The following is a 72,089-nucleotide window of genomic DNA, read 5'->3' on the forward strand; positions in this document are numbered from 1 at the left end:
TCAGACCATGCAGCCGTGTGATGCTACAATGCCAAGGACACACACACATACAGGCTGACACGTCAAACTTATAACACCCCTATTTTTTGTCGGAGGTTTAAATATAATTAAACTTTTAGGTAAATTTGAATAAATAGCAAATTAGACTCTCGGGTATAATGAAGCTTTTCATTCAATTAGAAAATGTGTAACAGACTGAATTGGGCATTCAGATAATTTGGATAATTTTCAAATGAAAATTATTCATCAAATTAGTTAACATGAACAATATTTTTAAATTATAATACTGGAGGATAAGTTTTCCTATTTTGATAAAATTAAATTTTCAAACATACATTCATAAATAAATAATGGTCACTTTATTAAGTTGAATTATTTTTTAAACGTCCTGATGATTAGATAAAGTTTTGAAACTGGTCAATCACCAATTTTGGCGATCATACTGAATATGACCGACATACCGTATTTATGTCATACTTATCGCGGTGTTAAAGGCTTATGTTATCTGTTGTGGACTGGATCTGTAAAATATGACGGGCTCTACCAGATATTTAATTTTAAAACTCTGGATTAACGTTTGCAAACAGGTGATAAATGTGATGATTTATTTCGTTTTTGGGATAAAAAAGATTTATATTTTTAGTCCCTTTAACAGGTTTACTAGAAATTTTATAAAGATACACTTTTTAATAATGAAATAAATGAGTACGATAGCTTTTAATGCAGCCTCTATTTTAATTCGGCTATAGCCTACAACTCGATATTGGGAAAATATTTCTCCAACTACCTATAAAAAAAAAACACAATATTTTGGCTTTGTCTGATAGAAAAGTGGCATGCCAGACAATAACATATTTTGTTTAACGTCTGTACACAATGTGCCTAAATCTTGCGTTTTAGCCAAGACTTTTTCTTTATCGTTTCTTTATAGAATCGTCAATCGAAATGTATGGAATTGACATAAGCGTGTTGACTGTTGACGTTCGACTTTAATATCAATTCGATACATTTTGATCTGTGATTCTATAAAGAAGATAAAGAAAACGTCTTGGCAAAAGGCTTTGTTTATCAAAAGGAAGGAGATAGATATTTTTTGTAACAAATAATATTTCCGTAGTAAACACCTTGTTTTTATGGATAGTTTATTGAGGTCATGAACTTCCGAGTTCAATGGAAATAATTATGAACTTCGACGTTATATTATCGTGAGTTCACAAATATCTGATCGTTAGTTTTGTATACTACTTTATAAGTTGTAAGTTGTAACTCTACTATCGCGATCTAGATAAAGTTAGGAACTTTACGAACTTACACATTTATTATCTTATTATTATAATATAGATTTTAATATTATCTATATATATAAATAAAACTCAAAGGTAACTGACTGATTGACATAGTGATCTATCAACGCACAGCCCAAACCACTGGACGGATCAGGCTGAAATTTGGCATGCAGGTAGATGTTATGACGTAGGCATCCGCTAAGAAAGGATTTTGATCAATTCTACCCCCAAGGGGTTAAAATAGGGGATGAAAGTTTGTATATAATAATACTTCTTAACGCGAGCGAAGCCGCGGGCAAAAGCTCGTTAAATATATAAAATTGTGTCGCGGTGTTTGTTGTCGTCCACTGAAATGGCTGGACCGATTATGTTGAAAGTATAAGCAAGCGTTTCGGTTTAAGACTTGGCTACCATCTATATTTTATATTTTAAAAACGTCTTTATATGAAATGTAGAGTCTTGGCTCTATTGCAAAATTATCCTTTGAGGCTCTCCAGCTTATTCCCACAAAGTAAAGGCATAATATGCCGGCTCAGGTAGTCTTATCTGCTATAATCTGTATAAACATATTAGTAGGATTATTTCAAAAAATATACTGTTGTAGAACGTTGATCGTAGTTCGGTGAACTTTGTACTTCCCTCGTAATAAAAACCTTCCTTGGACTTTCACGAATATTTCGAGGCTAAAATGTTCCAAATCGGTTTAGCCGTCCTCGAGTAGTCTATCTGTTACCTATTCAATGTTAAGATTATCCAGAACACCCATCCAATTAGGAATTCTAATTTAAAAACCTTAATTAGAGTTTCTGTTTAGGTTCTAAAGTGACATTAAAAGCTGCTTCTCGTTTTCTAACTAAATAAGACCTAGGGATATACAGATAGTTTTAGACTGGATTTAAATTCGCCCAAACGCGAAATGGCGTCTACACCGCGAGATAACAACCAGATATATTATGTACTACATGACGCCCGCAACTCCATTGCGCCAAAACTCGTTTATCGCGCGGGAACCGTACATTTTTCCGGGATAAAAAGTATCCTATGTCCTTTCCCGGGACTCAAAGTATCTCCACACCAAATTTCAGCAAAATCGGTAACAGACAGACAGACAGACAGACAGACAGACGGACAGACAGACAGACAGACAGACACACTTTCGCATTTATAATATTAGTATGGATATGAAAGTATGGAAGTAACGATTTACTTAAACAAGAGATAGCCCATCAATGATTGAAATTCGACCTAATTTTAATAATTACCTTCTTCTGTCAGCTCCCCGTTTGAAGTATTGACTATTTTAGATTTAATTTAAAAAAAAAACAATCCATGAGAATGATGACGATGATACTACCCCAGTATTAGGGGTAATGACATTACACGGGTCAACAGGGCACCTTCAGGTTAAGAGCCCATATGACCCTAACTTGACTACATACTTTAACCTAGATCTCAAAATCTGTAAGGTCTAGAAAACTGATTTTTTGACACAAGTATCTTCAGTTCATAAAGATTAAATGCTCAAGACGAAAACACGATTACTAAAAAAATGCTCGATAGTTTCTTTTTTACAAAAAACCTTGTTTAAGACACATTTTCGCTTGGATCTTCGAAGTTTGCTGTCTTTTCTTTAATATTTTTTAATATCTAAAAAGGTATTGATAAAACCTAAATTTGCTCAAAACACTTTTTTCATAATCATTATAGTTCGTCTTTTATTCAAGTAAAACTAACTCGGCGATGATTCCGCGCCGTCCTTTTTCACCTGGCATATGAAAGACGGGCGTGAGTGTGAAGAGAGAAGGACGATGTTTGATTTTTAGAGTCAGGTGAGCTCTTAATCAGCAGCCTGCAGCCATCATCATCATCACTCGTATTTGAAGACGAGCTCGCAGGTGGATGAAGTGGATAATTTTCCCATCTTTTTGGTAAAGATGGCCCCGTGTGAGTTTATTTTGCTAGTTCCCGAACCGGTGGTAGGCACCGTAGTCCCAACGTTGTATTTATAATACCTTTTTTGAATAAACAGATGTTTTATTTTTTATTATTTTATTTTAATATAGAGCTATAGTTATAAGTGTTATAACTTATAGCATATGGCCAATTACTCATTTTTTGTTTTTTTTGAACAAATCTTGTAACCTACCTTTATCATCTGGCTAATATATCTGGCTTTTACTAGAATCCACATTTTTTTACTTCAAGTCATTTTCTTTATAGTTACTCACTTGATCCACTTACGTCTTCATTCGGTCTTCATATTTCGGCCTTAGGGTCAATTCATATCGCAACGTGACAAGTAGATGCATTTCTAATGCATTCCTATTTGTAGGTATTGAATTGACAGATTGGCATGACGTCTCACGCACTTGAAGTCTGTCAAATCCATACAAATTTAGAAATGCATCTACGCGTCGCGTTGCGGTCTGAATTGAGCATTAACTTCTGAAAATCAGGTGATAAGACGGTTCTAGAAAATGACCTATCTGAGTAATTTCTTTGCAGAAAGCATTTCGCCGTTGAATCTGTCAAGCGCCACAAAATGACACTTATAAGCCAAGTAAAAAGACTTTTTCCTTAATACACATTTTTTATATGGCAAAAACACTTTTTCCTTATCATTTTTATATTTTCTGACAGTCGTCAGTATTAAGAATCTCTTAAGATTCGTTGTCTTGTCACAATATCTGGGAAACTCCTCATCATTCCAAGAAGGCATAATCTATTACCTTTCGGGGTAAGCGTGGGCCTCCCTAACCAGATAATGGAATTAAATCACTTCCCCCTACTGTCATCGATAACCTTTTTATTCAATTAAAATTAGATCGACCTTTGAGTCAAAGAGTTAATCTCGTGACAGTGTCTAGTGTCTACCTCAATCCAGCTTAACTAATCCGGTTAAATATAAGAGAAAATGGTGACGATTTATGAATAGGTAACAGGATATAAAAGGTGGCTTTCCGATCCTTGCGACCGCGACCGACACAAATTCAATTGAAATGCCTTTTTATGACCCACACTGTAGGTTTCATTTTGCTTTACGCCATTACAAAGCAGCGTCGGCGTGAGGCAAAGCAGCGTAGACCGATGTCGGTAGAAAATGAAACCGAAAAGCCTAGGTCATAACGTAGCATTTTATTTTATTTTTTGTCGGTTGCGGTCCAAGTTGTAAGGATCGGAAAACTACCTTTAGAGAGCGGTAAACAGTGCGAAAGACTTTGGGATTTCGACTTTATTCGTTAGAAATAAGACGGACAAGATAATTAAGATATATTTTTATTGTTCAATTTTGTTACAATTTTTAACAATGCGAGGAACTAATACATATAAACAAATTACACTGATATAGGAAACATTGGCAGCCGTACTAGTAAGAACTGTGCCACAGCTGCCTTGATGAAATTGCTAGAAATAACTGCTTTGGACTCCAATATTAGGATGAAAGTAACAGCAACCTAAACTCCATACTCCATAGTGTCTGCTTATTCTTTAATATTCGGAAAAGCTGTCATAAAATGATCAAGTTCTGGCTGCCCCTTGGCTCTTACTCTATAGCCACTAGCTTTACATAATATTATACCCACACCAGCGTTGCCAGATTTTTTTTGCGCCAAGTCGGGACTTTGGAACTTTTTGAGTAAAGAAGCGGGATTCTTCAGTCAAAAGCGGGACAACGAAAATAACGATATATAAAATCAAAAGTTTTTTTTAAATTTTTATCTATAAATTGGCGTTAAAATCACGTTTACGTGACAATAGATAGCTAAAGTAGCCAAAGAAAATCCCTCCCCTCTACCTCCCACACTCTTATCTTCATTAAGCACCTTTCTTTCTCAGCAGGCTGCACGTACGTTCGGACTTTCCCCGAAAAGCGGGACTGAATCTGTCCCGCGCGGGACAGATTAATTTTGATGAAAAAATCGGGACGTCCCGCCAAAATCGGGACGTCTGGCAACGCTGACCCACACCCACAAATTCTGCGATCTATTTCGAATCATTCCTTAGGTACTAAATAATTATTGGCCCGTGGATAAAATATAATATCTCCTAGAACTAACCTTAAACCTAGTGAAAGTAATCAGTAGAGAGAGTTAATAAAACCAGTGTTTTTATCGATGAAACTTTAATAAAAATGTCGTCAGTTTAAAGAGTCGATTTACAGTCTTACATCGCGCGATAAAATCCACAAGTTTTATTAGCAGTTAAAAGTTTTAGATCTGTACCAGATTGCGTAGCTCTTTTTTCACTTTGTAGAAATATTATGTTTGTAAGTCGAGGGTTGTTGGTAACATTTTCATTCAATTGTATCTTAATTGCTAGGTTAATGTGTTACTAAAATATAAGTTTTAACAGTAAAATTGATAAGAACTATTTGGCTAGCTTGTGTATTACTAGTTTTTGCCGACTGGGCCAACCGCGTACCTACCACAACCACACCACGACCACACCACGACCACACTACGTGGTCGGGCATATATTTCGTATTATAAATGAATAAGACTGTTCCGTTCGTTGCGTCTGAATTGACCCTAAGTTAATAATAATTATGATAATAACTAATACATTATTTGGTAAGTAATAAACTCCAAACTAGGTGCAGTTGAAAAAAACTAGATAACGTAAAAGATTGCCTCCGTATGAAGTTGGTACTCTAATAATGGTGATTCATGCAATTTGGCCATAAAGATAACTTGGCATAGTTTTCCAAAACACCATTTGTTATGACAGCTACTGAATACTTATGTGTTTGTGTGTGTGTGTGCGTGTGTTTGTGTGTGTGTGTGTGTGTGTATGCAACTACAATTTTATTCGACTGCGCCTGAAGGAAGGCTTTACAATTTTGACGGTCTGGACTCTGGGGTAAAAACACTAAACTACTGTTTTTATTTCCGTCACGACTCCACTCTTAAAACTGATTTGGATGCAATTAAATATGGCAAATGGTCTTAAAATGTAAAATACTCTGACTCCCAGGAAAAACAAGAAATCCTTTTTTGCAGCAAAAAGTTTCTCTGCAGTAAAGTTTATGAACTTAAGTAATATCTTTCTATTTAGATATTACGTCTAAAGCTATAATATAATAGCTAGCATATTATAGTATACTAGCTGTCCCGGCAAACGTTGTTTTGCCATATAAATAATTTTTTGGTATGAAAAATAGATGTTGGCCGACTCTCAGACCTACTCAATATGCTCACAAAATTTCATGAGAATCGGTCAAGCCGTTTCGGAGGAGTATGGCAACGAAAACTGTGACACGAGAATTTCATATATTAGCTAGCACAAAAATATCGCGCACTATTCATAGCCTGGTAGCTGATGATGATGGAATTCCTTGGGAAATACGTTGATGAGAACGTAACAGCGTGAGGAATTTTACATACCACGTAAAGTCGGGTTTAATTAATGTCCTGGCTGTTCGTGAGGCTCTCCACTGAAATACTTGCATACACTGTACATGTAGGTATGACAGCATTAAGGACAAAGGTTCCTAGCCTTATCTTGGTCAGGGGCCACTAAGTAGGCATAGTAACAAATATATACGTGTGGCTCTCGGGGACTGCTGTGGTTAAGCTTTATCAACTTATTAATTATTTTTAGTATACGTCTAGTCGCACGCATACAAACACCGTGTTGAAGTCTGCTGAACTGAAACGACGTTAGACGATGCATGGCAACACCGCTATACGGTCGGAGTTAGGTGTTTTTCGTTACGGAATTTCTTGATTCAGTTGCCGCGCTCAAACCACGCGATTAAAGCTAAACTGTGATAATAATCAATTTTAATTTTTAAGCTTTAATCACACGACGAACGTATACCTAAGGGTCAATTCAGACCACAACATTACAAATAACATACGCGCGGCATACATTTGTATGGATTTGACAGATTTCTGTCAGTAGTCTTGCAAATCTGTCAAATCCATATAAATTTAAAAATCCATCTACGCGTCGCGTTGCGGTCTGAATCAACCCTAAAGGGTTTCGTTTTTTTTATTATTTGACTACGGAACCATAAAAACACAATGAGTAAGGAAATGACGTAAAAAGAAAACTTAGGTATACTTGACCCGTCTTCAAAATAGGAGCATGTGTGAAGGGAAAAGTAAAAGAGGAAGAATGTTCTAAATACTAATCCACCAATTAAAAGCTTAAGCCGCGTAACCGACTTTAATGATTGAGATGCTTTGAGGTCCGTAAACGAATTTAGGATTGATTCCATCCTTAAAGAATGTACGGTTCTGTAGGCCTACCGCCTACTACGAAACTGTTTTGAGACTCAAACAATCGGCTGAGAATGCCACGTCCTGCTCTAACAACGTCATTTCTCGTTTGTTAAAGTAGGACGCGGCATTAGGCGGGTCCCCACCAAGCGAGCCGCCTCGGCCGAGGCATGCTCGCCGAGGGCGAGGCGGATGGGCGTACACAGCAAGGTTGCCTCGCTCGAACAGCCCGAGCCATTGCTCACAAAGACACGATGGCACCGCACGTACGCACATCCGTGGCAGCTTATGCTTTTATTTTGCTATACACAACTATAAAAAATAGGAGAATCTCGTCTGTGTGATCCTAACAAAGACTCCATTTTTTAGATCCTTAACAGGAATATTCATTTTGCGGCTGATTTTTCTCCAAGAATCTTCCCTCACCCGTCTTTTAGTGTAATTGGGATCCCTGGCATCCCAAAGCCATACATTTGCGGCGTATAAACTATAAACTTATTAGTTGTCGACTCTGATCATTCATTTTTAACCGCGGCACAAACCAAAACATGTGACATCCACACTGCGCGAGGCAAACGACCGAGGCACCTATGAGCATTTAAAAAAAACCGACACCGCCGGCTAGGCCGCGCGCGCGCTCGCCCGAGCGTGAGCATGCGCCTCGGGCGAGCAACGTCCACACCAAGCGAGCGTACGGCGCATGCCGCGCGAGGGAGGCCGCGGCGGCTCGCTTGGTGTGGACCCGCTTATTCTCGTACGATTGTTTGAGTCTCAAAACGGTTTCGTAATACGGCCCCTGGCGTAAAACCTGTAAATAAAACCCTGTGTTAGCCACGGTAAACGTCCTGCAGTTCAATCCTTTTGAATAAAACTGCAGTAATTAATTTATAATCAACTTTATCTGTCCGTACTCCGTACGTGCGGTCGCACGGACATCGTGCCATTAATTCGAGGCACGTATTTGTGAAATTGACCGAATAATTTTAGGTTAATCTATAACCCGAATCGTTAGTAAAAGGGGTTTTTAAGGGGCAGTTTACAATGAAAAAGGACGCTTTTAGGGTCTTTGTTGTCAGAGATAGTAACCAAACAACTAATATTTCATATCTCTCGTCTCTCTCTCTCTCTTTCTCTATCTCTTTGTGTGTGTGTGTGTGTGTGTCCAAGTAAAGTTGATACTTTCATGTACGGTAAATGTGCAACTTTTTGTATAAAAATAAGTTGCAGCGTTTTGTAGGTCATTTTAATATTGTTATGAATATAATTATTGCGAGGTCAACCACAGATTAACACATAATACAATTTATTGGAATAGAGTTAACTCTACTAATATGTTATTAAAATAAAGCTAATATATCATATACATTTCAATTATTCTCTTTTTACGTAGAGCCAGATAAAATGATTTAAATAAAGAATATTAAATCCTTTTTGAGTTTAAATATTATAAATAATATTATTACTAATAACTAAAGTCCAGACGTAATCGACGTAAAGTAGGTACTTAAACAAAAAAAAAAAGAAAAAAAAAACTAGTAATGTATGTCTCTTTTACACAAGCATGAAAACATTATTTCACGATTCATGAGCCCATATCATAACGTAGCTTACGTGAAGAAAATGGCCTTTAGATCTCTCGTAACAGCGTAGAAAGTTAAGCACATACTAAAACAATTTAATTTGTAACCCTGGCGCTTAGCCAACACTTTTCCTTTATCTCTTCTGTATAGAATTGCCGATATAAGGATAAAGAAAACATTTTGCCTTGCGAAATACGGGCAGTGTATTCTAGCTGGTGGTAGTTAATCCAGTGCTGTCAATAACTGGCGTGTCCAATAACTCGCAGACACGTCTGGCAAACGTGTCTCAGCCAAGTGATGTTCTGCGAGCCGTCTGAGCCAGAGTACCACTTGTACCAGTCTGCGGGGCTAAAATGGTCGCTTTGGAGAATCACACTAAGAGTCATATGATTCATTTTTTTAAATCGCAAAATGCAAGTCTGCTTGCAATTCATGTCTACAACTCGACAAGTCTTTGGTCGAGTTGTAGACGTGAATTGCAAAGAACAAAATATGAACGTATCGAAAAAAGGAACTAACGCTGCCATCATACAAAAACGTCATTTTTGACAGTTCTCCTTTACCAGCAGCGCCACCGCCCACGTTCATATTTAACCTTGTCGCATTGTAGTAATTCGTACTAATTTGACATTTGTCAGTTTGACAGTTTTGACAATTCATTTGCTGAATAATTGATTGAGAGGAATTGCTAAATTTTAGCCCCGCTGATAGTAACATCTGCCTGTATAATTTTTTTCTAGCTTGCTTATATATATCTACAGGGTGTAAAAGAACAAAGTGACAATATTGTAAGGTGTGTGTGAGCACAAAATATACATATAATAAGTAGTATTCATAAAAAGCGAATCGTTCGTAAGATTAATTCAAACAAACTCAAAACTCTTCAGCTTTATACAGGGTGTAACAAAAGTAAGTATTTACCTAAGGGTGTCATGTGTACTTGTTCCATATTATATAGAGTTCACTTTGAAAGTAGCAGCGCTGAAAGAGCAAAAACTAAGTAAATACTTACTTTTGTTACAGCCTGTATAAAGCTGAAGAGTTTTGAGTTTGTTTGAACGCGTTAATCTTACGAACGGATCGATTTTTATGTAATTTACCACAACTGATATATTATAGAATAGGAAGTCTATATTCTTACTAGCTGTCCCGGCAAAGGTTGTTTTGCTTACCCTGATGTCTGCTGCAATCGAATATGTCTTATGGCGGCTCTCGACATAGGCGAACGCGTTGGCCAACGCGTCTGCAGACGCGTTGGCCCCAATGTGTAGAACGGGCGTTCGCGCGTTGGCCGTAGGTATTTAGACGTTGGCCAACGCGCGAACGCCCGTTCTACACATTGGGCCAACGCGTCCGCAGACGCGTTGGCCAACGCGTTCGCCTATGTCGAGAGCCGCCATTTCACAAGTAGTTATGTACGGTACTCATGAGAAACAAATCAATAGTATCTGAGTCTGGCTGAACATCTTGGAATAATTACAATCTGAAATCGCTATCTCAAAATGTAGAGCGAACGCATCGCATGACCCTTTTCTTGAGATTATAATATCTCTTTTGAATTTGGAACATTTAAAGATTTTGCAATACTATTGTACTGAAAATAGAACAGTGGTACGACTTCACACGTGTTGAACCAAGTGACTGAATGTAGTGGGCGTTTGAGGACAAAATACAGCCTACGTAACCTAATAATTGAAAAGGCCTACAGGAATAATAATAAAACCAGCCAAGTGCGAGTTGGACTCGCCCATGAAGGGTTCCGCTGCAGCAATAAGGTTTATTTTTATGAAATTAAAAGGTTTTTTAAGTTTTTTTTATATTTCAGTTGATTTAATGAAAATTAAATTACCATTACCACCAATTTATGACGTATAAAAAACACTACTTGCTAGATCTCGTTCAAACCAATTTTCGTTGGTAGTTTTTACAGTAATATACACATAATATATATTTTTATTAATTATCATGCCCCTTCTTTAGAAGTTAGAGGGGGAGACATATTTTACCACTTTGGAAGAGTCTCTCTCGCAAACTATTCAGGTTAGAAAAATATGATATTAAAAACCTCAATATGATTTTTGAAGACCTATCCATAAATACGCATAGGTTAGATGAAACATTTTTTTTGTTTCAGTTGTACCTATCATAAAATTTTTAATAATTATTGTTTTATATTTGTACCAAAATCTTAATGCCGTTCACAGACTAATTCTACTTAGCAAGTTTCAATAGTATAGTTCTTATAGTTTCGGAGCAAAGTGGCTGTGACAGACAGACAGAAATGACGAATCTTAGTAAGTATAAGGGTTCCGTTTTTTGCCATTTGGCTACGGAACCCTAAAAATGGTTTGTTGCCTAGCTCTCGCGCTAATAACAGTAGGTACTAACTTTTAAAGCAAACCTCGAGGAAATTCATAAATTATACGTCATTTGTATAACATTTTGAGACTAACTTTATGGTTTGGATTAGCATTTAATATTTAAAAATAAATTCCTATATTCTAAGCACGGACCACGGAAAGGATATGAGCTACTTGCTATGGCGCAGATATATAATATACAGTGGCTTTTATTGTATCGTATAAAGTCGCGGGAATAGCTTGTATAAAAAAAAACTAATAAGTATGTTTGTACTTTTATTTTAAAATTTCGTAATACTATCGCGTTCATTATCATTATAGAACAATATAAAGAAAACGTGGAAATAGAAATACACTTTTTAATTAAGTACACGAATCTATGCAACTTATACGAGAATTTTCGGCGAAACAGCTTGTATTTCGGTTGTTTTATCGGCTAAAGCGTACATTCGAGCCATAACAGTACAAAGTCTGCAGCTTAAAACAAGCATAACGAACCAAATAAAGTTTTATACGGGTACACGTTTTCGGTTTTCAATTTCATTGTAAAATTTTTGCTTTCTCGAAAATTCGAATTGGTATAATTTACCAATAATTATTTCTGGGTATGAAAAATGTGTCAAAGGATTATGGGTTCATTTTACAAAACATAAAGTCAATTTTAATACATATTTAATTACTTTAAATGTACTTAACAAAAAAAAATATATCCACAGCCGAACATATAACCTCCTCCTTTTTGGAAGTCGGTTAAATACAAGGCTTATCTCGAGGGAAATTTTATTACAGGAAAAGGAGTTCTCTAAATAAATAAATGTCGTATAAATGAAAATAAATGACCAAACATACGAAAATCTTAGTCGTTATTTGGGTCAAACGTGTAACGGCTATAGCGACTTGGTATAGCTGTTACTAAAATAGTGAACAGACATATTACATAGGTGTACAAACAGAAAAGACTAAGGGCCTGTTTCACCACTTCCTGATAAGTGCCGAATAGGCTATCCACAACTTTTTTTCGCAGATGCTCTATACTTTATCTGTCAACTTAAGTGGTGGATAGCCTATCCGGCACTTATCGGGAAGTTCGGATAAAACTACACAGATCGGCCACAGAACACTATATTTTCATTGCAACCGTCATTTAAATAATGTCTACTTAAGAATCCTACGATATTGGCAAATGTCCAGCAATTTTTGTAAAAATAAAAACATAATTTTATTATAATATAAACTATACATCTTACATCTTAATATATATATTTCTTGTGTGCGTGTGTATGTGACTGAACTCCTCTTAAACGACTGGACCAATTTTGATGAAATTTTTTGTGTGTGTTCGTGGAGATTCGAGAATGGTTTAGATTTACAGTTTGGTCTACTGGAAAATGTTTTTTCAATTAATTTCTTATTTATAAGGAGTTGTTGATTTTGGAATGTTTTACATTAGATCCGGCGGACGGCGCTATCATCGCATTCAATATTATTCTATTTCAATTTTAGTTTGTCCTGACAGATGGTGCTACGATTAATTTGAAAAAAATTTTGTTATTCAATTCATGTGCTGATTAAAATATTAAATGTAATTATTTTTTAAAGAGTTTTGAAGTGTGTATAAATAATTTTGTGAATTCAGATGTTTTTTTAATTAATTTTTATTTGTAAGGAGTTTTTGATTTTGGAATGTTTTACATCAGATTCGACGGATGGCGCTATCATCGCATTCAATATTATTCTATTTTAATTTTAGTTTGTCCCGACAGATAGTGCTACGATCAATTTGAAAAAGTATTTCGTTATTTTGTGTTATAATTGTGTTATTCAAGTGAAGTTGCTAATTAAAATATTTAATGTAATTAGTTTTCGAAGAGTTCTGAAGTGTATATAAATAACTTATACATTTTGTAAATTTAGTGCGGAATCGAAGTGAGTATATTTTTTATAAATTATCTTTTTTAATTTACACGTGCGTTTATTAACAACCAACATAACCTTCAAGTTTATTTGTGTAGTTAGAGGATTGAATTTTTTTAATTATTTTTATTGACAATTAATTCATTTTTGGAGATATTAAATAAAAAACTCACAAAATGCGAATGCCGTTCTTCCAAAAAACTACTCCACATTATTCAAAACCCTTTCAAAATGAGCTTCGAACGTAGAACTTTATACAAATGAGCTTCGAATCTAAAATTTTTACTCATGAGTTTCGAATGCACCTATTAGTGATTACATTAATCTTTATCCATAACTTCTAACCCGTGAGCCATCGGTCAGTAATGTAATTCATATTTTTAAGATTTGTAAAATTTTAGGCTCTTTCCATCTATATATATAAAACTCAAAGGTGACTGACTGATTAACATAGTGATCTATCAACGCACAGCCCAAACCACTGCACGGATCGGGCTGAAATTTGGCATGCAGGTAGATGTTATGACGTAGGCATCCGCTAAGAAAGTATTTTGATAAATTCCAACCCCAAGGGGTTCAAATAGGGGATGAAAGTTTGTATATAATAATACTTCTTAACGCGAGCGAAGCCGCGGGCAAAAGCTCGTTATTATTTAGCTGTACATAGCGAGTAGGCCGACGAAGAGATCTCGAAATTGATACGTTTGACGTAGTATGTCATATTATCGGCCGGCGCACGCCGTACTAATAATTTTGTGTTACAACTTACAAAGCAATAGGAAACATGTCGAAAATGACAATAGCGTATATTCGCCCGTTTGTTTGAAGTCGAGGTTCGATCTACTCTGGCCATACTGTACCATCATATAAATTGATTTATAGGCAGTTGACGGACATACGTTCTTTGGTCGGATTATGTCAACTTAAGAGCTCACCTGACTAAAAATCAAACATCGTCCTTCTCTCTTCACACTCACGCCCGTCTTTCATATACCAGGTGAAAAAGGACGGCGCGGAATCATCGCCGAGTTAGTTTTATTTGAATAAAAGACGATCTGTAATGATTATGAAAAAAGTGTTTTGAGCAAATTTAGGTTTTATCAGTACCTTGAACTTCGAAGTACCAAACTTCGAAGATAGAAGCAAAAATGTGTCTAAAACAAGGTTTTTGTAAAAAAGAAACTATCGAGCATTTTTTGAGTAATCGTGTTTTCGTCTTGAGCATTTAATCTTTATGAACTGAAGTTACTTGTGTCAAAAAATCAGTTTTCTAGACCTTACAGATTTTGAGATCTAGGTTAAAGTATGTAGTCAAGTTAGGGTCATATGGGCTCTTAATACAAGTCCTCATCCTGTCTGCTGTGATTGACAAAACGCGACCAAACTACGTAGGTCCACCACCTGCCTATGAATCAACTTCTCTGATAGTACTATCAAAGTAAACTTATTCATAGGTGGACCTATGTAATTAAGTCAGGTTATGTTAAACTCAAAAGCAAAAAGTTAACGACTAACATTGCTTAAAATTAAGTCCGTCATCTGCCGAATCAATATAATATTATAATGGTACCTCAAGAGACAGACTAGAAAATTCACGTCTCATATAAATTGCCATCAGACAAACTATATTCTTATAAGACCGTAGACAAATCTCCCAACATCATAGGATTCGACCATAGACAAATATTCCAACATCATAGGATTAATGGGGTCACTATTTTCTATGACAGCGAACTATTTGTTCTCCATAATAATATGAGTCAGATCCCTCCATATTTACTTCCAACGCTATTTTAGTAGGTAATCATTTTGTGGCGACCATAAATTTACTCTATGGTATATTTCTTTGTTATAATAATATTATATCGTCTAATATATTATGCTATCAGACATCGGTCAGAGGCCTGGTTTCTGAATCGCTGAGTTTCCCTTTGCGATCTATTATGTGTGACCTAAAAGAGGTAAAACCAATGACTCATAAAATATTATATTCCTTATGCATACTATTACTTCTGTAACATAAGTATTATCTAAAGGGGAAAAATTTGCTTGTTTGTTTGTATCAAATACGCTCCGAAAGTACTGAGTTCAATGAAGACGTGGAGGAGGAACACGCTATCTAACATTTTGTAACATACGGACTTGGCTGGTTCACATTGCAGAATGTGTTGCTAATAAGCGCTAATCTCGAGGACAGCTGAACTGATTTTTGTTGCGTTTCTTGATGTTGGGAAAATTATTTTATGAAAGATAAAAATTGCACGTGAAAAATTTGAAAATTTAAAATATGACGTAACTTTACCGCTTTTGACATGGGCATATTTCGGACGGGACGTCTGTCGGGATCGCTAGTATTTAAAATAAACACTAAAAAAGGTAGGCTAGTTTTTATTATTCGTAGGGTAGGCTATGTAATATTTGATAATTCTGAACAAATCTATTTAGAAATTAAAACTAGCCTAACTTAACGAATAATACCAAGTATTTAACTTAATATTGCAGCTGTAAAGCGAAGTATTTCAAGGTGGTAGAAAATAAATTACTTTAAGTGAAGTGGCGTTCTTAATGTAGCTCTTTCCGTTGCCTTTTGGACGTTATTTAATTAAAAGTTAAAACTGTATTAACCTCTTTCGTTTGTAGTTTCTGAAACTATATTATTGCTGACAAACAATTTTAATCCTAGGAATATTTTCATAACTATGATTGCAATAATTGGGCAGCTGCCTACATTATTCGCAATCGGTGTCGATCAGGGGATTTACCTAACTTGCCCCTTTATACGGCAAAACTTAGAAAGACCACATAATATAGTGACGCTGAGCATAAATACAAATTAGCTAAACATTGTCAAATACTCAAATAGTGGTCTGTAAGAGACCAACAAGAATTATTTGGCGTGTAGATGACATTGTCATGTAGGTGTATAGGAAACAATGATGCGAAATAGCTGCCTCAGTAGTCAGTGACATGCTACAAGATGGCCGTATTCAATGCTTATTGAATACGGCCATCTTGTGGCATGTCACTGACTACTGAGGCAGCTATTGTAAAAAATGTTGTTTTGGTGTAGGTATGTATTGTATTCATATGCATGTAGTAAAAAACGGTTCTTTCAATATTACAAACAGACACTCCAATTTTATTTATATGTAGTATGTAGTATAGATATTATGACTGTATAGATGTATAGAAGATGTATAGATGTTGTTAAAAACAAACCAAACAAAAGACATTATTTAAAAATATTGGAATATTAAGCATTTCCACGTCAATGTTCAGAATTTAAATTTAAATCAACAGTAGCCAAACAACAAAATATGAATTCATAATTATTTGTTTTCCATTTTATCGAAATAACCAAAAATACGACCAAGAAGGATATAGAATTTCATATTTTTCTACAGAATTTCAAATCAAAAATATGCAAATATTGTGAAAAACGCATGTTGGTTTACAAGCATATTTTCTTTATTTTCAGACGACACTGCAACTGGTGCCCAAGTGACTTCCGTTGGAGTGTTTCCAAAACTTTGAATCGACTTTTTAAATACAGCAAGGTAAGCTTTGAATGCGAATTTCAAATTTTCTTGCAAAGCGAATAAAGACAAAGTATTTTGCAAATTTTTTCCTGAAAAGCCTGAAATTTTATGGGAAATCCAAAAAGTGAAGAATGAGACCCAAACATATTGATCCGAAAATGTGCCAACTTAAAATTATTAAACGATGTACGTTTCTCTGTTGTCTAGAAAATATTTTTTAACACCAATATTATATTATCAATTGTCATAACATAACAAAAATAACACCCACACCGATTTTGGTGCTGGTGGCCGGTTTCATTGAAACCAGGCCGGGTACGCAGGAGTAATTTTATAGTGCGCAAGTGTGTGCGTAGTACACAAGATCACTATCTATTCCTTTACTCTCATAACCCAGTGGGACGGAAGATCGACCCGACTGGTGAGAAATCAGGTGCAGGACCAACTTTTTACATGCCCATCCGACGCATGGATCATCTTACTTGCCAGACAATCAGGTGATCAACCTGCATTGTTCTAACCAAATTTGGAAATAATAATATGTTTCCAACGTGGGAATCGATCCCACGACCTCCGAGTCAAGAGCCATGCTCTAAACCACTGGACCACGGAGACGTTATCAATATGTCATAACAATAAGACACAGACCGTACATAAAAACAGGCAGTTATAACGCAACGTGAAGACTGAGCAATAATTTTAATAATATCTTCCTGTTTATTCCACTCTGTACCGCATTTAACCAGTTCGAACCGGTTGGAAGCGGCTAAAACCGCATCCATCCAGATTCCCTTGTAAAGCTGGCGGCACAATCGCGCAGAGTGTACTTTAGCGTTATGAGTGTTAAGCGCTTTACACAGCAGCTATATTATTAATCCAATTAGAAGCATAATGGATATCGACATAATATAATATTATTATATTACTTTTTGTAAGATACCAATATCTTACAAAAACTTAATATCAATACTATACGTCTAGTCAGACTAATATTATAAATGCGAATGTGAGTCTATCTGTCTGTATGTTACCTGTTCACACCCTAACCGCAGGATTTATTTTCATAAGGTATGGAGGTAGTTTGAGTCCCGGGTAAGGACATCGAATACTTTTTATCCCGGAAAAATGTACGGTTCCCGCAAAAAAACAAATTTCTGAGTTGCGGGCGGCATCGGTTATAAGGACGTGAAGAGGTAACAGACTAACTGACAGACACACCTTCGCATTTATAATATAAATATTGATGTTATTACTGAATATTGTAAAGTTAGTTGTCAGTTTTATATACATTTTATGTGGCTTCTGTTTCCAACGTCCTTTGTTTACAGCTCACAAAACAGAGGGAGAAGTTTATAAAATAATTCTATCAAAGCTCCAAATTGCTGATAAATGTGATTTCGTAAACTATTCCAAGTGGAAAATCACAAATAGACTCACTTTGATTTCAAATAGTATTCACTGGTAGTTATAAACTTGCGTTTGTCCTTAGGACAAATTAAAAAATATATTTACGTGGCACAAGGCATTTTGGGACTGCCGTGGTAAATAGGTATTGCATAGCATTTTTATCAACTTATGCTATAATAATTTGCATTTGCACGCACACAAACACCGTGCCAAAGTCTGGCAAAGCCGCACCGAGTGGGGGAGTTGCTAATTTTTTTTTCGTTACGGAATTTCTTTATTCAGTCGCCGAGCTCAAAGTCTGCGATAAAAGCTACTTATGCAAAAGGATGAACGTGAGCCAAAGACTTTGTATCCCTTTTGATGAAAAATGGGGAAACGTAGATGAATGAAATTTTGCACAGTTATAATTTATATGGTGAAGGAGTGCATCGAGCTAATATTATTTTGATATTATGCTTTTATCATACATTTTTTAACAAATAAAACATTACACACACAACAGCACACACACTAGCAAAAATTACAGATTTTTGAGTGACACACACGAATTATACTCTTTTATTTATGGTTGAAATCTGTTGACAACAAGGTGACAAATAATATATTTTATTTTATTTTATTTTAATGTCATAATATTTAATTATCACCTGTAACTGTTAGGCTACAATATGGGTTATTTGGCCTGAAATAAAGATATTATTATTAAAAAAGAAGAAGAAGAAATTATTGAAAATAATACTAAAATTATTGAAAAATAATTATAACATTTTATAATTGAAAATTTGAAAATTGAAAATTAATTATAAAAATAAAATTATTGAAAATAATAATAAACCCTATATTTTTTTTTATTGAATCTTAGATACTATAACGGCCGTTCCCAATATTTTATCTATCTCTGGTTTTGCCCTACTAGAGATAGGAATAGCTCAAAATTTACATAAAATATATGTTTCTAATGTCTAATGTGAGCTATTCCGATCTCTAGTAATTATTAATCCCATCAAAAACATCCTGTAAAAAAACCAAGTCTCGCAACTCAGTTTTTATACCGTAAAAATTTATGAGATCCATGCAATACCAAGTCGGTTAATTTATTCAGTCCCTACCTAGGGGACCTTATATCTCAAGTTAGTACGTAAGTTATTATCATATCAATATAAAAATCTTTTACATTTAAATAAATAGATCGACTTGGACATCACATTGTTTAGTATAATTATACTATACAGTATCACACAGCACTACAGGACTGCATCAATCGCATGGAGCGCAATAGACTAAACAATCTAATAATACAATAATTAGTTATGTATAAATTGTAAGATACATTGTGTTTTCATGCGATGTCCAAGTCGATCTATTTATTTATATGTAAAAGATTTTAATATTGATTGATTTTAGTGTCTAAACACAAATTATATTCTAAGTTTGAAGGTTCCATGTCTGCTAGAAGTGCCTTAGACTTTTGGTGATCGGTCAGTCAGTCAGTCAGTCAGTCAGTGACAAAATTAAGAAACTTCAACAAGTTACAGCTCTTAAACTACTCGTTCAAATTTAGTAAAATTTTAAATATACCGTGTTTATACAATGCTTGCTTAGAAACTGAAAATTCAGGCTTGTTGGTTTATCCACAACGAAGTTATAGGGGGTCAAAAAGAGCCTGAATTGGTTCGAGAAAAGTATGGTACGGCCGTGCCGCTTTTTTGCTCGACTTGGCGGGGGCACTGCCGTGCCCCCAGATACACCCGTTTACGGCCGTTCCCAATATTTGATCTATCTCTGGTTTTGCCCTACTAGAGATACGAATTACATTAGACAACGTAGCTTACATTAGACATTAGAGACATATATTTTATGTCAATTGTGAGCCAATCCTATCTCTAGTAGGGCAAAACCAGAGATAGATCAAATATTGGGAACGGCCGTTAGGAAATAAGTACAGAATTTTGATTTACCCATCAAATATCTGAACTGATGTTTAGGTTAGCTAATAATATATCTTCAGGATATAATTAAGATATAGAATATCATAATAATATTATAGTAGGTATCAATAAGAAATAACATGCAAAATATATGTGGGAGAGCCATGCTTCGGCACGAATGGGCTGGCTTGACCGGAGAAATACCACGTTCTCACAGAAAACCAGCGTGAAACAGCGCTTGCGCTGTGTTTCGCCGAGTGAGTGAGTTTACCGGAGGCCCAATCCCCTACCCTATTCCCTTCCCTACCCTCCCCTTCCCTTCCCTACCCTCCCTATTCCCTCTTAAAAGGCCGGCAACGCACTTGCAGCTCTTCTGATGCTGCGAGTGTCCATGGGCGACGGAAGTTGCTTTCCATCAGGTGACCCATTTGCTCGTTTGCCCCCTTATTACATTAAAAAAAAAAAAAAAAAAAATAAATATATATATATATATATTTTTTTTTTTTTTTGTGGATGTATTTTTTTTTTTTACGGGAGTGCCCCCGCTAAGATGAGCCCAGCGAAGCGCGCAAGGGCACTACCTACCTTTTCTCGAAACGTTTCGCCGTATTTTTGAACCCTCGTAACTTTGGTTTATGTTTTCTGAAAAAGAAAATGTTCAGAATATGGAATAGAAAAGCCTATCACAATTCACAAGTCACAGCTTCAGAAACGAAACCGGCAACAAGTCGCTTAAAAACATTTTTGCAAAATAAAATGTCAGTTTTAGTTTTATATAAAATTGAAAAATATTTCTGAAATAAAATTGAACAAAATATAATTTGAAATTTCACGTCCGTCAGTCCGGATATCGAACCAGTATACGCCATGAGATGACCCAAATAACACAACCTAGGGGCCATCCATAAATAACGAGATATTTTTTTCAACTCCTTCACCTATAAGTAGGTGAGATACTAAAAACCTCCCAAAACTCTCTCTCTCTTTCATGGGATTGAACTACAAATGAGCAAAATGTTATGAGTTTTCTAACAGCTTTTTTCTTAGATACTGAATGCTAAGTAGGTACTGTTAGGTTATCAATTTGATAATGTCATAAAAAATTATAAAAAATAAGACAAACTACGCGAATCATGCTCATAAATAGCGTGAGTATTTCAAACCCCTTTTCCTCCACTTTCGATGAGGTTTGGATCCCCCCTGCATCCCTGGCGTGATTTTTGGACGTCCTTCTGGCTTCTATAGAATGGCCTCTCCAAATATTTTGTTAGGATAATACAGTATAACCTTTCTACCGAAATCACTCTCAAGAATAATATGAGATTTTATCACGCCTAGTGTCCTTTTATCCCAACTTCAAAAGACAAGGGACCATCTCGACATATTTATTTGCCCTTTATATCTCTTCTTTCAGTGTTATTAACTGGTTTTTGGCCGTGGTTATGCCCTTAGAAATATTGAATGGGGCCTATATTTTGTCGGGATTAAAAGAAAAGTACCTAGTAGCTACCTATATATTTTACTAGAGCCTCTCAGGTTTACAAAAATATCGTTCATGGTTATAAGCTTAAGGATATTGTTGTAATTTTCCGCAAATTGTGTTTTGGGGGTTTTGGCAGATCAATGCCCCAACATGCTCGATCTATATATATATATATATATATATATATATATATACGTAGATCCTCTAATTACCCTCTCCTTTCATGTTAACCCTTTGAAGCTTTCAACACGTGCTGACCAACCTTCCTCAGTGTTGTAGGGTTAAGGGATATTTTGCTTGTGGGCACAGTAAAAGATTGAAATTTGATTTTGAAATATCAGGGTACTTAAAGTTGCATTCGATAATTTGACGAATTAAAAATAAAGTAAATGACTGCATGATTACTCTAACTTATTTATATTATGTAAAATCATTATGTCAAAATATTTATTTAATTTTATAATAATTCATTTAATTAGAGCAAGAGCCAGCGACAGTCAGACTTTTTTCATTTTAAGCAACTGTAGAGTTTCGTTCGTTCGTTCGTTAGTTACCTACTTTACGAGGTATCTAGTTGTAAAGGTCTACCTAAAATTCGCAGCGCGTTATGTGCGCGCAGAATTCACACCTATTATTTAAGTAAATTTATTCGTACGTACTACGTATACACTACAAATAATAAAATAAAAATATACACTACAAAAGAATCAATCATCACTTACATAATCATGGTTATGGTTATGATGTTGATCTCAAACGATCTTTCAACATCTGTATTATCATAGAGTAAAAATTCCCCACACCAGTGACGGTGAACCTTTTTGTACAAACGTGCCATTTTTCAAGAGAATTTGTTTTATATTACATAACTAGCTGTTGCCCGCGACTTCGTCCGCGTTAGCATAGTATGGTATAGATCGCATCCCAAGTATTATTTATTGTACAAAAATATTCAATATACAGAATTGACTTTCCTACGATTTTATTATATTATAGATGTTCCGCGCGGCTTCGCTTGCGTAATTTAGGAATTTCACGCAACCGTACATGCTAACGAGTTCCTGAGATTAGCGCGTTAAAAGAATCCCTTTCAAATAATTTCCCCCCGTTTTTTCCACATTTTCCTCTATTTCTTCGCTCCTATTATACTAAGTGTGATAAAATATAGCTTATAGCCTTCCTCGATAAATGGGCTATCCAACAGTAAAATAATTTTTCAAATCGGACCAGTAGTTCCTGAGATTAGCGAGTTCAAACACACAAACAAACAAACTCTTCCCAATTATAATATTAGTATAGATATGGTGGTAAACATAATTAATGACAATTTCTGAACACTATTTAAGTATATGTTTTTGCAATTAGGAGGATAAATATTAACAATATCCGTTTCAAATATAAGTATAATAATATTACGGACAAATCCATCAGGAAACTTAAGTGAAAAAGTACTAGAAATTTATTATAATTGAGCTCATAAAAGAACATAATATTAAAATAATATAAATAATCGGCTAAGTACGAGTCGGACTCGCGCACGTTAGGTTCCGTACCGTTATAGAGGAAAAATAGGTAAAAAATTGTGTTTTTGTCCTTAAATTTGTATTTTATTTAAATATTATTATTATTTATTAAAGTAGACAAATAAGTTATAACTAAGGCCTTCATAAAAATTGCAAGTGCCTAGCTGTTGTCATTATTGATTACGAGCAAAAAAGGTCAAAAAAATAACGTTTGTTGTATGGGACGAGACGGACAGACAGACGGACAGACATCGAAGTCTCAGTAATAGGGTCCCGTTTTTACCCTTTGGGTACGGAACCCTAATAGTAATTATAACATTACAAACACATTCCGATGCAGATGGAAACATAAAAGCTTTACGCACATAAGTGTCGGATATAATTTTTAGTTTTGTAAAATAATTACTTTTAAAATAATTAATTTTTGAGCAGCGTTGTGTCCTAAATATAGCTGCTGCAATTTTGAGATTACTGGCGTGCTCAAAATGTTGTGTAGCATGCCATTAGTGCCAAAGGTTAGACATCCCTGCCCAAACTATTTATCAGTTCTTAGGTATGCGACCTTCGGTTGTACTAAATTGCGTCAATTGTGCTTTTATTTAAGACGAGCTTTTGCCCGCGGCTTCGCTCGCGTTAAGAAGTATTATTATATACAAACTTTCATCCCCTATTTAAACCCCTTGGGGTTGGAATTTATCAAAATCCTTTCTTAGCGGATGCCTACGTTATAACATCTAACTGCATGCCAAATTTCAGACCGATCCGTCCAGTGGTTTGGGCTGTGCGTTGATAGATCACTATGTCAATCAGTCAGTCACCTTTGAGTTTTATATATATATAGATTCCCGAGAAGTTTTGTTTAAAATGTTTTTGTTTTTTATTTTATTCTTTCGAACAGACAAGTCAAATGTTTGATATTCCCAAAATATTTCTGTAGGGTTACCGAGGCCTGATAGGAAACAACTTTTTATAATTTTCGTTTCGTTTTATTGTTTCTTTTCCTTCTACGGCGATGTTAAAATATTTGATGTTTGAATAATTCTTAAAGGCTACGAGACATAGTCAAATATGTTTTTTTATTAGATAATATGTTTTTTTATTAGATGCCTTTTAATGTCCTTATAAGTCTATTGCATAGCTTTTATCACGGGCTTTGAGCGCGGCGACTGAATCAAGAAGTTCCGTAACGAAAAAACCTAACACCCTACTCCAAGTGGCACAACGGTGCGGCGTTGCTAGTCTTCGCCACGGTGTTTGTGTGCGTGCGACTAGACGTATGCGAATTATAATTGCATAAGTCGACAAAAATGCTATGCTTTACCGCGGCAGTCCCCGATTGCCACACATATTTTTTATTCATTTTTTTTCGTTTGCTCTGGTTTGTTTTAAAACGGCCTTGGCCGCGGAAGTCCTAGGCGATTGCACATAAAATATAACAATTTAAAAGAATCTACATCGATAGTAGTTATTTTGGTCTGTTTGTTTATATTCCACCTACGACTTCCCCCGGGTTATTGCATGCCATTGGGCTGCTGCTACAAACTATAGTCGTAAAATCCAATTTTAATGGAAAAATGTTTGCGATTTCTTTATTTTTAATTTCATGTTGTGTGCAAAATAAAGAGGTAATTAAATTAAGAAATTTAAAAAAACCCCCGCCAAACAACTTTAAAAAGTAATGAAATAATATATTTTACTGACTTTAAGTTTAAATAATTCCTAAGTGTAAAGTGATATTTTAGTTCATAATTGTTGTCAAGGTGTGTCGGGGGACCGCTAATGTAGATGTTTGATTTCACCTATCATTATAGTTTAAGGGTCAGTTCACAGCGAACCGAATCGAGACAATCAGTGACATGGCGATACAAAATGCAAAAGACACTGTTGGCGGTCCCCCGACACACCTTGACAACTTATGGACTAAAATATCACTTTACACTTAGGAATTATTTAAACTTAAAGTCAGTAAAAACGAGCAAACGGGTCACCTGATGGTAAGCAACTACCGTCGCCCATGGACACTCGCAACATCAGAAGACCTGCAGGTGCGTTGCCGGCCTTTTAAGAGGGAATACGCTCTTTTCTTGAAGGTTTGCAGGTCGTATCGGTCCGGAAATACTGCTGGTGACAGTTCATTCCAGAGTTTTACAGTGCGCGGCAGAAAGTTACGCGAAAAACGCACTGTGGAAGACTGCCACTCATCAAGATGATGAGGATGGTATGTTTTTCGCGTGGGACGATAGCGAAAAGTTGCAGGTGGTATGATTCCGAACAATTCCTCAGAGTGATACAACCGATAGAGGATGCAGAGTGAAGCTACATCTCGGCGTAGTTCCAGGGGGTCCAAGCTGTTTGAAACACTATGGCAGTCAACAATTAGAGCAGCCCTTCGTTGGATACGATCCATAGGGAGCAGTTGGTATTTTGGCGCCCCTGCCCAGAGATGAGAACAATATTCCATATGAGGCCGAACCTGCGCCTTGTAGAGTTGTAGGCGTTGGTCCGGACTGAAGTACTGTCTCGCTCTGTTAAGAACACCAAGCTTCTTCGAGGATAATTTGGCCTTACCCTCAAGATGATATCGGAACTGGACTTCGCTCGATATGTTGACGCCAAGTATCTCAATGCTAGGGGAGATGGTTAAAGATGTGCCCTCGAAACGAGGATAAACGACCATTGGTGACTTTTTAGTGGTGAACGCGCAGACTTGTGTCTTGGTGGGGTTGAGTTGAACTAAGTTATGTCTACCCCATTCAGAGACCTTCTCCAATGAATTCTCCACCTTAGACACAAGTTCGTTTCGACTCTCAGTGACATTTTGCCGAGAAATATTAGGGGAGCCGGTATATACAGCATCACCTGTACTATCATCCGCATAGCAATGAATGCCGTTGGTTTGTAACATGTCATTGATATGCAGTATGAATAGAGTAGGCGATAGCACACAGCCCTGAGGGACATCAGCATTAACAGACTGAGTTTCCGAGCATTCGCCGTCAACTACGACCTTTATGCTTCTGTCTGCTAAGAAACTAGTGACCCTCTTACATAATTTCTCGGGCAGCCCGTATGATGGAAGCTTTGATAGCAGCGCTTTATGCCAAACCCGATCAAAGGCCTTCGCAATGTCCAAACTAACAGCCAATGCCTCTCCCTTCGACTCAATTGCCTGAGCCCAACGGTGAGTCAGGTATGCCAAGAGATCACCAGCCGAGCGACCCTTACGGAACCCGTATTGTTTGTCGCTTAGCAATCCCTGGCCGTTCAAGTATCGAAGAAGCTGGCTATTGATAATGGATTACATTATCTTCGAGAAGAGAGAGGTTATAGCGATTGGTCTGTAGTTGGAAGGATTTGAGCGGACCAAGGCTGTCTTCCAGGAAGCCGGGACGATGCCAGTGGAATAGGAGAGCCGAAAAAGACGCGTCAAGACCGGAGCCAACTCTGGAGCACACTTTTTCAACACAATAGGCGGGATTCCGTCAGACCCACTCGACTTTTGGATATCAAGGGAAAAGAGAACTTTTCGCACTGAGCGCTGATGAAAACGAATATCCGACATGATGCTCGTGCATCGCAGTATGGTCGGCGGTTTCTGCCCCCCGTCATCCAGGGTCGAGTTTGACGCAAAGAGCTTGCCCAGAAGATCGGCTTTGTCCTTTGCGTCCTGGGCCAACGATTCATTTCCTACGTGTAGGGATAGTAGGGTTGGCTTGCAGAAATTTCCTTCAATAGCTTTGGCCAGAGACCAGAATGCACGGGTTCCCGAGGGGAGGCACTCAAGTTTCCTGCCAATTCTATTGACGTGCTGTTGCTTTGCCCGAGTAATCTCTTTCTTGAGGGACCTAGAGACAAGGTTGGCTTGCAGAAATTTCCTTCAATAGCTTTGGCCAGAGACCAGAATGCACGGGTTCCCGAGGGGAGGCACTCAAGTCTCCTGCCAATTCTATTGACGTGCTGTTGCTTTGCCCGAGTAATCTCTTTCTTGAGGGACCTAGAGGCAAGGTTGTACTCCTTTTTATATGTGCTGGTATTTAAATCCCGAGCAGACACTGCGTTGGCCCAGGATTAGTAAGCCTCCTGCTTCCGGCGAGAAGCTTTTTTGGGGGATGAACCAAACCAGGGACGAAATCTGCCGCCAGTTGGCACTACAGAGGTCGGAATGAAAAGTTCCATCCCCTGCATCACCACATCGGCAACAGAGTTGGCAGTGTTGTCGGGATCATCCGGCGAGAAGCACACGTGCCCCCAAGGATAGGATGCAAAAAACGACCGCATCCCATCCCAGTCTGCTGACTTGTAGTGCCACACATGACGGTATTTAACAGCGCGCTGTCTTAACACCGTCGTAAGTGGCACAGAACTCCTAACAAGGCAATGATCCGATGAACCAAGTGATGCGGTTACGGATATTTGGTAGCCGTCAGGATTTGAAGTCAGTAGGAGGTCCAACAAAGAAGGATTCTGACCATCCTCATCTGGGATTTGCGTAGGCGTAGTAACCAGTTGTGTCAAGTCGTTCGCAAGGGCAAAGTTGCAGACAGATCTCCCCGCATGATCAGTTTTACTGGAATTGAGCCAGTTGGCGTGGTGGGCATTAAAGTCGCCAAGTGTTATGATCTCTGCGGATGGGATCTGCTGCTGCACAAAATCTGAAGCAGCTTGCAGGTGCTCCAAGAGTCGGTCCGTTTTGGGGTCACCACTATGGGACCTATATAGGCACGCATAGACGCGAGGGTGGTCGTCGCAATCTATGCGGAGCCATAATTTTGATAGGTCCATGACCTCAAGATTGCTGAGGCGGTGAGAGCTGATATCATCTCTGATATACACACACACTCCAGCTTTGGGTAGAAAGGAGTGCTCGAGGTTATTACCCTGGGTGGGAAAGGTACGATGTGTCACTCGGAGATGATATCTGCGTCTCGGTTAAAAAGAGCAAAGCCGGCTTTGCCGTCTCAAGGTGGTAATGGACGGCATTAAGGTTGGAGTGTAATCCCCTGATATTACAAAAGTCCATGTTTAATATCGAGGGGGGTGCCTTTGTGTGTTTGCTCTTGCCCCGAGCAGATTGGAGCGCAGTTTTGCCCTCCCCAGAATACGAGGGGCAGCCTGGACATCCACGTTCAGTTCCAGGAGTTCCTGAGCATGGACGTCCAGAGAGGGATTCTCCAACGCAGTTGGTACCCTCCTGGGGTAACAAATTGTTTTTCAACTGCGGCATTTCTAAGGGGTGTAGGGGATTGGGCCTCCGGTAAACTCACTCACTCGGCGAAACACAGCGCAAGCGCTGTTTCACGCCGGTTTTCTGTGAGGCCGTGGTATTTCTCCGGTCGAGCCGGCCCATTCGTGCCGAAGCATGGCTCTCCCACGGACAAAGGTTATATTGCAGAATAATTCCTATCAACAGGATCATATTATATTTATATCCCAATAAATACCATCTAGGAATGTCATTTTGGATGAGGAACATGAAACCTCCACTTTAGGTTCATATGGAGCTCGGCTCCTATAGAATCCATGGTGATGCTGCAGCAGCAGCATGAAGAAATTTATTGGTTATCTACGTCTTACTAGTTGTCGCAATTAAAATGAGCCCAAACACGAAACCATTGCTCTAAGTTGGTGAGGACTTGGGTATCCTATTGATTACCAGGTGATGCTGCAGCACCAGGTCAACTTTCCATTAATGTGTAAATATTCATTAATGTCTCGAACTAGAATGCAATAAAGCCCACCAAACGACTGCAAGTTGCTAATCGGCCCTTCACGAACCAGATGAACCGCGATTTTTCAGCATGGAGCAGGCTGATGATGATGAATTATAGCTAAGAACACTCTCAATTAAGTCAGCTTTCAAACAAAAAAAAACTAGATCAAAGTCGGTCCACCCGTTTGGATGCTACGATGCCACATACAGACAGACAGACAGACACGTCAAACTTATAACACCCCTCTTTTTTGTCAGGGGTTAAAAATGCAGGAAAACGCTTAAATCAATTAAAGAATAGGGGATAAATATATTTTTGTTAATTTTTACATTTTCCATATTTTTCAAGACTCATTAGTCATTACACTTAGCGATTTACTTGCACTTAATATCTAATATTGCTGTTGAAACTATCAAATATAATTTGACCCAATAACTTGGGCTAGTAGCCTTGGTTATTTTGCCACCGAACTTAGAAATTAAAAAGGCATCAAAATATAATTTATTCGAAGATGTCATAATATAAATATTATTGACTTAGGTTAAAGAACCAAAATAAATAAAGTCATTTTGGCCTTGTAAGTTGTACTAAAGTAGTTATACCGAGACTCATAAAAGTAACAAAGTATCCTTGACAAACTTTAACACATAATATCAAAGTTGACAATCATAGAATTCTCTGAAATGCCTTAGTCGGCCCAAGGGTGGAATTACTCGATGTGGGCCGTGGCCTTTAGACAAATGTCTGCGACCCAAGTAACGACAAAAGTAACGACTTATCATTACTGTGCACACGACTACAATAATTAAGCCAGCCTTATAAAGGACAGGCTGGAATATACCCTAGAAACAGGACAAAAAAAGATATATAGAATAAGAAAAACATGAATCCTTGATGCAGAGTAGACAGAATTATAGAATATGCCGACCAAAGAGAATATAATCAGTACGTTTATGCCGACTTAGAACTGATGTTGAAATTTTCAAATTTGACGTATTATGACGAAAATCGTCGCTAGGGTTGTTAAATTGTTACCTACGAATTTAAAACTATGACATATTCGCTGGACGTGTTCCTCTTTGGTCGTATTGTTGTTTGTGTTTTGGCACAATGCGATTAAAATTGCCAGAATCCAATTTTGAAATCTTTATTTTAAATTAAACTTTTTAATCGGGACTTAACGCGACTTATTTAAGTAGTAGCATTACTACTTAAATAAGTCGCGTTAAGTCCCGATTAAAAATTTTAATTATAATGCAACGCGAATGTTTAAAATGTTATCTTTATTTTAAATATTTAAAAATGGTATATCAGCCAGCGCGAGGTACATTCCGTTCATAATCCTAGTGAAACCCGACGAATTTGACAGATATTGAAACCTGTCCGTTTCTTTGCAGTTCGAGAACTACTAGTAGTTGTCTATTGTGCTAGATGCCTGCAATTTCATTCGTGCGTACGCGACGCTTTCTTACTGCGGGTCACAGACCACCGTCCATTTTCTTGTGTAGAACCTGCTTTAAATATTCTATTTCAGCACACGAAGTATCTCTGTGGCAAACATCTAAATCGATACAATGGTTTTAGTGTACAAAGTTAATACTCACTTAAAATATTTTTATGTTAGTTTGAATGTTTTTTCAATTATAAATGCGAAACTTCGCATTAATAATAAAAAATAAAGCTTTTATTTTTTTTTGACCAGAAAACTTTTATCTTTAATGTTAATTACAATTTTAGCTTGTATATTGCGAAAGTATTTAAAATAGTTATCAACAGAGTATAATATTGCCTATGGTATAAATATTGATTTTCGATAATTTACCAATAGGCAACAATGGGGAGGAATGAAGTCATTTCTTTTATGTCTTTTGTGTTAGATGATAGTCAATAGCCTTTTTCCGGGCAATCAGAGGTCTGAGGAACCATCGATCATTGATTACTCCATTGATCTTCACCGCTTAAGGCGATAATGCTTTCAGAGATTTTCTGTTAAACCTTTGATCCTTTCAATTAGCTATCGTTAAATGCAGAATCAAACTGATTAATAATACGTTTATTGCTCTGGAATCGTAATATTACGCGACAAAACTATCCTATGTTCTTTTTTGAAACCATTTTATGTGACATAGCTGAACCGATTTTGCTGAAATTTGGTACACTGTGACTCACGGGAAAGGACAATAGGATACTTTTTATCCCGGAAAAATGTACGGTTTCGCGATAAACAAGTTTGGGCGCAACGGAGTCACAGGCGTCGTCTAGTACAATATTATGCTTACCTATGTTGAGCGAGTTTGATTTCAAGGACTGACTTACTTGCGTAAATATACTGCGTTCATGCTCTACAAAATTTAATTTACGCGGAAGTTCGAAACAAATCCACTTAAGACACCCTGGTAACTGACAGGGGCCTGACGGGGATTGGCGGGTGTTAGCGGGGGCTAGCGGGGCTGCTGAAGGCTGACGGGGCTGTCATGACAATATAGCCAACAGCTGACTGCTGCAGAATCCTATCCAACTTCACAAAGTTTTCACTTTTTAAAACTTGTTCCCCGTAAACAGCGTTTGACATATTTTGACAGAAGTTTGACAAATTCGATATCTGTCGCTTGCGTAACTTCCTGACATCAAAGGGCAGGAAAAGTCTTCCGCGTCTTCTAATCATTTTTGAAGACGATTTTTGAGACGCGGAGCGACGCGACAGTCGCGACTCGCGACTCACGTCCAAAATATACAGTGTGTAACAAAAACTAGTGATAATACTTTAAGGTGTGTACATGTTCCTTGTAGAGAGTTCACTGTGAAAGTAGCAGCTCTGAAAGACGAAAATTTTTTTTCACTTTTGTATGGGCAAGGGCCCGAGCGTCACGAGTTTCCCCATACAAAAGTAAAAAAAAATGTTGGTCTTTCAGCGCTGCTACTTTCACAGCGAATTCTCTACAAGGAACACGTACACACCCTAAAGTATTATCACTTGTTTTTGTTACACCCTGTATATTCTTTGTATGAAATATTACGAGGTAAGCCGCACTACGCGGCAGCGGAACTGCGCGACACAGCACTCAAGTGCTATATGTAATGTGTCGACTGTCGCGTATTCGAAATATCATCATCATCATCGTATGCAGCCAATGCACCCAGTTCGTTTCTTATCTATATCCATACTTTAATAATTAATATATAATATTATAAATGCGAAAGTGTATCTGTCTGTCCATCTGATACCTCTTCACGCCCAAATCACAGAACCGATTTTGCTTTGAGTTCTAAGAAAAGACATAGGATAGTTTTTATCCCGAATTTTGGCGCAACGGAGTTGCGAGCGTCATCTTGTTTTAAATTGTTTTCCCATATACAGTAAAGTACTGATTTTTCAAATGTCAGTCACATAAAACGCGTTTTTACTTCATCGGTACTGTATGAATGTATCGAATCGGTTGGCGTAACAAGAAGGTCACCAAACCGCTCGGCGATAGCAAAACATTCGACGTTAGAGGCTCGGGGGAGCCATCTTCGTTTTGTAGACATCGTGTATTCCATCCCCATGTGACCTGCTGGCTGCTGCTGAAAATTTTAAAACGAAACCGAGTGGGTATCAGTGAAAGATTGAAATGTCAGAAAACGGTGGTCGGTGCAAAATACAATGTGTTACAAAACTAAGTGATAATACTTTAGGGTGTGTACGTGTTCCTTGTAAAGAGTTCACTGTAAAAGTAGCAGCGCTGAAAGACCAAATTTTATTTTTATTTTTGTATGGGGAAACTCGCGCTTGCCCTCGATACCAAAGTGAAAATAATTTTTGATCTTTCTTTCTTCTTTTACTTTCACAGTGAACTCTTTACAAGGAACTAGGAACACGTAAACACCCTCAAGTATTATCACTTAGTTTTGTTACACCCTGTATATTATAAATAAAGAAATAGTTACGTGTGGCACTCAGGGACACACTTGTGACTTGGTTATTAATAGTTTTGCTAATCGTTTTTATGATAATGTTTTCTAATCTAATGATTTTGAATATATTATAGCCTACTGGTTCTCCAAAACATACCAGTAGACTTTATACAAAACCTTTGCGCTTAGGCCCCACAACAAAATTAATCAGCCTGATAGGAGAAGTCATAATTATTCCAAATCCCCAAAACAAAGTTACAATGACCAAAATCCATTTAGCCATTAGAGCACATAATATTATACACACAATAATATTATATAAATGCGCGTTCCAATTAATATATCTAGCTAATACTTTGAAAATTAAATACAGCCAAATGAGCAAAGGTATTGCATATTCAAATGCGAAATGTAGCGTAGAACGCAAATATACATGTAAATTGTAAAGTCTAAACTAACATAAAGCCAAAATGTTTGGTGATTAATTCGAAATTACTGGAACAATTTCGATATATTTTGACAGAGATGAGTAACTAAATGTCGCCCGCGATTCCGTTGCGCCTAAATTCGTTTATCGCGCGGGAACCGTACATTTTTCGGGATGGGCATGTAAAAAATTTGGTCCTGCGCCTGAACTCTCGCCAGTCGTGTCGGTCTTCCGTCCCACTGGGTTATGAGAGTAAAGGAATAGAGAATGCTCTTGTGTACTCCGCACACACTTGGGCACTATAAAATTACTCCTGCGTAACTGGCCTGGTTTCGATGAAAGCGGCCACCGTCACCGATACCGGTGTGGGGGTATTATTAGTATGGATGAGGCGGGGAACGAAGGATGCTACTGGTCATTAGACCACCATAATACGACTGTAGAAACGTATGTAATCTTAGTACCTAATTTAGTTACTATAGTTTCCATTATTTAGTTTTGCGCAAAAAATACTACTATTAAAATATAATATTGCCTGTGGGCGGGCAAGAAATTGCGGCGAAAGAAATTCTGTTCCCCGGAGAATAATTATTATCCTCATTCGGGTCAGTCCACCGTATAAGCAAACAGAAGTTAGATTACTACACTATAGTCATCATTAGTAATAATTAGTTACGAGAAACTTCGCTCTGACAACCCTGTCGAAGTTTTTGTTAAAATAATTATTCCAAAATTGAGTTCCACACCCGAACATACATGAATACATAAAATAAAAATAGATATGGATAAGTGTAGAATATGTATATAAAAAGATTTATCTGTAACATTTTCAGTCAGTAAGGAAGGCAAACATAATAAATCATCTCAAACGTTACATCAAAATAGCCTGCAATTTCTGCACCCCAGAAGGTATGCAGGTGCGATGCTGAGATTAAGCTGTAATGGTGTCTATAACTCTAGCCGGATAACACTTAGTTATTCTAACAGGCTAATATTTGGGCATCGCAGGTTTTTCGTTTATCAGCGTCAGTGGGCCGCAGCTGCAGCTCTTATAATGTTGCGAGTGTCCATGGGTGACGGTAGTTGCTTTCCTTCAGGTGACCCGTTTGCCCGTTTGACCCCTTATTTTTAAAAAAATAGTAGGCGATAATCACTATAATGATTATGCATATTGCGCCAGTAACGCAATAGCAAAAATAAACTTACCATATCAGTTGTCAGTCAAAAAGTATACGAGTGCCTTTTGTTCTGTCTCAAGATAATATAAAATCATCCTGGTTCCACTGGTCATCTACATGTTGGCAAATGATGGATCAATACAAGCGATGGCGAACTAAATTAATATTATGCTATTTGCCTATGATCGACATTGATCGGTTCTATAGTTAGCTTCACAATCATGGCGAATATTATGACTCATATACCTCTAGATAATAATTAATTAATCATGTAAGATGCTCTACATTCTACAATAAATTAAGTAAAATTACATTAAATAAGTAATTTATAAAACTTTTTTCGACAACCCTATTTATCTCTATTGGGGATGAAACGTAACCTCTTATTTACATCCCCGACAGTGACAGATGAGATTCAATTTGAATGATATCACCATTAATTGCTTTTATTCTGTGCTCGATGGAAAAACATGAAAGATTTTCTTTTCAGACGCTTTTATGCCGATGTTTTTGTGTAAATATTTTGTTCAACCCTAGTTGAGATTGAGATGCTTCTTTTTTAAGCCACTTTTACACGTCAGCGGATACGTCCGTACACGTGTACGGAATGGGCTCTAAATATTTCTTAAGGCCTTTAGATATATTTATAGACAAGATGACGCCCATAACTTCGTTGCGCCAAAATTCGTTTATCCTGTGGGAACCGTACTGTGGGGCATAAAAAATATACAATTTGATTTTCCGGGACTCAATGTACCCCATACCAATTTTAAGCATAATCGGCTGGGTTTGTGCGTGAAGAGATAACATTAGATGTTGCATAAAATACATTTTCTCCTCAAGAAGTGAGATAACATTTTCCAGGATGAAATTGATAATCTGGGCGAGCGAAGCGAGCCCTAGTATATCCCACTACCTGAACATTTTGTGGTACACTTTACGGAAAAACTACCCCCACACTTCAGCTAAAGTTCGTTAAATAGAATGAATCTTGAGGCTGATAACGCACTTGCGATACCTCTGGTGTTGTAAGTATCCCTATCAAACAAAATTACTTTCTATTAGGTGCTCCATGTGCTCGTTTAACTTCCTGTTTCTAAAAAAACTTTTTAATTTTATATGAAAGAAAAGACATGAAAATCTAAGGCAGGATTAGCGAGATGATCGAGATTGGTGCAAATTATCCTTAGGGGTTTGGAACATTTCCAACTTTTTTTAAGCCCAAAGTTTAAACTATATGGGCCTTTAGCCAAGGTACTCTCGTTTTTTTACTATCTTGTTCGAAACCACGTTGTATGGGAATTGACATAACGTATCGTTGTGATACACGACATTTACGTATTATAATTTTTATCTTTCAGTTAAATGCTAGCATAGATATATTATGATATAATATATCTATGCTAGCATAATTTGTAGATTTATTATATTATGATATAACAAATCTACAAATTACCAATTTAAACTAAGCTGGATGGGAATGGATATATATAATATTATGAGTCTTGAAAAAATTGGAGTCGTTTGTAAATAGCTGAACTATGCGCTGGCAATATACGGATTGGATGAACTAGAATCATTATATTTTTATAAAATATTCATAGGGAGTTTACAAAATATATTCAGTAATTATAAATGGCTAATCCGTGGTACGGCTATAACGATTGAACGTCATCTCAGCTTAGTTCAAATTGGTAATTTGCTAGAGCATAATATGCTATAATAATATATCTAAAACATTAACGTTAATACCTGAATTAACGTTACGACTATGTGAGGTAGGCATACCTTCTAGTACCATTTTTTAGAACATTGACGTTAATACCTCCTAGTTATATTTTGTTACAATTTAGCACATTAACGTTGCTATAATGTTAATGCTAGTACTAAGTCATAATACACTTAAACCAACCAAATCTTCGATACATTACCGCAAACAAAATGGCCGCTGTACCAAATGGCACATTTCCACTGACGCGGACGTTATCAGGGTCACAAATGCCATGCATGAGATAATGCCTAATGCACCTCCAGCTTCAAAGCTCGCAGCTTACACAGCTAATGGGGCTTTTGCAAAACTCATCGAGTGGATTTGATGCCCACTGAAAGCTTTTGAGGAAATATGACATCCTAAGCTTTTAACGTGCTTCTATCCACAAGCACAAATTTTTCTTTGTCTGTTACCTTTGGACACACAGCGAAACTGATTTCGATGAAATTTGGTATGATACTTTAAGTCCAAAGAAGAGGACAGAAAAGTTTTTATCACTGCAAAAACACGGTTCCCGTGCGATAAACAAATCGTGTGCATTCTGCATAGTAAAGGACAATATCAAGTTTTTAACTAGAGGTTTTGTTTGTTTGTAGCCTTGATTACTAAATAGATCTGTAAAACAATGTACCATCGAGGAAGTTGATTCCTATGCAATTGACAGACCAACGTTATTTGGTCGAATATGTCAATTCAATGTTAATAATTGTGATCTGTCAGCTGGGTTTGACGTAACGCAACCAAACTACTTAGGTCCCCGATTTGCATAGGAATCAACTTCTTTGATAGTATTCAGTGGTAAATTGTTTATTGATTCATGGAATCATTAATATTGCTTAATGGTATAATTAATGGAAGCAAATAATATAAAGCAGAGTAAATTAAAAAACATTGGCTACTTTTCAACACGATTTTATTAGCTTCACTTGTAACTATGTATGTAAGAAAATCCTGGAATCTTAATTTGACCTACTTTCCGATCTTCGATTAGGATGAAATTTTGCATGCGCTCTGAGTTCTGATGACAAAACTTGACTAGCTAAGAAACGTTATTATATACTAATCCAATATGGCAGCCACCCCAAGATACCAGACAGACTATTTGAAATGCACTCCCATTTTGAGTATCAAAATATGAAAGGGTCAGTAATACGAAAAAAATAGTTACGTGACTTAAATCCAACATGGCGGACGTCCAAGATTGTCCTAAAAGCGTAATTTTTAGTTTTATAAACTATTAAATTAAAAAAAATGTAAAGGACATCAGGCCATTTCCATACAATGTTGGTCTAAAATATAAATTTAGGATTATTTAAAATACCTACTTAGGCCATATTAAGAACTTAAAAAATATATAACATGGATTTAACGCTGTAACTGCATTTTTTATATTAGGTGTTATTTATTGTTATTATGAGGTACCTACATACGAAAACTTAAATAACTACTAAAAAAGTATAGTTAGAGTGTTAAATTCATAGAATTTTAATTAAGGTAAAAATAACCTAGCTATTGGAAATATTCTTAGTTCAGGCCGCGCATTTATTTATTTTTAGACCAGAATGCCTGATGTCCTTACCCGGGGTATACAAGGTGTAACAAAATAAAGTCATAATACTTCAGGGTGTGTATGAGATCCATGTATAGAGTTCTCTGTGAAAATAGCAGCGGTGAGAGAGTACCTTTTTCAAACTTTGTATGAACAGAGCAAACTCATGGCACTGCAAATCTGCTTTTTCAGCGCTGCTACTTTCAAAGTAAACTCTATAATATAAGGAACACATACACAGTACACACCCTAAAGTATTATTAGTTTGTTTTGTTATACCCTGTATAATGTATATCTAATTTTAGAACTATATCTGCACTGCATAAAGTAAACACATTTCAAACCGGTCTAAAATCCAATATCCAATATTAACATTAATACAGCGATTTTCCGTATCAGAATTTGCTGGCTAGTTACTGTATTGCCTACTGAAAACGTAATATTACTTTAAGCACAGTAATATTATAATATTATCCATATTCTCCGATAGCTACGAAATGTGTACCTAATATTAGGTTGGGGAACAAGTTTCTTCGCATTTTATATAAAAATTATGTCAAATGTGTATGTAATTTAAAAACCATAAATATATTTCATATAAGATATGAGCAAATTATAGTGTATGCTTGGCTTTGTAACCTTAAATCAGTCTCCTCTGTTGTGTGTAAAGGCATGATGAATTTTAATTTTAATTTCTTAGCTTTAGTCATTGTTGAGAAAAATCGATATCGCTGCAGCCAAATTATCAAGGCGTAATCTTAAGTAACCTTATATTAGGAGGCTAATGGCCTGTTTTAACATTTCTATCTATCCACCACTTAACTTGACAAATAGAGTATGGAGAATCTAGAATCTGTCAAACAAGTTCTGGATAGCCTTTCCGGCACTTAATATCAGGTAAGTGATGAAACAGTGATGAACAGATGATGAACAACATCGCGACATTAGGAGTAGAATGTTGGACCCCATTCATACACCGGTCTCAGATTTACCAACCCCGGAGGAGTTTATTAAAATAGTAAACCTTTTGCCTATAAAAAAATCTGCGGGCGAGGATAAAATATCGAATATTATGATAAAGCAAGCGTGTTTAGCGGCAAATATATAGCAATTCATCGATTCTATATGTTTACAACAGATGTATCGCAGAAGGTATATTTCCAAAAATTTGGCGTTCCGGTTGCATAAAATTAATGCCTAAATCGGGAAACAAACCTCCTGACGACCCAAAATCTTACCGTCTGATAACGTTACTGCCTTGCTTAGGTAAATTACTAGAACGCCTCATCGTACCTCGCCTGCTACCCGGTGGCCCTAAATTCCATAGCCATCAGTTCGGTTTCACCGCCGGGAAATCGACTGTGGACGCGGCGTTAGAAGTAAGAAAAATAGTTAATTTGTCGGAAACTAAATACGTGGTCGCTATTTCATTAGATATTTCCGGGGCCTTCGACCATGCCTGGTGGCCGATGGTGCTATTAAAACTAAAAAATCGAGGGTGTTACTGCAATATTTATTCTATAATACATTCTTACTTTTCTAACGGTCAAACTAAGCTTCGTCTAGGACATTGTACACATGTCAAAGATTTAACGTGCGGCTGCCCTCAAGGATCGGTAATTTCGCCTAAATTATGGAACATCGGATTCGACGATTTGTTAAGTCCACTTCCACCGCTTTGTATACTAGTTGGTTACGCCGATGACGGGTTTCTTATCGTTCAAGCAAACTCGCATTCCGAAATTGAGTCTAAAGCCAACAGTAGTCTTGATTTAATATCTGACTGGGGTAAGCGTAATCGTCTGAAATTCGCCGCGCAAAAAACTTACCAAATTCTTTTAAAAGGTTCCCTTATATGTTCCCCTAGCATTAAACTTGACAATATTAACGATAAACGCAAACAGTCGCTCTGGTATCTTGGTTTTTACTTAGAAAATAAATTTACATTTATAGAACATATAATTCAAACCGGTGAGTTAGCGAAACGCAACTTTTACTCCTTTACCAAAATATCTACGTCGACATGGAGCCTCTCATTCAAAACCCTAAAATTAATTTACACTGCCACTTACCTTGGTAGCATTTGCTACGGGGCCCCCGTGTGGGCCGACAAAGCAACTATCGGCGCGGCTCGTCGCAAGTTGCTACAAAGCCAACGTCTTGCTCTTATATTCTTGTGCAAAGCTTACAGAACCACAAGCACCGAAGCCTTGCCCGTGTTAGCCGGAGTTTTACCCGTTGAACTTGAGATTCAGCGTCGTGCGATAATGTACTATCATAACAAAAACATTGACAACCCGTTCTTTTTAAGCGCTCGCGATAGAAATAAAATAGCAAGATTGTTTGAACCTTTAGAAAACTCTTTGCAAAGCCTAATCTCCGAATGGCAGACGCGTTGGGACTGTTCCACCAAAGGTTCTTTATAATTTTTTCCCTAATATTCGTGAACGACTATCCAAACATTGGATGGATATTGATCACTGCGTTTCTCAATTCCTGACCGGTCATGGAAATTTTAAGGCCAAACTCTACGGATTTAATCTGGTAGCGTCACCCATGTGCGAGTGCTCGACCGAAGGCAACATGGTTGAACAAACAGCTCATCATGTTCTCTGGGAGTGCAGTCTCTGGCAGGACGAAAGAACTACAATGCTAAAGAACCTACTCTGCACATCTGGTGTAGCATACTACGGTGATCTCGTGGACAGCGCTAGGAACTTCCGTGCCTTCAAGCGTTTTTGTCACAATTACTATTGGCAACAGTCTAACACAATAAATTAATTTAGCTCTAGCGTAGTAGTCACTATTATTATTAACGTTTATTCCCGTGGTGCTTCTCCCCTTCAGTTCTTTGACTTTCGCTCACTGCAACTCTGTGCTGTCTCCCGCTTTATATTGGGGAGGGAATCTGGAATTCTTCCTACTCCTCCTATTTTCTTCTGATTAATTTTGTTGCGGGTCCCAAGACAGCTTTAGCATGTCCCTCGGGCTCCCTGAGATCATATCAAAAGGTTTTCGTGGTTGGATGCCGCTGTCGATCCTGGCGACACAGGAGATACAGTGGTGGGAATGTGTGTTGGGCCAAAGTCAGTTAAAAAAAAAGTGATGAAACAGACCCTAAATAATTAAGTTAAATAAACTGAAATTTAATATTTTAAATGTAGTAGTCCTTTAAAAATACTTATTTTATTTCTTCTTTCATGTCTATCTAATTTCTTATTTCATGTTCTGTCAGAACTTACCACTTTTTTTATATAGTTATAATTTATCGCCTTGGTTTGACAGTATGCGCCGAAATTAAGTAGGTCCATCATTTGCCCATGTATCAATTTATTTGATGGTACAGCTGTCCACAGTCCACCGATGCATTAACAAAGGGTACTAAATCTCCTACATCCCTTTGAAACATTTCCTGTATCTTTGTACCCTCTCATTTCATATTTATCTCATTTCGTATAACCTTTGGCAATTCGATCGAAAACTTTGTATGTCAAAGTGTAGGATAATATATGAAATTGTTATAATTTATGTGTTTCATATTGATCAAGACTTGAGCAACTTCGGATGAGCTTTTACTTTGGGATGGAATTGACTATCTTCAATATCTTGTTCGATGTAATATTAATTTGTGGGATATGTGCTTGGTGTATGTATTTATGTTCAATTTACTAGATGTTGTCCGAAATATATGTGGGATGTACCCACTCAAGACAGTTTTAATGATTTTTTTTTAGCAAAGGGGTACATAAAAGTAAGTTCGATTGGTACAGGTCATTTTTTCAAGATGTACGCTACATTTTGCGACAAAACATAGCTTGTGCTCCTACCATAAAGTACATAGCGGAATAGAGAAACAAAGGCCTGAGCAAGCGAGATGTCACTATCAAACACTGCGTGATAAAAAGAGACGTGTGACACAAGACGGCAGAACTCTTTTTTTCATATTATGTTTGACAGTCATTCGGTACAATGTTAACAATTTAAGCTCTAGAAAGATGTTTGTAAATAATGTAAATTTGAAATTACTAACACACATAAATTATAGTGTTCTCGAACGGGAGTTCCAAAAAAACCGATTTAATTTAAAACATTTATTAAAATAAAATTACAATTACATTAAACTTAACATTTTTTTGAAACAGAACTATTCTGTATAAAAAGACTATATCCTAAATTACAACTACCGACCCCGATCGATGTAAGATCTAAAGTGAGCTAACTAACTACCAAAATCAGGTCCCACGGAGTTGGGACCACCACGATGATGCGGCGGCAGCATTTCCAGTATTCCGTCGTCTTTCGCAATTTTATTAAGAAACTGCTTGAGTGGTCTTATCTGTATAGTCTGAGAGGCGGCACCACTTTATGTATGCTTCAAGTTTATTATAGTCCAAGAGATGTTTTGACTGCAGCTGACTGATGATGATGATGTTCTTATACTGGTGTTCGGCAAATCTGTGCTAAGTCCGGTTTTCATAGAGGGTGCATATGTGACACATACGTAAACATAATATTATTTGTACACACAATTGTGAATCAACTTCGGTTTAGTTTACCTAGGCCGATGCTTTTGTTAATTTTTCTGTGACATTTGACAAACAAGACATTGCAATAGTTATACGACGTTTTCGAAGACTTATTTTTAATGCACCTTTAATTTTAAACTAGCTATTTGACCGAGCTTTGCTCGGTATTTCGATAAAAATGACATTTTCTAAAAATGATTCCTAGCTATATCGATTTATCGCCCCCGAAACCCCCTATATACTAAATTTCATGAAAATCGTTGGAGCCGATTCCGATTTAGAATTAGGCAATGATTTTTCATATCTAAAGCCTATTGCATCATTTGCCATTTAAGAGTCCGAAATACAAGTTATCTAGGCAATACGTTATCTTTATGTAAGCGATTGTATTGATTGTGTGATACCCCTAGAGATAGCTCTATGGTTGTCACATCGCAAAACCTAGTAGCCGGAAATATCAGCCTACTAAGCCGGACTTTTGCAAAAAGACCGGACACCCCACTTTAATATAAATTAAGGATATTTCAACTTTCTGTTTATCATTGGGTTTGGCATCTGTGTAATAACATTATAAATTATAATTAAAGCAAGAATGATAATATATAGCTAAAACATCTCATATCATGTCTGCTTTAAAACAAAAAACTAGATCGAAATCGGCCCACCCTGTTGGATGCCGCAGAAAGACACACTGTATACACAAACAGACACAATATCATAACCCCTCTGTTTTCACGGAATTGGAAAAGATGTTTAATATTTTAACATTTGTAGCTTGTCAAATTATATAAGCTCTAGCTCCCTTTAATTTTGGCCAGACAGTTTGAAAAACACGCGATTGAATTGACTATATTCGATTTTATCATACGCCTGGCAACCCTAGCTATCGCTAATGCCATGTGTCGATATATTTTGAACATGGTGTGAAGTGCGGTGGCCAAACAAACCGCGGGCCACCGGTGACGTCTGCAATAATATTATAGTAGCCACATGGAGTAAATCTGATTTTTATGGCTAAAAAATATTATTTTCTTTGTAAAACTTAATTTTGAGGAATAAAAAAATCAGATCAAAATAAATTTTTAACAAGCTGTCACAGCAAACATTGTTTTGCCTGTTTTCCGAGTTTTCCTGCTTTTCTCTTGAAGTTTTTAGCTGATTTTTTTCTATAAATCTCACGGAGCCCGAGACCTTTCCAACGAATGCAAAACCGTGGAAATCGGTTCGTGCGTTCTGGAGTTATAGCGTCAGGAAGAAAAACCCGACTTATTTTCATATATTAGCTATTATGAAACATTTTTCTTACTGTGTTGCTTACATTTTCGATGCGCCTGGTTTACAGTGCGAGAACCGTATTCCGAAATTATTCACTTTTCTATCACGAGACTAAATTCTTAGTGTCCATATCAAATTTTATCAAAATAAGAAGAGGTAACAGAGAGGCAGACAGAGAAACAGACAGACATTAGACACTTTTTAACCGACTTCAGAAAAAAGGAGGTTATCAATTCGACGCGTATGTATGTAATATTTCTAGAACTGTCCAGTTTTTGTATATTTATCTATAGAAGCTTCTGAACAAATGTGCCAAATTTCAAACGTGTGTGTATGTATGTTTTTATGTTTGTGCACGCATATCTCCGGAACTACAAGTCAGATTTAAATGATTATTTTTTTGTTGTACTAGGTATTCTTCAACTTAGGTAATACTGAAAGTTTTATCAAAATCGGTTCAGTAGTTTTTGAGATTTTAATTCTTAATCACGTACAATTTGAAGTCGGTTTTATCTTTTTAAAATACTATTATACATTTATACCCCCTTAATGGATTTTTTACCCGACAACTTACGAAAACAGGGGGTATCTTTCTTAAAATTTACAGAAAACGTTATCTCCATCAACATTCAGAGTCATTTCTTATAGTTCAGAAACACTGAATCTAATTGCAATTATAAACTTTAACTGTTTTACGCACGATTTGATTTCGACTGTAGTTGTCTACATCAAAGTACCAGCGAATATAAACATTAATACCTCCTAATTAAGGTTCAAATTGGATTGTAGCGATGTGATAGTGCATTTTATAGCGTTTCGGCAAGGACCATGCAAATAAAACGGTTTATATCTTAACTCACATTCTCTTAGTCATTCTCTCCACACCATTTCCTTGTACGTCCAATGTTTAGTACATTAAACTTGTTGTGATCTACAAAAGAATTAAAGGGACGAAAATGTACAATGGAAGATATTGATTCATATTATGCAATTTACGGACCTACATCATATTTTGGTCAGATGATGACAACTCAATAACTTTGTCCACACTGTGCCTTCTTCTGTTTGTCAAGAGCATGCGTTAAAGCGCAGTCAACAGCGAACGTGATTCATGTCCGCGACGCATGCCCTCTGACCGTATCCAAAACTTTAAAAATGACAATATTGGCGTTGCGTTCCTTGACGCATATAATTATTGAATGCGCCAATATGAAAGTTGATGAAGATGAAAGTGCACAGTGTTGACATACTCGTAGCTAATGTATGTCGTCATATTGTGTTGGCTGGGTTTGATATAACGCGACCAAAAAACGTAGGTCCGCCTTCTGCCTATGAATCAACTTCTCTGATAGTACATACCAGCAGGTCGATTCCCTTCCATTCGACTCGGATTCGGAAACTTTACCGTGCGGTCATTGGTCAATGCCGTTGTTTATTGGATGTCGCGTGATGAAGTTTCCCAATCCGAATACAGCATTGTGAATCAGGGCCCTGTACTCCAACCCTAATAATATTTTACTGCAACATTGCTTGACAATTCGGGTTGGCATATCATGAGAATACGATTATTTTGTAGTTCAGTAAATCAATAGTAAACAGACTAGATCGAACAAATAACGGAGATGCCTTAGATTTATCATTGGTCTTCTCGGCGTGTTGGGGGGTGTTGGGTTTTTTCGTTACGGAATTTCTTGGTTCGGTCGCCGCGCCTAAAGCCCGCGATAAAAGCTATGCAATAGCTTAAAATAAGTTGTACATCCGTATTCCGTACCCAACATAATGTCATATCAGAATATTGATAGAAACGTTGGGAAAACTTTCTGTTTACTTTTATGCTGGTGCTGCCTCTAGCGTGAAAACATTACAATAAAATTATATTTTAACGAGCTTTTGCCCGCGGCTTCGCTCGCGTTAAGATGTATTATTATATACAAACTTTCATCCCCTAATTTAACCCCTTAGGGTTGAAATTTATCAAAATCCTTTTTTAGCGGATGTCTACGTCATAACATCTACCTGCATGCAAAATTTCAACCCGATCCGTCCAGTGGTTTAGCCTGTGCGTTGATGGATCACCATGTCAGTCACCTTTGAGCTTTATATACAAAGATAAAGAAATTATTCTACAAAAAGCAAAATTGAAATACACAAAACAAACATTAATAGTATTCGTAGCAAACACAGAAATCTTCAATATTCACGTGTGAAAGACTCACACGTGTATCAGAGGCGTAAAGTAACGCGTCGCCATGGCAACACGACCTCGTTAAAGAACATATTAACACAGATAGGGAATCGTAAATCCCGCACGTGAACGTTAAATTTAACTAATTATATATCAGCTTCTATTGAACGTGGTTGTAGAAGACGTAAAGATAGTAAAACCAATTAACAATATCATGATCAAAAAGCCTTGTCGGGTTGTTTTAATAATACGTTAATAATAATAATTTACAAAAATAAGATAATAGACGACTACAGACTAACAAGAATCTAGCAATATTTGTTAGAAGTAGCTACCACCTAAAATTAAGAGTCTTATAATAGAGCTGTGATCGACCACAACAGTCCCAGAAGAATTTGAGATAGTGGCCCGTGGTGGATCTAATAAGAATTCTCTAAAAATTTATATTTTAGTGGGTAGGATTGTAGTGCCATCTAATTTAACTTTTAGATTTAAATCTGTCCTAAATATTTAATTGAACAAAACATTATTTACTTTCACTAAGTTAATTTTGTATTAGACTAATTTAGGTAAACGTTAAAAACATCGGAGAATCATTAAAAACATATTATTTCATTTAAACCTTAGTAACTAAACATACAGACACTGACAAAAGCCTTCCTTAATTAGTCTTCCCGTAGTCGGTTAAACACACAGAATAAGAAGTATAATAGCAAGTAAAACCGCTAGCTGTTCCCCGCATCGGTTTATGGCGATGTAACTTTGCCAGGTGGTGTATTGCTCTGTTTGGCGGAAACGGAAAGCGGAAGCGATTTTTACAATCAATAATTTTTGATGAACAGTTGTTTTGTCATCAAGTAGCACTGTCTCGTTAATACAATTTTTTGCATTAGACTTACAAATGGACGCATGGTAGATAGGCATGCGTACAGCACCTCCCTCCTCCCCCACACGGCCTATTCGTATACTCGCATGCAAGTACCTGCAAACACCACCACCACACAAGCAATAATGTTAGGCAGTGTGGAACAGGAGGGCGGTGCTGTACGCATGCCTATGCGTACACTCACTCATTTACTTACAGGTTGAGGTTTATTTCTAATAATAATAACTAAAATAAATATTGCTAAAAATAATAACTTACAAATCACCAACCACCACCAAGCTATAAAATATTGCCGTTAAAACCATTGACTTAGCCTCATCCAGATCAATCAGAAAAGTAAGCAATTAAGTATTAAATAAAATATTGTATAATGTATATGAAGGATAGTATACTACGAGTAGCAACAACAATTAAAGAAAACTTGAAGCTTAACAAGTTACTGGATAAAAACTTAACTGAAAGCATAATATTACGTAATTTTATTTATACTTACTTACTTATCTTCACGCCATTTTCAACAACCTTGTTTTTTTCAACATTTCACTGTCTTAACCTTGAAATGTTAAAACGAGACTGATGAGTTTCGTTTTAACATTTTAAGGTCAAGATACTAAAGGACGACCTTTTCATACAGATCGTCGCAAGTATTTATTGTGGTAATCTACAATTAATTCCCACTTTCTACAATTAATTACTTTTCATCACTAACTATTAAACCTCCCCGCTACCTCTTTTGTCTCGGGCGCGTCCGATGTCGTAGTAACAAAAACGTCAATCGTAAAACAGATATTAATGTAGTCGCAAATTAATGCCTTCATCATTGTTATGTTCAATTCGCTTAATTGTCTTCGTTATCATCACTGTTCTAAGAAATTAAGTGAAGAATTAATATCTAAGAAATACACACGTATATTGACTTATTTGGTTTACGCGAATATTCATAATGTTTTAGTCACTTACGGATTTTTGGAACAAATTTCCTTATCACGCGTTCGGCGTAAAGAAGGCTAGACAGAACGATATTTGACCTCGACACTTTTTTATTAGTTTCTACATGGTAAGGGCAGAGGACGTTGATATATTATTCCTGTGCATCAACTAGATGGCGTTTTTTGAAAATAAACAGCGACGCGTTGTTAGTATTCCTAGGCGTCAATATAATACGGCGTTTTTTAATATTTTTTTTGAGTGTAAATTATATGTATAGACTTAAGTACAGATTTTTTGAACATAAGAAATAACTTCTCCATTCGGGTGTCCCTTGAGTGGCCTTGACACCTCTTAAGTTTTTTATCTGTTTCCTTATTCTTTCAATGGCCACAGCCGCTGCAAACGTCGGGAGTAAAAAGTGACCCGCAAAGGAATTCGTACAGTAGATGTAGTTTCATAAGTCATCTTGTACAAATCGTTATATTTTTTTAAATTAAAACTTCGTTCGTTGTGAATTTTTTGAGATGGGAAAAAATGGAAACCCCTCTTTAGAATTCTTATAATCGAAAATGTTTAAAACAGAGGGAGACTAGATTCTAGATCATCTGGCTGAAGAGAGGGAGTAATGCCCCCTCTATTTCTCGAACTGTTTCCAAAAAATTTCAAACATAACAACGGGTTTCCAAAACTCTATCTTTACTTTTAATCTGGCCTTAGCTCACATATAGCTTGTATAATAGTTTTTCGTGTTAATAATTGAATAGATAAATAACTATTGTATACTGTATAACAATGTGAGACCCATTAAGGAAGATAATTACAAGTGTACCAGCAAATAGAAATTGCTCGTAACTCGTGTTATCATTAATTAGCAATTTCCGGACACAATACAGGAAATAACGAAAGGAAAACTTACTTTTCTATTACTTTTATACTCTTGTATACGTTAGATTTTTTGTTAAGATAAGAGATTTATTTTGTTTGCTAGATGTTACCCGTATCTTCACGCTTAGCTATAACCTCAAACAATCGGTCAAAACTCTTATAAGCAAAAGACGCTTTATATGGTTTTGTAAATTCTATTATAGGAGTGATTATAGCTTTTATTATATTTTTAACATAGGACGCATAACAAAACCTTATAATATTTCTTTCATTTGCAAATATATAAATAACAGAGTTTGTGCGTTGAGTGTGTTGAGTGAGGCGCTTTAAAATTTTAATTAAAACCATGATATAATTTTCAGAAAATTCACATTCCCTTTCGAAAATACAACATATTAACAACAAAAAGCTATTGATTTTCTGCTATATTATATTTCTGATTACAATCGTTGTTATTAAATGTCAACCATTGTAGGTTGACATTTAATAACATAAAATTAAAATTAAAAGTTAAGTTTTGACAATTCCTGCGTAGCTAGCACGGGGTTTCCCAGTCGATTCTTCGGAAGAAAGTAATAGCAGTTTCTTTCCCATGTCTACATATCTTATTCCCGAGCATGGCACCACCCATCGACTTGAGTTTCAGTGGACAAAGACAAGAAACTCTTTCCATAGCAACCATCAAAGCAACGGCAATTTTTTTTTTTGACATTTAGTGTCTTGGTTCTTTTTTTTTAATTATGGCACCTCGGCTATAAAACCATGGCCAGTGTCGAGTAAATGGCGGCAAATTCAAAAAATCGACGTGCAGCAGTTTTGATCTACGAAATACGAAAAATAAAAACTAAGTAACTTTATTATTCGTAGTTTGTAGATCAAAACTATAATTCCGGCTATAGACAGGGTTGCTATACATCGATTTTTTTTAATTTGCTGCCATTTACTCGACACTAGCCATGGTTTTATAGCCAAGTGCCATCAGGCGCGGTCCGAAGGGGGGGGGGGGGGGGGGACAGGGGACATGACCACCCCCAAAATCTAAGGTAAAATTGAAAAATCTCAAAATCTTGCTAAATAATAAAAGGAAATATCTAGCTATCCCCTAGCCACCACTTCGTCCGACCTTAGACAGCTGCTGTGAACCCAGAAACGTCCGAGGGCGCAGATAAAAAACCCCCCCAAAATTTCAGGCTGCGACCGCGCCTGAGTGCCATAATAAAAATAAAAAAAGAATCAAGAAACTAAATGTCATAAGCGGTTCGTCATGCTTGACTTATAGATTTTCAAAAGCGGAAGATATCGAGATACGAAAGAAACTTTTTCTCCAGTGTTTTTCCGGTAAAGCTGTCAAAATTTAGTTTCTTTCGTTTGTCTACGTGCTTGTGCTAGCTATGCTGGACACACAGAACACAATTCGACTGTTCTTAAAATGTGAGTTTATATAATAGCATTGCGAGGCTTGTATTTATCTCACTTTTTTCTATAATTTACTTATATTGGCGTTTGCAGGATTAATTGCAATCACGTAATTCTATTATAGGAGAAATATAGGCGTAAACGGCATTGAAGCTGTCCATTATAAACTCGATATAAGTAAAATTTTACTTATAAAGTGGGCTTTTTCCGGACTTATATGTGGATAAAAGTCTCTTATAGTCTTATGGAATTTACTTCTGAAGATAGTATAAAAACCACTCTTTGCTGGTTGGGTAATTATTGACGGACCGGCGACAGCGGACAGCCACTGGCTATATGATATTTACTTCTATTTCCTTTGAACAAGGTGCAAAATGCAAGTGCATTGTTTAGGGCTCTTACGTTTCATAGATTCGGGTGTTTTCGTGATTACGACAATTAGCGAAGATTTGCATGCACATTCACAATTTGGGTGTACTGTACATTTTTTTTTTTTTTTTTATGAAATAAGGGGGCAAACGAGCAAACGGGTCACCTGATGGAAAGCAACTTCCGTCGCCCATGGACACTCGCAGCATCAGAAGAGCTGCAAGTGCGTTGCCGACCTTTTAAGAGGGAATAGGGGAGGGTAGGGAAGGGAAGGGCAGGGAATAATTGAGGGTAGGGAAGGGAATAGGGTAGGGGTTAGGGGATTGGGCCTCCGGTAAACTCACTCACTCGGCGAAACACAGCGCAAGCGCTGTTTCACGCCGGTTTTCTGTGAGAACGTGGTATTTATCCGGTCGAGCCGGCCCATTCTTGCCGAAGCATGGCTCTCCCACGTACATTCTTGCAAAGTAAATACTGACGACGTATATTCTTTCTTAGGAAACAAAACCTCCTGGATGTTAAATTTCAGCTAAAGGGTTTATCAAATACACTAGGCTGAAAATACCTGCCTGTTTCATAAAGTAACCTGTTTCATAAAGTAACATTTTATTTGAATTTTGGTCGGTCGGTAAAATAATCGCGCGACAAAAAGTTGAAGTGCGCGCCAGCTCTTACCGTTAAAAAAGTATTTTGGATTAAAGTATGATATTTACCACTTCTACCATCCCGTGATCTTTCCTATTCCTTGCTCTCATTTCTTAAGCATGAAAATGTTACACACTTTTCGCTCACGATTCATAATTAAATTAAGGATTTCTGAAACTTTTGCCCTTCATTTGGGATAAAATGTACTTATTTAAATGAAATCTGTGAATAAGTTGAAACATAATAAACAAAGCAGATAAAGGTTCAACAGTAATTAGCCAGAAACTTGGCAGAATTACATCTTGTATCGATCGTGTTTTGTTTTCCAACATAAATTACCTACCGAAAGTTCGCAACAATAGATATCGAAGAAAGCTCGAACTTATTAAAACATTTTCAATCTCAAATCTTATTATCTTACTTCAAGTAATAAATATAAATCAGTACTGCGAATCTGATATCCATATCTATTATATAAAATCTTCGTGTCACGCGGTGCGTGGTTGAACACCTCTGAAACGGCTCGACCGATTTTCGTGAATCTTAGCGAGCATATCGGCTAGGGTTGAGAATCGGACGACATCAAGTTTTTATATTGATAAGTGCATTTGTTTAATAAATAATAGTAAATTTTGACTTTCTTAAAACAGTGAAACGAAGTTCGCGGGGTCAGCTAGTACCAATATGTTGTGTTGATAAGTACCTACTGTTATGATATGACTATGATTATGATGCCAAAAATATAAACTTTTAGTTCCAGATGTCACTGCGCAATACTCTTTTTTGCAAACCTGTATTTTTGTGGATATGAATACATACATCATATTATTAAAATATTAATCAAACAGAATTCCTGTCGTGCAAACCGCATTGCAGACCTGAAAATATTGCATGCACTAACTATAATTTATACTGTAAAAGTGGACGATTCGTAAGAATTACCATTTTTATAACGGCATAACTTATATGACTTTTACACCACAAAATTGCCATGAATAGTACTGTAGCATGTGGTTTATAGCATCTGTCCTTGCTAAATAAAAACAGTTCTTTTTGCTAAAAAACTGTTTTTTTTTTGCTAAATAAAAAACTGAAAGTATTAAGTATATATTACTTGAGAAAGGAACTAAACAAATCCACACATAACTTTTTTCTTCCAAAATGGAACAGCCGGTAGAATTGAATAGAATAGAAAATTCTTTATTAATTATACAAAACTAAACTAAATTACATATTAGATTTGATTACACCTGCTGTACAAGAATCGGTACAAACAGGCGGTCTTACCGCTGAAAGCGGTTTCTTCCAAACTGCCTTGAAATAGCCGGTAGCTTATTATAGGGTTCCGTAATCAACAAAACTTGGTTAACTACTGAACCCTAAAACGGAACTCTAACAAGCTGATTTTTTTGTATATTGATAGATACAACTTTCGAGATTTTTCGCAAATAAAAATGTTGTTCCTCTTCTCAAAATGAGGCTACTTACAAAAAATTTGCTTGATAGTAATAAAAAAAATGTTCTAGGGCTCCCGTACTATTAACGGCCGCATTTAAAGACAACTATTAATATTACTTATTTAATGAATTTAATGAAGACCTTGACAGAAAATGTATAGAGTATATGTCAAAATCTCTATTAAATCAAAGCTAAGTAATCATTAAATCCTTCTGCTTATGACCGTCAAACCCCTATATTTGAGAAATTAACTATAATAATATACCAATTCTCTGGTAAGACTAAAATTGTAGAAATCATGAGTTGGTTAGCTCCGCGAGTTCCAGGAATCGGCACGTCCGCTGAAAATGGTCTCCGGACTGTGAAATTGTCTTCCCGCGAATCAAATAATATAGTCGCCTAGCATTTCAACGTCTTTGCGAGGAACTGAGCAAAAGAAGTTCAATCTCGCAGTAAATTACTACAAAAATAAATCTTTGTAACATAAATAAAGTTTTAAACTAATAATTACCTATACACGAATCCACGTGAAAAATGTATTTTTAACGAAATTGAGCAATATTTTCTTTCTTTTTCAGATGGACTGGCAGGAACACAGAACTCAGTTATAGTATGTTGTGTATAGACAACAAATTACGACCATTTTGAAGCCAACAGCGAAAATGCCATAGCTGCTATGCATCTCAACAACACCTTCGTCGGGGGCGTCCTGATCCTGAAGACCTTCACCGGGGAGTCAGTGGAAGTGATCGACGAGCCGAAATCGAATCGGACCACCGATATCATCGACGTCAAATACGTTCAGATCGCCTTCTGCTTCCTCTACACCATCATCTTCGTGCTCGGAGTCTTCGGAAATGTCCTCGTGTGCTTCGTGGTGTTCCGCAACAGGGCCATGCAGACCGTGACCAATTTGTTCATAACGAACCTCGCGTTATCCGACATCCTGCTATGCGTGTTCGCCGTCCCGCTCACTCCCATGTACACGTTCCTCGGACGATGGGTCTTCGGCCGGCTGCTCTGTCACCTGATGCCGTACGCGCAAGGCACGAGCGTCTACATATCGACGCTCACCCTGACCTCGATTGCCATAGATAGATTCTTCGTCATCATCTACCCGTTCCACCCGAGGATGAAGCTGAACACGTGCATCCTGATCATAATCTTCATTTGGGTGTTCTCGCTGGTGGTGACGTGCCCCTACGGCTTGTTCATGGGCATTCAGATAACGAACAACAAGACGTACTGCGAGGAGAGCTGGCCCTCCGACAAGTCGAGGAAGATCTTCGGCGTGTGCACGACCGTGCTACAATTCCTAATCCCATTCCTCGTAATAGCCGTCTGCTACACGTGCGTCAGCATAAGATTGAACGACCGAGCGCGCACGAAGCCCGGCGCCAAGAACTCCAGGAGGGAGGAAGCGGACCGAGATAGAAAAAAGAGAACCAACAGAATGCTGATATCGATGGTGGCCATTTTCGGTATATCCTGGCTGCCGCTGAACCTCATAAACATATTCAACGACTTCTACGCGCAGATGACGGAGTGGAACTATTACTACGTGTCCTTCTTCCTCGCGCACTCGATGGCGATGGCGTCGACGTGCTACAACCCGTTCCTCTACGCGTGGCTCAACGACAACTTCAGGAAGGAGTTCAAGCAGGTGCTGCCTTTTTTCGAGTCGACCGGCGGCGTCCGGAACGGGTACAACTCCGGCCGGATGCCGACGAACAAGGCCGACAAGGCATGCAACGGGAACGAGACGATCCAGGAGACGCTGCTGGCCTCCTCGTTCAACCGAGGGCCGTCAATAAAGCAGCGAGTGCTGGAGAGCAGTGGCCGGAAGGACACCGTCGAAGTTGAGAACATTCTATTGGAGGACAAAACGCTCGCGACTTTTCGCACTAAAAACGACAACGTCAATTTACAACTGATAGACGAGGAGTCGCAGTTTAACGACGCCAACGAAATAAAACCGTCTATATAATTGTGAGTATCCCCGACTTTATCGGTGCCTCTTAAGTTGTAAGGTCAAATGAAATTCGAAGTCTCGTTAGACGTAAGCTCCGTAATTTAAAAGTTGCGAAATTCCGCTTTGAGCATTAGACAAAATATTATTTTTGAAATTATGTTTCAAGTGATTTTGTTAAAATTTCCATAAATATTAATGAAACGAGCAAACACTAGGCCTAATATTAAAATGAAGTGAGGTAATTTTGTACAAACTGGGGAGAATTATAATAAGGTCAATAAAATAGCTCGACCTAATTATGCAATTAAAATCTAAATGGGATTGCTTTTTAAGAAATTATATCAAGAATCAGGGGAAATGCAATAACACACTGCAAACTGAATCCGGGAAACGTAAAACAAACAACAATTCGCAAATTTTCCAGGAAAAATGTTTGTCGGTTTAGGAATCATAAAGTTTAGTGAGTAATAAACTCTTTTGTAGTCGACATCAATCAAAGTCTCATCACTGACGAGACTCACCTGTTGTTTCAACATCCAACCGTCCTTGATCTGATTTTTCAACAACTAATTTTTCAAAGTTTTATGAATTTTAAACATCATCATCACCAAGTCTTGTATGGTATGGCACTTAACGGTTTCTTTAAAATTTTGAGATTTTGTGTCTCCTCTCATCATTTTTAGTGATAATTTGCGTGGTTAACTATAATTTATCGTCGTGATTAGTTTTCCATCTTTTGCTTCCTCTTCTATTGAGATATCAAAATGACAATGGCACAAGATGTAAAAATTAACTTTTACAAACAAAAGTTAGAAAGGTACAATTCGATAAAAGTATGGTACGGCCGTGCCTTTGCTAAAAAGCTCGGCTGGGGCGCTGCCGTACCCCCAGAAAACATTTCAATTCATTTTGCAAATTGTGAGATTTCACTCACAACAATTCCTTCAAAATACCATTGCGCATAATGTGATTGGGTATTACGTACATATCCATTATGTGTATATCAATAAGGCTCAATGTGCCGTACACATTTCGTAAATTTCAAATTGAAAAAGGGTTCTTATAAAGTAGCTTTTTCAATTCATTACTTTCAAAACTTAAGTCTTCCCGTTTGTATTTAACTTTTCTTTATGGTAATTTTGAAAACTTGCAGTACCTTTGCTGATTACTCACTACGTACTCAGCTGAATTTACAACGGACAAAAATAAATAGAGTTTAAGAAACCTATTCTATGAAGTGCAAAATCGCGCGACAACCCTTTTGCTATCATAAACCTGAGTCCATTACTCGAATTACCTCACATCAAAATCGGTTCAACTGCATAAGCTAGAGTAACAAACAGAAACACGCTATATCGATTTCGATAACGCAACTAGAGGATAATATAACCGACAACAACGCAGCTAGCTACGTAAGGTGTATAATACCGGCATAGGATGAATCCAAAATCTAAAATGAAATCAAAATCAAAAATCTTTATTAATTTGTCTCACTGAAAAACATAAACGAGTACTAAACAGAATACTATCTCCAGACCCATGATATTTTGTACATAATATTATGGGTTCGGGGATAGTATTTACAAAACAATATAGGATCTAGAACTAGTCTACTACGTACGTACACGTAGTAATAATTAGGTGCGATTTTTACAACGAAATTGAACTTGGTTAGTGCACACTAAACCGGTTCTAAACCAAAAAACACGGAATTGCATTTCACAAACATAAATTAAACGCGTTCACAGCAAATCCGAGTTTTATCTTCTGAACGCCCAATGTTCGAAGTTTAACGTCATCAAATCCGCCAGGGCGGAACGAAACACATAGACAGTTTTAACATAATATTATATGCGTTTGGTTAGTTTTTGAATTGTTTCTTGCTATTTTGTTGTTAAATTAATGTTACAAGGCTTAAACATGATAAAAACATGTAAAATAATCGCGTGACGTCATGTAAACTTAGATTTATTAATCTTTCGATCGTGGATTCCTGGAAATCTATTGTTATTCTATTGTGTCTAGCTCACCGGTGTGCTTGATGGGTTAGTCGCGATTACAACAAGATTGTGAAATCTATTTCAAACAAAACGAGATTTAAGTCGGCACATGAACGCGTTCAATGAGAACTAAGTTTTATAAAACGAAGTTTTAATTGTGAATGGTAAAAACCCCATCACCGTCCCTTTAAAAACATGAACCTTGATATCTGTGAAACCACGCCCTAAGCATTATTTACACCGGTTTTTAATGAGGCCTAGAGTAGCTTCTTTTGTTGTTTAGATGGCAACTGATGATGATAATAACTTATTTAATTTCACATTTCAAGCTCAGCTTCATAATTGCGAGTGTAAATTATAATTTTGTGTCTGGTTCTAATTGGGGCAAGTGAGTTCTCTTAATGTGCTCTTAAATCTCTTAAAATCCCCGTGGAACCAAACAATTGAGGAAAAAACGCTTTAATCCCTTTTACGTTACATTTTTAATGAAATGAATTAGGAAATTCGCACGTGTAAGTTTTAATATCGCTCCATATTTTTTACGTCTACTTTTTACTTTCTGAGCACATTTTTCTCGTCGGGACAGGAACGAACCCATACAAAAAGACTACGTCCTTCAGAACAGTAATAAAACACAATTTCCGTGCAGTAATTTTAATAAACTTTTACGAAATTCACAACCGGTTTTGAAACAAACAATTATCTACGTTAACCATAGGGAAGGGGGTTTGTTTGTGTCAGTCGTAGGTGTTAGTGCTATTTTTTTTCAAATATACAGGGTGTAACAAAAGTAAGCGATAATACTTGTGTATGTTCCTTGTAGAGAGTTCAATGTGAAAGTAGGCAGCTGTAGTAAAGTCAATACGTGGGAGAGCTACGCTTCGGTACGAATAGGCCGGCTCGACCGGAGAAATACCACGTTCTCACAGAAAACCGGCGTGAAACAGCGTTTGCGCTGTGTTTCGCCGAGTAAGTGAGTTTACAGGAGGCCCAATCCCCTTTCCTATTCCCTTCCCTTCCCTACCATCCCCTATTACCCTATTCCCTCTTAAAAGGCCGGCAACGCACTTGCATCTCTTCTGATGCTGCGAGTGTTCATGGGCGACGGAAGTTGCTTTCCATCGGGTGACCCGTTCGCTCGTTTGCCCCCTTATTTCATAAAAAAAAGATCTTTTTTTTTACTTTTGTATGGGCAAATTGGTATTTTAGCACTGCTGCTTAGTATTTTCACAGTGAACTCTCTACAAGGAACACATACACACCCTAAAGTATTATCACTCAGTTTTATTACACTCTGTATATTTTTAATTTATTTGATGTAGATAACGTTACTATGGTGTTAATGATGATAAACCATGGTTGTTTCACTACACGTGAATAAAATGCATGCAAATGTCGCATTACCATACAAATTGAACCGTTTATATTGAAAATAGCCGCTACGAGTAAAAGTCCCCTACTTGATTTTATTCAACCTGCCCGAAACTGGAATACTGGGATGTAACACGAGTTATGTCATCCATACTTACAATAAAATTGAAAGTGTGTTCGCCTGTCTATATCCTAGTTTATAGCCTCTGTGTTCTTAAACAGCTAAATATAAGTAGGTAATTATTATAGTAAAGATACTTTGATTTCCAAGTTATTGTCTGATAGTGTCCTGTCTTGGAAATCAAATCATCATCTGTACTACAACAATTTATATTTAGCGGTTTAAGCACAAAGAGATTATAAACTAGGATATAGACAGACCGACCACCGAACGACACTTTTATTGTAGTTGTTATCGCAATAAAATGTGTAGTTTCCGCGTGACCAACAAATTTACAGCATCGTACTTGGTGGTGCTGAGAGGTGCTGAGAGAACTCCTGATTTTTTATAGATACAAGTTTGGGAGTGTCGACGTTGCTTTAAGAGCGGAAGGCATATTATGCTACTATGCAAATTACCTTCTTCTTAATCATCATCACTACCATAAACCGTTAAAGGACCATGTGTCGTTCCGTTTTGACCCTATTATTGGTACTTTTCATAGTCTTTTATGATATATCACTTAAACCGCGGGTAACACCGCGGGGCACAGCTAGTACTTAATGAATTTGTAATGTCGCGTTCTATAGATATAATTATAAGATTTTATACATGGTGTAAGAAAACTAAGTAATAATACTTTAAGTTGTGTGTTCCCTATAGAGTTCAGTGTGAAAGTAGCAGCGCTGAAAGACCAATTTTTTTCACTTTTATATGGGGTAACTCGCGATATTGCGGCGCTTGCCCATACAAAAGTTTAAAAACGATTTGGTCTTTCAGCGCTGCTACTTTCACACTTAACTTTCTACAAGGAACACATACACACCCCTAAGATCCACTTGCGCAGATCCAAGTGAAAGTATAATGTGTTGTCTCTTACATTCTTCATATATTTTACGAAAGAGATAACGTTTAATCCGGGGTTAACTTTAACCCAGATCCGCGCAAGTGGGCCTAAGTATTATCACTTATTTTTGTTACACATATAGTGAAGACAGGCACCATCGAGGAAATTGATTCCTAGGCAATTGATGGACCTACGTCAGTTGGTCGGCTTATGTCAATTCAATGTTAGCTGTGATCGGTCTCCCATCTGCCCAGGAATCTCTGATAGTACCTATAAAGTTGCAGCTATTGGTATGACAAAATAAAACTAGCCAAGTACGAAACGAACATTAGTAAAGGGTTCCGTATAGATTTATAAAAACACGTTGACTAACCCTTTCTATAACAGTTCCAAGACTATAATATAATAGTAAAGTAGAATATTAGTTACCTATTATAAGCTACATCTTTACACGAAATAAAATCTAGCACAGGTGCGTCTTCTGCTAGATTATAATATTATGTTTAGAGATGTAGCAAAAATATTTCGTTGTTTAAATGTTTCTTTATATTTAACTAATTACATAATCTTTTGTTTCAGATTCAACCAAAGGACGTCTAGGGAACTAGCTGTACATAATATAATAATCAATAATTTATATTGTATAGTGTAAAATACGTTATTGCTTTCATAATCAGTGTTAGTGTAGGTTTCAATATTATTGACTGATTGTATTCATTTGCGTATGATGTTATATAATATTTTTACATGTAAATACATTGTCCTGGACGATACGATCGTTATAATTATAGTAAAAAGATTCGCGTTTTCTAATAATTTCGGAGCCCAGTTTCGAATTTGATGGCTTTTATATTCAGAGTATTTTAGGTAAATATGTAGGTACAGGTCAAATTCACAAATGACATAGAGTTTTTCGGGAACAAGACACAGTATTTCAAATAATTACACGCGTCAATATTATCACGGTTCCGTGATAATATTGACGCGTGTAATAGGCCGAATCGCAGTATCGCAGTAGTACTTGATTCGCGTGATAGAATCATGATAATATTGATGCGTGTAATACCTGCCATTAGGCTAAAAGCGATACAAAATTGAAATATCGAGAGCTAAATATTTTTATTTTGTACCACTATTATATACATCCTCACATCTCGTTATTTATGTGTTAACTGACCCTAAATCGTATGAAAAGCATAGCATAATATTATGTGGTGGATATGAGTCGAGCCGTGAACGCCACAATGTTGCAAATATGGCATTTGTGAATTTGGTCATACTACAAGTGTTTTAATTAGTAAATTAAAAGTAGGTATATATTTGATGTTTCTTCTCTTTCTATCTTAAGAAGAACGCTTTGCTGAAAATATCTGCTTTAGAAGAATTTCCATGCTGTCTTTGTTCGAAATTCGTTAATATTCTAAAACGCGAATCTAAAAAAAATAGTAGAAACTGTATAAAATATTAGCTGATTTAAGATCATTATTATAATAAAATTATTATTATTATGTATGTAGTATGATAAATGTGGAATAAAATGTAATTTATATCATTTGTTTTATTTTATAAATACGTCCTTAGAATAGCAATATGTTGTAAAATATCTCGTTTTGATATTCTAAGATCCTAAAAAATACATGTGTTTATTTCTAAAATTTAAGGACAGATTTTTCTAGGGTACCGGCTATCCTATGTTATCTAGATATTAGAAAAACTTCGGAATTATTATATTCCTTTCTATTATTTATAAATAATCTGTAGATTGTAGGTTTATTATTGAAAATAACTTGATACATCTTGTAGATTTTTTTTGAAACCTTGATTCTTCTGAACTTTCGATCTTCACCACTTGCAAGCTACCCTACATTTTTTATTGCTCAAACTATCCCGTGTTCTATATGATTACACTAAAGTCACACTGAGCACATAATATCTCCATACCTTTCATCATAATCACAAACCTCATCATAATGACAAACAGACCGACAAACCATCTTTTACATTTTCAATATTGGTATGTATTGAAGAATTTAACATAAGAATATCCAACAAGTAACATTCGAGGATATTTTCTGAAACTAAGAATATTAATCGCATATGGAGCTCTGAAATTTGCTTCAGATAGCTAAAGTTTGCTGGCCCATACATTTTCTGGAAAATCGTAGCCTCGATTTAATCTGGATTCTGGAATCTGGATTTTATTAAAAATATTTCGTTGATTTTATTTCGTTACGATATTCTGAAATAGTATATTTTCACTATGTTATGAATATTGCAATACCCATACTATCTAGATCCAAAGAAAGTACTAGAAATTAATATAAACTATGTATGTTTATATACTCATGCAAAATCTTATATATATATAAAACTCAAGGCGACTTGACTGACTGATTGACATAGTGATATATCAACGCACAGCCCAAACCACTGGTCGGATCGGGCTGGATATGCAAGTAGATGTTATGACGTAGGCATCCGCTAAAAAAGGATTTTGATAAATTCCAACACCAAGGGGTTAAAATAGGGGACGAAAGTTTGTATATAATAATCCTTTTTAACGCGAGCGAAGCCGCGGGCAAAAGCTCGTTAGTTATATATGCAGAGATAATTATAAAAGAGACAGAAAAAAACAGTATATTTTAACGAGTACCTACTAGTTAGATGCCGCCCACAACTCCGCGGCGCAAAATTAGTTTAATCGCGCCGCAACCGTACATTTTTCAGGATAAAAATAATCCTAAGTATGTCCTTTTCCGGGAATAAAGGTGTATCCTTGCCAAATTTCAGGAAAATTGGTCCAGCGGTTTGGGCGTGAAGAGGTAATAGACAGACACACTTTCGCACTTATAATATTAGGTAAGCATGGATATTAAGGACTAACATGATATGAATTTACGCACTGAATTATAATCTTAAGACCCAGTTTCATCAAGCAATGTTAAATAAATAATGGCTTGTTAAATCAGTTATTAATGGCCTGTTAGAGCTATCGAGCGTCGCACCATGCCCTAATGTCATGTTAAATCACCTAACACGGTGTTAAATTTAATTCCTGCTATGGAGGTCTGTTAAATATGAGTCAAAATAACAACTTTCAAAGACAATAATATGCAATATCAATAAAAGAATTTGTTTTCACTTTTGAGACTTTCCGCCATGTTTCCGCTACGTCCTTATAATTAATTATTTCCATAGTTATGAATAATTATTTATTTTCACTTTGCCAAAAATTCAGCCCTCGGATTTTCCTTGACATTGCAAATATACTAACTTGTATCAAAATTACCAAACCGAAATATGTAAATAAAAGTTTGTATTATGATTCATGTTTTCAGCTTTGACAGATAATAATTATTAACCTGGTAAATTATGAAGAACTATTATAGCGTAACAAATGTATGCTATCAGTGATATTTTAATTTGGTCGCATTATTTACTATTATACTACTATGGAAAAAGTGACACATTGCAGCAAACATGTATTAATCTTGTACATTGCAATTTCGTCGCCTTATAACAAGAATGAACGAATTGATAGTTGTTCACTCGTTGTTCACTTAACATTGCATTTACTAATCCGCTGTTAAATTTTTACTGTGGGACATAAGTATTTTAACAGTTTGTTTAATTTTCCAAGGTCCGTTAAGTAATGCCTTGTTAGGATTTAACAAACAGAGGTTGGTGAAATTGGGTTTTAACTGTATAGATAATATACTCTTTAATGACTATAAAATATAATACAAACATCAATATCACAATTTATTACTATTAATTTTGCTTACTTTTAAATATACAGACCTTTCCCCATATTTTATTTTTATGAAATAAGGGGGCAAACGAGCAAACGGGTCACCTGAAGGAAAGCAACATCCGTCGCCCATGGACACTCGCAGCAATATAAGCAATATAAGCAAAATATATCAGGTAAAACACATGATTTCGTACAATGGTAAAAATACAAATGATAAATATATATAATGTAAAATGATAGCATGGTCGCGTTTTTGCTGACGCGGCTCTGGTGCTGCTTGCTGGTCAGCATACATGCTTCAGTGGGTTAGAGATATCAGCTATGTGATTTCCGTGTTCAAAGGGTAAGGAACTTCTTTGTTCGTCTGTCTGCCTAAAAAAATGTCACTAGAGGCTGAGTTTTCAATCTTCTGATAACTTTTAGCTGAGGAATAAATAATATGACGCTTTAACAGATTTTGAATGAAAACAATGTCAAAGTGTCAAAATAACTTCTTAAATTAATACTATTTTTAATACTATATTTTCTAGGTTGATAATTTGTAATTATGAATACAAAAAAATTAAGCAAGGTTCATTCATAGTTCTTACTTAGGGTTAGTCACAACTCCACAACTCACATTATTATTAATGCGAAAGTGTGTATGTCTGTCTGTTACCTCTTCATGCCTAAACCACTGAACCGATTTTTCTGAAATTTTGTATGAAGATACATTTAATCCCGGAAAAATGTGCGGTTACGAATTTTGCCGCAGCAGAGTTGCGGGCTTCATCTAGCTAATAAAGGCAATAAATAATTAAAAGCAACAGCACACTATTGGACCTATTTTCATTGTTTTTCTACACCGTCAATTCGCGTCTCATTGTGATTATTTGGTGTGATCTGCCCCTTAGACAAAGTGAATTTCGTTAAAAACGATGACGAAATTCGTTATCAAAATGTATGCGGTTTGACATAAGTCATCGCTAAATGATATTTCGCTTGCGAAGACTAATGTCAAATCCCATACTTACATTTTGATAACGGATTTCGTCATCATTTTTATCGAAAGGGACATTACCTACGGCCCCTGTTCCTTAGTTTAATTCGTTTTTTTTCTGTGTGTGATCTGATTCTTAGTTTTAGTCACATTGATCGATCTGATCTAACGACAAACTTATCGGCTGGCTACGTTTTGTAAAATTTGTCGTCGTAGTAACCTAGTTGGAGTCAAACTAAAAGGTGGCACCTTTCTTGTTTTATTTCCGATAGAAATTGAGGTCGTGTCACAAAGTTTGAGCAACTCCATGCTCCGAAAGCCGGGTAACAATCAATTTGCAGTGCAAAATAAAATAGTAAAAGTTTATACAGATTTTTAAGTGAAAATTTCTTTGGCGGCGCGCGTTCACTTTTTGGGCTGGGTTTTATTTACTTATTCTTACATTGGCAACTCACAAAAGAGTGAATTACAGAAAGAAGAAGACGTAAAAAAGTTTTCCATATTCGATTTCCTAATATGAAATTTCGAAATGGAATTCCGTGAGATTAGCACAAAACGTTTGTTTGTCTTCACTCTCGAATGCGCTGGCTTTGACTCAAAACGTAAAGAGAACGTGTACATTGACTGACATGTATTTACTAGTGATTCAATGCATTCGGATGTCCGAAAACGAAAAACGAATTCGGAAATCCGTCTGCGGAGTCAGCCTATAGCTCTACCTGCTACCATGAGTTTAAAGCTATAGCATTTATGGATACTCAATACCGACTACGTAATTTTTTAGTAGGGCAAATTTTACAGCGCCTCTAGCGGTTACTTGCGGAACTAAAATCGCCTTACTAAAATTTACGTAGTCGTTATCGAGTATCGATAAATACTAAGCTTTAAACTCATGGTAGAGCTCCTGTCCCAATTTTGGATGACACGACATTTGCAAATACACATCACGTTTCACCGTGACCCGAACCTTACGATAGTTTTAGTATGACGTATGCAGTCATACTTCACCTCCGCCAGCAAAAACTCCTGACAAGTATTCAACTAAACCACTCAACCTCAAGTTATGACGGCCATTAATACTATCGGAGTATGAGTTAGTCTGCAAATTAACTGCCGTTAAACTTAACGGCTTGAAATCCAGACGCTTTTAAAACTATTTTGAAACGAACCAGGGGTAGTCTCGGTAAAAATACATAGTAGTGCCTTGCTGGTCCAGTGGCTTGTAGCATGGCACTTGACTCAGAGGTCGTGAGTTCGATATTTTAATTTTTGGTAAGGTTAGCCTACACCAGTGTTGCCAGATCAGGGGATTTCCCTCTAGATTTAGGGGGTTTTTGACCAAGATATGGGCAAAATAGGGGGATTTTCCCTAGATTTAGGGGGCTTTCGACCGAGATAGGGGCATAATAGGGGATTTCTGGGGGTTTGATATTGAATGTACTGTCACATCTTGGTGGAAATTCATCTTCAATTAAATAATTATACACTTTCCTTGCACTTATTCCACTTTATTTTAATATATTTATTACAAAATTGTTTAATACATTTACTCTAGATCCAAAGAAAGTACTAGAAATTAATATAAACTATGTATGTTTATATAATCATGCAAAATCTTATATATATATATATATATATATATATATATATATATATATATATATCGACGGGTGCAAAGTAAAAAGAGTCATCTACAAAACAGCAACTTTTCAGGAGAGCGCATAATAGGAAAAAATGCTCCCATTTTGTCAATTTCCGATCAAATTTATTGAAATTTTCATCATTGTTTCATTATTTATTAATGAATCCACATGTATATTTAATTTCTTCTAATTATGTTTAATTTACGAGATATTGTAGTTGTTTGCATCTACATTGCGCTTGAAAATATGACAACTGAGTTAACTACCACTTGGTCGTTTCTACGTGGGAATTAAAAATTATATTTATTGAAGTATTTTTACCGATTACTAGTACGATTATCAGTAACTACGTAAAGTGTAACACTTTATATTATTAAAATTATTATTAAAAGTAAGTTATATTATTAAAATATGAAGTTAAACGTTTTACATCTTAAACACACCAAGTTCAGAACATAATTGCGTAGATATCTTTTTCTACGTTGTTGATTCGGTGCAAGGTACACGATTTAGAAGGAAGTTAAAATATGAAATACTAGCTTTTGCTCGCGGCTTCGCTCGCGTGGAATTTGAAAATCGCGTAAATTGCAAATATTCCCGTAAGCTCCCTTAGAAACATGATGTTTTTCCAAGACCAAAAGTAGCCTATGTTACTTTTCATCCTTTCAATTAAGTTTATGCCAAAAAACAATACGATTTGTTTCTTCGTTAGAGCGTGAAGGAAGGACAAACAAACAAATAAATAAATAAACATATTTTCCCATTTATAATATTAGTATGGATATACTTAGGAATCATTCATTTACTTTCGTAAAAATCGTATTTTCTCACAACAAAAATGAAATTCTGTGTCTTCTCACAACAAAATGAAATTTAAAAATTATTCAGTATCATTATCAGTACAGGAACTATGTTGTAAATTATTAGGCAGAGGCTTATTAAGTCTTTGTACTTGGCACTTGTAAGCATGATGGGTTCATTATAACATCATAAGCATCGCCGGACGTTTTACACCATCGGAGGGGTGCATACGATTTTTCAGAACACAAAATGAAATTTTATTTCAACGATTTCTCAATTGCTTCTCGTGATCACAGAGATCCCAAAACCGGTCAAAGATAAGTTAATAGAAAAACTTCGCGAGAACTTGCAAATGCCGGGATATGATGTTACGCAGGTTGCAATTTACCATTTCTGGACTGATGTAATTGTTTACCTAAATTTTGTCGTAATTTACGTCTCGTATCAATACACGTGTCTTTATTTCTCAATCGCCTTTTCTTTAGATCAATATTTAACTGACGTCTTTTTCTACCGTTTAACGAGGAAGGCGTAGAACATTCACTTGATGCCTCCACTGCCGAAGAAGCATCAATGGTGTTGTCTATAGAAGATTTAACGTTTGAGAGGGACAATATACTCGATGGCCTGCTTGAGTTAATAAACTCAAGCAGGTCATAGATTATATGAGATCAAAGTATCTGTTTAATAAAAAAGAATATATAATATTTTGATCTAATACTGATAATGGACGCGGCGGACTTGAAGTGATGAACTGTATTCTGAGGGTGTTGGCGTATTTGTTAATTTGCTGAGATCGACAAATTTTCAAAATCATTTTATATTTCAGACTGAGAGTGAACTGGTGTGACTGGCCTAGAGTATTCAGATCATGGGGACTTATCTTACAAAGTTAACTTATATTCATTTGTCTTCATCGGTGACACATCAAGGTTTTCTATAAGATGTTCAATAATTTCATCGGGCAACACAGTATTTTGCTCGATAAATCTATCACTTATGTTCTGGAAACTTTCAACTTCTTTAAAAAGTCGTTTTGGACTTTCTGAACATGAAAAAACAGTAAAAAATAACAGTAACAAATTAGAAGTCAATTAATATAGCTAACAATAAGAATTAACATAAATAGGTACTCATAAACATAATAAACAATACTAATTTGCAAAAGTAAATTGAGACATCTAAATCACAATCGCAACGTAGAAAAAGCTATATGGCAGATAGCCGCTTATGCCGCATAACATGACCCCCGCGCGTCCCGCGTATAGACGACCAGCGGTAGTTATCCGCATCTACATCGTGCAATTTCACAAAACAAGAGTAGATGTCTTCTTTTACGTGACAAAAGTACCAAAAATAAGGTGATATTTGAATTTTTGTTTTTGGTATGTTGTAGAACATGATATTTTAAGCTAGTTTCTACAAAAAAACGAAAAACTCAAAATTGCAGATGACTTTTTTTACTTTGCACCCGTCGATATATATTATATATAAAACTCAAGGCGACTTGACTGACTGATTGACATAGTGATATATCAACGCACAGCCCAAACCACTGGTCGGATCGGGCTGGACATGCAAGTAGATGTTATGACGTAGGCATCCGCTAAGAAAGGATTTTGATAAATTCCAACACCAAGGGGTTAAAATAGGGGACGAAAGTTTGTATATAATAATCCTTTTTAACGCGAGCGAAGCCGCGGGCAAAAGCTCGTTAGTTATATATGCAGAGATAATTATAAAAGAGACAGAAAAAAACAGTATATTTTAACGAGTACCTACTAGTTAGATGCCGCCCACAACTCCGCGGCGCAAAATTAGTTTAATCGCGCCGCAACCGTACATTTTTCAGGATAAAAATAATCCTAAGTATGTCCTTTTCCGGGAATAAAGGTGTATCCTTGCCAAATTTCAGGAAAATTGGTCCAGCGGTTTGGGCGTGAAGAGGTAATAGACAGACACACTTTCGCACTTATAATATTAGGTAAGCATGGATATTAAGGACTAACATGATATGAATTTACGCACTGAATTATAATCTTAAGACCCAGTTTCATCAAGCAATGTTAAATAAATAATGGCTTGTTAAATCAGTTATTAATGGCCTGTTAGAGCTATCGAGCGTCGCACCATGCCCTAATGTCATGTTAAATCACCTAACACGGTGTTAAATTTTATTCCTGCTATGGAGGTCTGTTAAATATGAGTCAAAATAACAACTTTCAAAGACAATAATATGCAATATCAATAAAAGAATTTGTTTTCACTTTTGAGACTTTCCGCCATGTTTCCGCTACGTCCTTATAATTAATTATTTCCATAGTTATGAATAATTATTTATTTTCACTTTGCCAAAAATTCAGCCCTCGGATTTTCCTTGACATTGCAAATATACTAACTTGTATCAAAATTACCAAACCGAAATATGTAAATAAAAGTTTGTATTATGATTCATGTTTTCAGCTTTGACAGATAATAATTATTAACCTGGTAAATTATGAAGAACTATTATAGCGTAACAAATGTATGCTATCAGTGATATTTTAATTTGGTCGCATTATTTACTATTATACTACTATGGAAAAAGTGACACATTGCAGCAAACATGTATTAATCTTGTACATTGCAATTTCGTCGCCTTATAACAAGAATGAACGAATTGATAGTTGTTCACTCGTTGTTCACTTAACATTGCATTTACTAATCCGCTGTTAAATTTTTACTGTGGGACATAAGTATTTTAACAGTTTGTTTAATTTTCCAAGGTCCGTTAAGTAATGCCTTGTTAGGATTTAACAAACAGAGGTTGGTGAAATTGGGTTTTAACTGTATAGATAATATACTCTTTAATGACTATAAAATATAATACAAACATCAATATCACAATTTATTACTATTAATTTTGCTTACTTTTAAATATACAGACCTTTCCCCATATTTTATTTTTATGAAATAAGGGGGCAAACGAGCAAACGGGTCACCTGAAGGAAAGCAACATCCGTCGCCCATGGACACTCGCAGCAATATAAGCAATATAAGCAAAATATATCAGGTAAAACACATGATTTCGTACAATGGTAAAAATACAAATGATAAATATATCTTAATATATATATTTCTTGTGTGCGTGTGTATGTGACTGAACTCCTCCTAAACGACTGGACCAATTATGATGAAATTTTTTGTGTGTGTTCGTGGAGATTCGAGAATGGTTTAGATTTACAGTTTGGTCTACTGGAAAATGTTTTTTCAATTAATTTATTATTTATAAGGAGTTGTTGATTTTGGAATGTTTTACATTAGATCCGGCGGACGGCGCTATCATCGCATTCAATATTATTCTATTTCAATTTTAGTTTGTCCTGACAGATGGTGCTACGATTAATTTGAAAAAAAATTGGTTATTCAATTCATGTGCTGATTAAAATATTAAATAAATAACACATAGGCTACAATTTTAACCGACTTTCAAAATGGGGGAGGTGTTATGTTCGTTTTCTTATATTCAACGATTACTCCGCCGTTTGTTAACCGATTTTCAAAATTTTTCTTTTGGTATATAGGGTATCATCCCAATTTGGTATTATATTCAGAAAAGTGGTGATCTGATGAAGGATCCATAAGTAATCGAGGGAACTCCTCAAAACTTATAGGGAAACATATGGTGACTTCGGTTTCGTGAGAAGTATTCTAAGCATATGCTACCAACAAGTAAGATTTTGCACCGAGATATACCTGGTATACCGTGGTTCGGAAGGTGCTGAGAGAATTCCTGATTCTTTATAGATACAAGTTTGGGAGTTTCGGCGTTGTTTTAAGAACAGAAAGCATATGCTACTATGCAAATTACATTCTTCATCATCATCACTACCATATTATACCATTTCATAGTCTTTTAGATCGAGACTCGAGTTTGTCAAGCGATAATTAAAAAAATCTATATCTACCTAATATTATAAACCTGAAGAGTATGTTTGCTTGAACGCGTCAATCTCAGAAACTACAGGTCCGATTTAAAAACTTATCTCAGTGTTAGATAGATCATTTATCGAGTAAGACTCATCATTTATCGAGAAGGTTATATTATATTATTACTCTAAGACTAATACGACAGAAGAAACTCAGGAAAATGTGGGAAAAACGGGGGAAATATTTTTTATGGGAAAATGTACCTACGGATTCTGTAAAATTTCTAATTTACGCGGGCGAAGCCGCGCGGGACATCTAGTATAATGTAAAATGATAGCATGGTCGCGTTTTTGCTGACGCGGCTCTGGTGCTGCTTGCTGGTCAGCATACATGCTTCAGTGGGTTAGAGATATCAGCTATGTGATTTCCGTGTTCAAAGGGTAAGGAACTTCTTTGTTCGTCTGTCTGCCTAAAAAAATGTCACTAGAGGCTGAGTTTTCAATCTTCTGATAACTTTTAGCTGAGGAATAAATAATATGACGCTTTAACAGATTTTGAATGAAAACAATGTCAAAGTGTCAAAATAACTTCTTAAATTAATACTATTTTTAATACTATATTTTCTAGGTTGATAATTTGTAATTATGAATACAAAAAAATTAAGCAAGGTTCATTCATAGTTCTTACTTAGGGTTAGTCACAACTCCACAACTCACATTATTATTAATGCGAAAGTGTGTATGTCTGTCTGTTACCTCTTCATGCCTAAACCACTGAACCGATTTTTCTGAAATTTTGTATGAAGATACATTTAATCCCGGAAAAATGTGCGGTTACGAATTTTGCCGCAGCAGAGTTGCGGGCTTCATCTAGCTAATAAAGGCAATAAATTAAAAGCAACAGCACACTATTGGACCTATTTTCATTGTTTTTCTACACCGTCAATTCGCGTCTCATTGTGATTATTTGGTGTGATCTGCCCTCTTAGACAAAGTGTCTTTCGTTAAAAACGATGACGAAATTCGTTATCAAAATGTATGCGGTTTGACATAAGTCATCGCTAAATGATATTTCGCTTGCGAAGACTAATGTCAAATCCCATACTTACATTTTGATAACGGATTTCGTCATCATTTTTAACGAAAGGGACATTAGCTACGGCCCCTGTTCCTTAGTTTAATTCGTTTTTTTTTCTGTGTGTGATCTGAATCTTAGTTTTAGTCACATTGATCGATCTGATCTAACGACAAACTTATCGGTTGGCTACGTTTTGTAAAATTTGTCGTCGTAGTAACCTAGTTGGAGTCAAACTGAAAGGTGGCACCTTTCTTGTTTTATTTCCGATAGAAATTGAGGTCGTGTCACAAAGTTTGAGCAACTCCATGCTCCGAAAGCCGGGTAACAATCAATTTGCAGTGCAAAATAAAATAGTAAAAGTTTATACAGATTTTTAAGTGAAAATTTCTTTGGCGGCGCGCGTTCACTTTTTGGGCTGGGTTTTATTTACTTATTCTGACATTGGCAACTCACAAAAGAGTGAATTACAGAAAGAAGAAGACGTAAAAAAGTTTTCCATATTCGATTTCCTAATATGAAATTTCGAAATGGAATTCCGTGAGATTAGCACAAAACGTTTGTTTGTCTTCACTCTCGAATGCGCTGGCTTTGACTCAAAACGTAAAGAGAACGTGTACATTGACTGACATGTATTTACTAGTGATTCAATGCATTCGGATGTCCGAAAACGAAAAACGAATTCGGAAATCCGTCTGTGGAGTCAGCCTATAGCTCTACCTGCTACCATGAGTTTAAAGCTATAGTATTTATGGATACTCAATACCGACTACGTAATTTTTTAGTAGGGCAAATTTTACAGCGCCTCTAGCGGTTACTTGCGGAACTAAAATCGCCTTACTAAAATTTACGTAGTCGTTATCGACTATCGATAAATACTAAGCTTTGAACTCATGGTAGAGCTCCTGTCCCAATTTTGGATGACAGGACATTTGCAAATACACATCACGTTTCACCGTGACCCGACCCTTACGATAGTTTTAGTATGACGTATGCAGTCATACTTCACCTCCGCCAGCAAAAACTCCTGACAAGTATTCAACTAAACCACTCAACCTCAAGTAATGACGGCCATTAATACTATCGGAGTATGAGTTAGTCTGCAAATTAACTGCCGTTAAACTTAACGGCTTGAAATCCAGACGCTTTTAAAACTATTTTGAAACGAACCAGGGGTAGTCTCGGTAAAAATACATAGTAGTGCCTTGCTGGTCCAGTGGCTTGTAGCAT

General features: G+C 36.4%; 1 protein-coding gene and 1 long non-coding RNA gene across 2 annotated transcripts in view; both read left to right on the forward strand.

Annotated features, from left to right (window-relative positions):
• Positions 1-6,961, forward strand: part of LOC121739291 — a 14,876-nt gene extending 7,915 nt beyond the window's left edge. Inside the window, exons 2-3 of the long non-coding RNA XR_006037424.1 lie at positions 1,905-1,908; positions 6,888-6,961. This is a non-coding gene — a long non-coding RNA (uncharacterized LOC121739291). The remainder of the gene's footprint in view (positions 1-1,904; positions 1,909-6,887) is intronic.
• Positions 6,962-16,832: 9,871 nt separating this feature from the next.
• LOC121739290 (prolactin-releasing peptide receptor-like) lies at positions 16,833-59,313 on the forward strand. Its single transcript, XM_042131670.1, has 3 exons — positions 16,833-16,921; positions 52,928-54,338; positions 59,279-59,313. Exon 2 carries the CDS (start codon positions 53,026-53,028, stop codon positions 54,334-54,336), a length of 1,311 nt encoding a protein of 436 aa, XP_041987604.1. The 5' UTR covers positions 16,833-16,921; positions 52,928-53,025; the 3' UTR covers positions 54,337-54,338; positions 59,279-59,313.
• Positions 59,314-72,089: the final 12,776 nt, after the last annotated feature.

The sequence above is a fragment of the Aricia agestis genome, chromosome Z (assembly GCF_905147365.1).
Source record: "Aricia agestis chromosome Z, ilAriAges1.1, whole genome shotgun sequence".
Taxonomy (NCBI): Eukaryota; Metazoa; Arthropoda; class Insecta; order Lepidoptera; family Lycaenidae; genus Aricia; species Aricia agestis.

Bases quoted from the DNA above. Each gene is read 5' to 3' on its own strand.
- LOC121739290 (XM_042131670.1), top strand. From the start codon at position 53,026: ATGCATCTCAACAACACCTTCGTCGGGGGCGTCCTGATCCTGAAGACC.